Source organism: Podarcis tiliguerta (assembly GCF_965153285.1).
Source record: "Podarcis tiliguerta genome assembly, chromosome: 9".
Classification (NCBI taxonomy): Eukaryota; Metazoa; Chordata; class Lepidosauria; order Squamata; family Lacertidae; genus Podarcis; species Podarcis tiliguerta.
This window is the reverse complement of record NC_139542.1, coordinates 42051687-42123775: the sequence shown is the minus strand read 5'-3', so window position 1 is coordinate 42123775 and position 72089 is coordinate 42051687.

The window sequence follows — 72089 nt, the reverse complement described above, 5'->3', positions numbered from 1 at the left end:
ATCTTGTTGTTGTCTTTTTGTTGTATGCAATCATCAGAATGACTCTCTGAATGATGAGTATGAAATCTTAATTCCTTCCCCTTCCCAAATAATAATAATCAAGCTTTGATCTTGCACTTTCCTGATCATTAATCATTTCTAAGATAACACTGAACATAAGTGAGTGCAGAATGTTGTTTTCCTTATTAAATTGAATGATCTTTGCTGACAGAGCCAGTGGCATGTTGAATTATCATCTCTAATATAACAGGAGGATAAACAACACATTCCACGGAAGCCATTATGTCTCACCAGGGTGCAGATCCCTTTCCAGTCAGTTGGCAGAAGAAGAAGAAAGGTAAATTGGTCGTTTTATTTTCTGACAATGTAATATATCATAAGGTTTCAGAGCCATCACCTCAGAACAAAGCAGTAGAATAGTATTACCTTTTTCTTGCATTATCTTTCTGCCACAGACATAGTTCATTTTCTCATTCTTACTAAACACTTCTTTACATGTTACACTGAACATTGATACAAGCTGTTTTTACATGGACTGAAGTGTTTATATGAAATTGTACGGCTCAACTATGGTGGGCACAGGTACACAGACAGTACATTCATTGCATAACAAGTAAGTGACAACATGGCACTCCCTTATACACAAAGCCCAGTTGAACCCAGTTAAGACCCCAAACACAGTCAGCTGCCCCTAGAAATTAGGGTTTATGTCTTGAGATATTTGTAACTTTGAACAAATGAAAGTCTCTCTCTCTCTCTCTCTCTCTCTCTCACACACACACACACACACAAATGCCCATGTGGTTAATCTGCCTCAATTTCATCACATTATTACTAGTGTCCCAGCACAATGGTATCTGGGCAGCAGAATGTGGCATATTCTGAAACATCTCATGACGATCTGACATAAAACTTAAGGGGGCAAACAATATTCTTTGAAATAGTTTCAGTGACTAATTGATTTATGGCTAAAACATTTGTAAGTGCTATTTTTTCCCCTGTGAAAATTTCTTCTGTTATTACCAAAAGTGCAGTTTCCGAAAGGGTCTTAAACTATGGTGGATAAGGTTCCAATGTCAAGAAGCAATATACCTCAGAATACCAGTTGTTAAGTTGTGTTACTGTTTTATTTATATAGTGACTTTCAGCCGAAAAGGCTCCCAAGAATGGACAGATACATACAAACACAATATTGCAAATTCAAACTATATACATTCAAAACATTTCAACAGTATTACAAACTAGCTGCTGGGATTCAGAGATGAGAAGATGTTGCTGTGTCCATTCCTTAAGGGCTTACCATAGGCACCTGACTGGTCATTATGAGAACAGAATGCTAGACTAGATAAGGCTTTGACTTGATCCAGCAGGATCCCTGTAATGTTCATTGATATTTCTGCTTCCTAGAAACAACAGCTTTTTTTATTTTCCTGTTGTACTTTGGAGTTTCAATCTGGAGTTGGTTGAAACTTTGCAATGACTGAGTGATCTCTGTAGAGGAAGCATGTAAATTGTTTTGGTGGTTTTCTGGATGAAACACTGGGTAGGCATGAATTATTGATACCATTAACATTTAATGTTCCTCTTTCTTCTTATTGATCCTTTCATTTCTCAGTTCCCTACAGCAATGTCAGCAGAGCCTTTCCACTGCTCCTCTGATGGAGAGCATTTTCTGTCAGTAAGCTCTTTGCTTTATAATGATGCCTATCAGCTGCCAGTGTCTCATTTCTTTAGAGAAAAGATGATCCATGTGTTTTGATCTACCAAATATGCACAAATCATGGGGCTAAACACTATGCATTAACATTTAACCACTATGGCTTTTTCTCACCTTCCATTTGTTTGAACGGCAGAGGACAATAGTGCTACTGCTTTGAGTCATGCTGGACTCTTTATTGTCATTTTCTTTAGGGCTGTCATCCAATTAAAACAAATTTTGGTTGACTAACTAGGTCAATTTTAATAAAAAATTGCATAGATTTGCATATTAATAATAGTACAACTATACCAGTTGAACACGGCCAAGCATCAGCACTTGACCTGAAAGCACTGGTGACAAAAATTTGCAAAGGAAAAGGCACACAAAGTGAGATTTTGATGTGCCTGGAATTGAAGCTTTTAAAAGATTTAAATTTTAACATCACAATTCACAACATTATACACAATGATTTGTGTACTAAAATATTTTTGTGTTTGAGAAAGATAATCAAAGAGTGTTTTATTACTTATTCTTGCCATTTAAAATAAATTTAGTAGTTTCAAGTTTTGAACTTCTTCATTTTACTGGGTTTACTTAAGACTCCTTCCTCCAAATAAACATTCAGACTGTCCATATTAAAAAATAAATAAATAAACTTCCAATTAATCCTGCAGCCAATCAGAAACCTTGCCTTGGTTTTGGAGCAGTTCTGGAAGTCGAACCGACTCCCAGAATGCGTTTTGTTTGAGAAAGAAGGTATGACTGTATAAGGCCAACAAGGTTCTTCTACTTAATTTATAAAATAAGTTGCTAAATCTGCCTGGAAGTTGCATCTTTCGACCAGGAAGTCCTTCTTCCTAATTTTATGCAAAGCAGGAAAGGATTTTTGTAGAAACATGTTGAAAGGATGGCCATATTATTTCTTTTACTCTAACTTCCTATCAGTTCAGAAAATCCACTGCTTTAACATTTAATCCAGTGTTTGCTTAAAAGACTTCTGCAAAGGAGACTGTATTACCATCTGAGGCACCCGGCTGAACAGCTTGTACCTTCAGGAAATTTTTCCTAATGTTTACAGGAAATCTCTGGAGCAGCAGAAAGCAAATTTGCTCCGTCTTCTATGTGACAGCCCTTCAAATATTTGAGGATTGCTATTATATTACCTCTTAATCATCTCTGCTCTAGGCTAGATATGGTTTTGTATTATTATTTATTATATGTTAAACTTATTAGTTACTCCCTGCCCCCCAAAGTAGCTCAGAGCAACTTAGTCCTCCCACTTTTTCTCATAGGGTCACCCTGAACAGATTATGTTTGTTGATAGTTGTGTGGATGAGCAAGATTTAGCAGCGCAATCTGTCACGGAGGAAAACTGCCTTTCTAGATATTTACTCTTCTGCACAATAGTATAAAAAAGGCACAGACCCCTGTCCTCCTTTGTCCTCCTGAAGGTTAAGTGCTGCTAGAAGTGAGGATAAGGAATTCTGCCATTACTCAAAGCCACCCCCTTCTTTATTACAGATTCAGTTGTTCCAAGGCTGAGTCCTGAGAGCAAAAACAGATTGCACACTAAGCTCTGACCCCAAAGCTTCATGCGACAAGGATCTCGGATGTACTCCAAAAACTTGGCTCATCTGCAGTAGATTATCTGCCCTCTGCTCATGGGCAGGCAAAAGGAGTCTGTGACTTTTTCTGACTGCATTCCAACTGGGATAGTTCTCAAACACTTAGGCTCCATCTGCCGTATAATCTATATTTATTAGATATAATTTTTGGTGGTTCACATTCACAGAATTAGGGAAGGGGGAAGAAAACAAATTGGCCCATTTTTTTAATGAGCACCTACTGTACCTAGTTCACATTGTTTTAAACAATACACAAACCAAAGTACAACAATCACTCAGCATTTACACATTCTTACATGTTTTTGTGATGAAGTTGTCCGACCAGAAAATGGAGGACAGTGTGCATAAAATACGCCCACATGCAAAAGTGCATTATATTGGGGAAAATGTGTACATTAATCGAAACAGCGTACAAAGATGTGCATTAGGAGAAATTAACACCAAAGTACTGATGATTTTTCATGAGGAGCTTTTGTTATTGAAGAAATTGCAAAGTGCTGTGGAAATCTGGAGACCTAAATTTAAAAAACTGACAGTTTCATACATCCCTAACTAGAGCGCAGTTTCAGCGCTGGCTCCAACTCTTCCTCTTCCGCTTTTCAGTAGTGGTTGACAGCTGCTCTTCCAAAGTCCCAGCGCCACACATTGCTGCCACTTACTGAAGGGGGAGATGTGGGGAGCTCAATGTGGCACAGAGTGGTGCTGGCAATCTGATTCTCCTGCTGCCATGCACTGTACCATGCTGAGCTCCCCATATCTCCCCATTCCCACCCCCTTTGGTAAGCAGCAACAATGTCCAGTGTTGGGAATCCCAAAGATCAATTCAGCCCCACCCACCCTGCAGTGTCGGCTGCTACTGCTTTTTTCATGTGCCATTTCATTTTCTGTGCCCATACATGCTGAATTACTCAACTACATTCAGGATGAACACGCTCCTGAATTTTTCTATTTTCGTTCTATGTAAATTGGACTAGTGTGTCCTTGTGGCTTAACTAAACAATAGATGTTTCATTGTTGCCTTTTAAGTAATTGTCCAAGCAGACAGAGAGGACACAAAGACATAATTGGCTTGGCTTCACTTACAGTAATTTAATTCGTCACATGTTATCTCTTAGTTATCAATCACTAGACCCTATGGGGCTTTTCCTTACTGAAGAAAGATGAATGGGTATGTGTAAGTCAGCTGGCTTTATTGGACCAGGTGCCACGTCACAGGGTGCTTTTGTTGAAGAAGATTGCCTTCTTTCAGTCAGCCTGCACAGAGTTTGCACAGGGAAACGCATCTCAGTCAATACCTCCCCCCCCTTTTTTTAATTTCATTGTAAGATTGGATGCTCTCTATTGTTAGATTAATGCAAATCTAACGATGGCTTATTTGATTCCCTAAAAATTACTTTAGAAACCTGTTCCTGCATAGTACAAGCTCCAGAGGGCAATTCCATCAATTACCCTACTCTTCAAAGGATTTTCTTTCTAGTGTATGGATTTTTCAATAGGAGGCTATAAAAAAGATGTAAGTAGATTTTCTGTTCAATGTACTTATTGAATCAGCACTGGATCCATAGTAGGAAGAGCTGTTGATTTCTTTCATGCACCTAATCTAAGAAGAGCGCAGCAACATGATGCTTGAGTCAATTATAAAAGCTTTGAGGTATGTAAGGTGGTACATTTGCAGTCCTTAACATCTATTTGCCTGTTCCATCTGTTCCTTCTAATATATTTCCATCTGCTAGCTAGCACATGCTGGATTAATGGATCTTTGTCTTGAAATGGGTAGATCAGGCGTGGAAACGTGTTCTCTCAGAAGTTGCATGACTGTGAGTCCCATAATCTCTGACTATGTCAGCTAGAACTGGCAGGAGTACAGCACTCTGTGGACCCCAACATATCCCCCAACCCTGCTGTAAGGGATGGTCAATTTGCCATCTTGGATGTGAGTCCTGGAAGACCTTCTCCCTGCCTTGCACCTGGTCTGGGAGAGCAGGGTCCTGATAGATTCCAGATACAAAAGCTAAAGCTACTGAAGAGGCCAGGGATCATCTTGGTTGCCTCTTAGTGCAAACCTAGGCCATGAAGCCTGAGCTTTCATAGCCACTGCCTGCCATGAACCATTGCTGGCAGGATTGGCAACAACAGCAGGCAATATGGTAATATTTTATTCTTTTGTTAATTATGCTGTTTTAAATGTGCATTTTATATTTGACTTTATTTAGTAATCCACACCAATAGTCCTATTCACACAACTGATAACATCATTCTCTCATGTGTGTGGCCTGTCCCACCAGAAAATCTTAATGAGAATAACAGCTTTTCCTGTGAAAGACATTAAGTGAGCAGATCAATAAAGGCACTGAAAACTTCAAATATTGAAAATATATGACCGAAGGAAAATTCACACAACTATTTTCCTGTCACCAATATAAACTTCAAGGCTATTACTTTTCTTGGCTCCTAAGGCATGAGAATTGGAAGCTCCAGAACTATTCCTATAGGAACCCCATCACAATATATGGTATTCACCAAGATGTTCACTGTAAGTAGGGCATGACGGTGTAGTGTTGCTTCTATTAATTGCTCTCCATGGGGAAAAGCAATCCCAGGGAATAAATCCCTGCAGGCAATGCATATGTCTCTAGAGGCTGACATCTCCTTTTTCTAGGACAGGGCAGCTGCTGTCATTTGTGTGGGGTTCAGGTGTGTGCTAGCTCCAGGCAGATATGGAAGCAGCTCAGCCATGTTCAACTTTGTTCTCTTCTCAATTCACACCTTGCAGACTCCTGTTTCCCTGTCCTTTCTCCACACTATCGGAGCACATCAGTGTTGAATTGCAGACAAGAGATTCACTATAGCAATTATCACAGGGTTGCCATATGTCTGGAATTTCCCGACGTAGCTGGAACACGGCAGTCAGAAGCAGTGTCCGGGGTTCTGACTGCTGTGTTTTTCGCTGAAATGCACGGGAAGATCTGTACATATGGCAACCCATGTCCAGTCTAGATTTTGCCGAATTTCCTTAAAAATACAGTGGATGCTTGGGTTGCGAACGTGATCTTTGCGGCGCATCTGTACACTCGCAGATTGCGATTCAGCGCATGCACAACCGCCGAAACCCGAAAGTAACCCATTCCGGTACTTCCGGGTTTCGGCGCATCCGTAACCTGAAAAAACGCAACCTGAAGCGTCTGTAACCCGAGGTATGACTGTAGCTCAAAAACTGCAAAAAATGAGATTTTGCAAAAAAAAAAAAAAGCAGCTCAGCAACTTTGCAACAACTTTACAAAAAAGAGCAAAACCTTTTGTATCTGGATTTTCACTTTTTGACATATAGCAACCCTAAATTATCATGTTTGAGATAACAAAATAAGATAATGCCCATCTGGATCAATTACCACATGTAAGACTGAAAAAGAAGCATTTTATGTATGAGAATGGCCACACCATTAGAATAGAAGAATGGAGCAGCTATTCAGCCTTGGGGTGCTTCTGGATTCAGTATTGCCATGGGAGGCCCAGTGGCAAAACACATCTTGTAGCAGCTGCACCTGGTGCAACAGCGATGTCTGTTCCTGGACCAGGAGAGCTTAGACACAGTTTTTCCAGGCATTGGTAACTTCAAGACTGGACTGCTGCAATGCACTCTAAGTGGGGCTTCCCTTGCCCTTGTTGCGAAAGCTGCAATTAGGGCAGATGGCTGACAGGGGTGAGAATTTGCCCGCATAAAACAGCTCTGCTCAGAGGTCTGTACTGGTTGCCAGTTTGCTACCATGCTCAGTTCAATGTGTTATCAGTAGCATATAAAGCCCTTAACAACTTGAGATCATTCTTACTTTCAGGATCTCCTTACTCCATATTTGTCCATTTCACTGCTTCATACATGTGCCACATATAATATTTATTTCACACTTGTAAGAAACCCATCTTTTAGTGTGGCAAAACCTTCATTTTGGAACTCCCTGCCTAATGACACCAGACAGGCAACCTCGCTGTACCAATTTCAGTGTCACCTTAAATCATTTTTGTTTAAGCAGACCTACTCAGACATGTAGAAGTTGAGATTAAAACTTGCTAGCCTATTGTTGATTTTGATGATCGTAAAATACCTGTTTTAAACACCTGGTTTTACAGCCTTTTGTTGATAAATTTAATGCTTAATTTTTTTGTCATCCGTTTAGAAGTTTTATTACAATCAAGTGGCGCATATATAAAAAAAGACTTAGAACCAGCTGATTGCAGAGCTGCAATCAGCTGATTGTAAGTCTTTAGAATACCCTTTTTATAATAAAGACATATTATTGGTTTTACAAAGAAGAAAAAGAAAAGTACAAATAAACACAATAAAATCATACTGTATGAGGAGATTCTCCGAATCTTGAGACTTTCCCACATCCCATCCACGGACTCTTATTTTAAACATCTGTAGCTGCATATTGTCGGGACGTGGGTGGCGCTGTGGGTAAAACCTAGGACTTGCCGATCGTCAGGTTGGCGGTTCGAATCCCCGTGGCGGGGTGCGCTCCCGTCGTTCGGTCCCAGGGCCTGCCAACCTAGCAGTTCGAAAGCACCCCCGGGGGCAAGTAGATAAATAGGGACCGCTTCCTAGTGGGAAGGCAAATGGCGTTTCCATGTGCTGCGCTGGCTCACCAGATGCAGCTTGTCACGCTGGCCACGTGACCCAGAAGTGTCTTCGGACAGCGCTGGTCCCCGGCCTCTTAAGCGAGATGAGCGCGCAACCCCAGAGTCGGAGACGACTGGACCGTACGGGCAGGGGTAACTTTACCTTTACCTTTTTAGCTGCATATTAGTCCGTACTCCTTTTTTTTAATCAAACCATATAGTCCATAATTGTTTTTTTGTTTTTTACTCTACAAGTGAGTCAAAATCCTGCTCTTGTTTACAGTGGTCTCCTAAATAGTTTATAATTTCCCCCTATTGTTTTTTTAAGTTTTATCCTCTTGGTTTCTGAGTTTTCTAGTCAACTTTGCCATCTCAGCATAGTCCATCAGCTTGGTCTGCCATTCTTCTCTGGTAGGGACTTTGGGAGTCCTGTAGTGATTTCATGCTCTTTATTGCAGCTTGTAAAACAGTGATTGAATTGCCCCCCAAACCTCAGGCTTTTATATACGTTATTTACACAATGAGTCCCATCTGATTGGCTGATTCTGCTTCCCTCCTGGGTTTCCTACAGGCCAATCAGTTGTTGCATTCTAGGATGCTACTTGCCTATTGTTCTAGGATCCAAGCTTAGTACATAACAGTCATCTTTCCAACTCTGGTAGAAGACCCTTTCAAAGCACTGTGCAAATAAGCACTTTGAACGGGGTTTTCAAAGGTTACTTGATGTCATTGTTATAGCATGTGATTGACAGGTAGGCACCTCTGCCCACCTGCCAGACTTGACCCATTAGAGACAGGGGAGGTAATGCTCTGGCCCACTGGCAAGATCCAGTTTCCCACCCCTGATTGATGTTTAGCTGCAACCCAGCAACATTAGAAGCTTCTGGGGCCAGACAGTCAAAGAACATAATACCCACATAGAATGAACTGCACTGGTTGCTTGTGCATTTCCAGGCTCAGTTTAAACTGCTGTTTGTTACCTTTAAAAGGGTGGCACTGCGGCTTGCAGATCGGAAGGTCGGCGGTTTCAATCCCCACAAGAGGGTGAGCTCCCATTGCTCTCTCCCAGCTCCTGCCAACCTAGCAGTTTGAAAGCACACCAGTTCAAGTAGATGAATAGGTACTGCTGTGGCAGGAAGGTAAACGGTGTTTCCGTGCGCTCTGGCACTTGTCACGGTCCTCCATGCACCAGTCATGCTGGCCACATGACCCGGAAAACTGTCTGTGGACAAATGCCGGCTCCCTTGGCCTGAAAGCAAGATGAGCGCCACAACCCCATAGTCACCTTTGACTGGACTTAACTGTCCAGGGGTTCTTTATCTTTACCTTACCTTTAAAACTCTAAATAGTGTTCTACAATGGCTGAAGATTCAAAACCATCTTCAAAGGCAGCCCCACACAGAAGGCATTGTCTGGATACAACCAGGGCATAAATAACTGCAGCAAATTTCTGTTCACAGCAGTTCCACTTGGGGTTGCTGATTATGGAGAGGGGATTGACACTCAAGAAAGCACAGAAGGAAATTGCACTCAACAGCTAAGCTGCAACAGAGCACTCAGCAAGTTGGGATGTGTGTATATATGTGTGTGTGTGTGTGTGTGTATAGTAGAAAACTATAAAGTTCACAAGTTCCTGTAACATGTTTTATAACCACAGATGTCCTAATAGCTACTTTAAGACAAATATATGTCAATCCTCTCATTTGAAATGAACAGCTACCCCATGAAATAACCATTTTGAGGAAATGTTCATGGATTCCAAATGTGTTTCAACAATAAGCAGTCTTCCTACATAGTCTAAGAAAGTCTTAAAGACTCCGAATTTCACATAACACATAATGGACAATACCTGGCTTTCAGCCCAATTTGTCAAATGCAATATAACAACACTTTTAAAATAGTTTTGTCACTTTGAAAATGTACACAAATTGTAACCCCTGTGTTTCAATTCACATGCAATTATTCTGGATTCCGCTTTTTCCATCTACCTTAAAATGCTAGGTTGAGAGGATAGGTGACTTCATGTTGGCATTATGTCATGTTCTTTCCGTCAACTGATAGCTTTAATTTTGATATTTCTAATATCAGATTCTAAGGGGGGAAACTAATACTTTGACCATGGCATTAATGCAATTCCATTGTCATGATCTTCCTGCTTTGGTTGCACAATACCAAAGCATTTTAAAAAAAGCTGTAACTGCTATCGTTCGATATGTATGATGTACCACAAATGTTGTACGATTTTTTATAAGCCCCCTTTTCTGATCATTTCTCCTGCTGATCCGCAAACAAGCCCATAAAAATATTTCATTTCATTTTTATTTATTTATTGCTAACGAAATACATTCCTTTGGCCTTTGGCTTATTTATGAGCCCCCATCAAGTTGGCAGGTATGGGATAAAAAAGAACTGAGCAATTCAGGTACTTTGAACTGTGCATACTGCTGGAGGTGATTTTTGACGCTATGATCCTGTCAGTGGAGATTAGCTCAAGGAAACAATCATTCACTCGAAGGAAGCTAAATGTGCTTTGACTGAAATAGCATGAGCTAATGCATATTGAATGTGAGAAGAGACTTATTGCTGTAGTTTCTTCAGTTACCATAAGACAACTTTTAGCTTTTCAAGTTTGGAACCGTGTTAATTTCTTCCTCGGCAAAATAAATAAATAAAAACTTTTCAAGGTAGAGATATTTGCAGTGGTGTGTAATCAGGAAATGCAAAGACCATCTGGGCAGCAAATGGACTGAAGACACCTTAGAATAGTGTGAACTGCAATGTGATGAGATTTTCAGCCTTTTCTCCACCTTTATTGTGTCTGCACTGAGTTCTCAAGTGTAGCTAATTTGGATAAAGAATGAAACGTTGAATTCCAGTTCATCCCTGCTCAGAGACTGAACCATCTTTGATTTACTGTGACAGTACTTTGAGACACTCAGAGGATAAAATTCCTCAGATCTGTTGTGATGGTTGTCACAATTAAGAACAGAGTCTATATGCTTGAGGTGTCATCAGCTTTCCCTTGTTATAGTTGTCTGGATTGTTTTCAGTCTGTTTCTGCTCTAATGGTGATATAGTCCTTGGGGATATGTCCCACATCCTCTTGCAGTCTTGACTTTTGTCCTGGTTGGCCAGTTAAGGCAAGGAATCATTTATTTTTTATGAAAGGGAATTATCTCCATGCAAGAGAGTGTGCAATAATCAGAGATAAGGAGGCAGTTATATTTCTATCATTTTGAAATACTTAATTATCTTCTTGCCACATCAATTTCCTAAATGCAAGGGGTGGCACCATTTAGGAAGACCATGTGGGTTTGAAAATGTTGTCCACCCTCTAAAATCTCTTTGCTCTCCATATCCAGAAATCTGAAATTATATCCTTGCCTGAAATAAATACATTTGGTCTATCTAGAATTGTCAGTGTGAATTTTTAAAGAGCCAAGCAGAGTGGCTGCTTGCAGATTGCCAAAAAAGAGGATATGCCTCACCAAAAATGAAGCCAGATTTGCATACAGTGTGCATACTGTATGCTAATTTATATGCATAGGTGCAAATTTGGAGAGAGACACTATAATTTAAGTAGCATTGTGGGGGGAGGGGAATAATGACACTTGTTTTGTTGCCAACTGCTGATGGGCAACTTTATGGCCCCTCTGTCTTCTGATGGCTATTTTTCTTTAAAGTAGACTTGGACCAGACAGTTCTTCAGAAGGCATATTCAAATAGAGGGCTGTTCGCTGTCACCCTTTCAGTTGGTTTGCTCTCCTCTAATAGCCGGTATTAACCTCTCCAGTAGCATTTACATTCTCAGTAGTTGGGTACCCTGTTTCACACATGCATCAGGGTTGAAATTAGAGTGGGGTGGGCAGTTACTCCTCACAGGGTGCCAAGCTGAGGGGGTATGAAATTGAGAAGATTCCTAATTGAGAAGATCCATTCGGGAGCATCACATTTTGACCTTGCACAGGGTGTCATATTACAAAAGATTGCCCAAGTCTGTCCCTACCTGCATTTTCATTGCGTGACCAGGCAGCAACAGCCCCAGCCCCCAGGGATCATAAAGAAGGAATAAAGACTTATATTATATGGAATTATATGGAATTAAAATTAGGCCACAACTTTATTAAACCTCCAAATGTAGGAAGACCTTGGCTTAGGCCTTGGGTGTGTATCCCTCCCAGCCCCCCAGCTGGGGGGAACTGGGGCTCACCAGGGTAAATGGGATATGGGGGTGCTCTGTGAGACGTAAGTGTAGCAGGCCACCTAGCCCATATCCCCACACGCAAGGTAGTTCACTGATGACCTTTCAGTGAATGGCCAGTGACACCCATATATATAACCCCTTTAAGAGGGGGACCCTGAAATTACTGCCACAGGGGCGTGAGTCACCATTTCACACACACACACACACACACACACACACACACACGAAAGAAAAGACTAAAGGATTCCACCCAAGACCATAACCACCAAAGTTGTGACGAATTGCTACGGGGAAGACAAAACTTGCCAATGCAGGAAAATTTCTTCCTGGTCCTTTAGCAGCAAACAGTCAAAGCCTGTAGCAGCGCCCACTAAACAGGAATAAAAAGTTAACCTGCAAACAAGAAACATTAAACAAAGGGAGGATGAATCTCTAGAGCCTGGCTATTGTCGGCTCCACCCCCTATTTATAAATGGGGCTGGCCCCACCTCCCAGCAAGAAACCTGATTACTGAGGCTAGGCGTGAACCTCCAAAAATTAACACTGAGAGGCAAGCCAGCCCCTGTTTGCCAGTAAGCTCCCTGGGAAGTGTAGCACCACGCACGATCCAGCAAAGGGCACCCACAATGTAAAGTGTGAGTGCTCATTTTCCCTTTAATTTGTGTGCCATCTTGTTTTATTTTGTGCACTTTGGTTTACAGGGTGGTTTACAACCCACAGAAATGCACAGCAGAAATGTGCCTGAACGGAAGATAGTTACTGATGATTCAGGATATCTCAGGCATCTATGCATACATAATATCATTAGACTGTGATTCATATGCTGAGTTGAGAAGCCCTGCAAAGTTGTTTATCTGAGATGTTTATTAGTTTTGGCATAGCATTTATGTGATGTATAATTTCATTTATTATAATCATGAAATCATGACAATGATAAACATTTATGCATGCAGGCCTGTGGAAGCTGTAGCCCCCCAAGCTGAAAGCTGTGCTCTTGTTTCCCAAGGTGCCTCATTTTGCCATTCCAGGCAGACAGTCTACATGCCCCCCCCCCCCAAAAAAAAGGGTTGAGAGAGAGGATGGCTTCAGGTCTGGTTTGGGTATGGAAACAATCTTACATAAACTTTCATGTGTTACCAAGAATGATTCATCTGATGAAGCGAACTGTAGCTTATGATATATATATAGTCTCTAAGTGCTCGTATTGTTCCTTTTGTTGCTTTGCTAAAGTTGTACAACATTCTACTTTAGTGGGTTATCGTAAAGATAAAAGGCTAAAGCACTGTAGCAAATTTAAAAGGCTTTTACAAAAAGTAGGATGGCTCAAATGAGAACTCAGTTTGCAGAGCCTACATGTAATATGAGAGTGTGAATTGTATGCTGCCTACAAAACCCTATGCAGGCAAGCCTATCCCAGGAGGCAGCCACATATTACATTTGCAATATGTGAAAAACTATTTGTGGGTCTGAATATCATGGTTGCCTACAGCACTCTCCCTATTTAGGATTCTCAACAACTGGTATATAGCCAGTGGCAGCTGGTCCATGAAAATTTATGTCTTCCAGCCTCTAAAGTACCATTGAACCTTTTTTTCCTTTTTGCTACCCTTTTCACTGAGAGGGTACCAAAATATTGTACCCAATACCAATAATTGGATCCTCTGGAGGGCTGACTTTTTTTAAAGTGTAAAGACAAGGCTCTTGCCAATTGGCTTACAGAGAAGGAAAATGTGCAATTGTTATAAGGAATAATGAGCCCCAAAAATGAATGTCATGAGCATATGCAGCATACACCTGTCTGACCAAAACTCTGTTTTTCCAAATTAATAGAGGGATTCCAGTACACTGCTGGCCAAAAAGCAATACCTGTTTAAGGATGCCTTTGAGGAAGTTGCTGAGGATCATGAGCAGGATGGTGCTATTGTACTTATGCTCTGCTTGTGGGGCACCTGGCTGGCTTCTGTGAGTACAGGACGCTAGACTAGATGGGCCTTGGCCTGATCCAGCAGTGCTCTTTTTAAGCTCTTGCATTCATTTGCATTTATGCTAAGCATATGGAGGCAGTAGTAGTACCAGGGAGGCTGGCCACACCCTCTGTCAATGCACCCACTGATGTCTGTGTGAAGTCTGAAAAGCGGCACCTACAGACATACACTCATAGATGATCCATGTGATAAGGAACCCACCCATCCACCCTCTCACACAGAGTATGAAAATATATGACAGTGTGCTTTTATCATGTTATAATCATACATGTAGGTGCAGTCATGTGCTTATTTTATTTCCAGCCTGTCTCTGCATGGGTGTTAAGTGCAAGGTAACTGGAGAGGTACTGAGCTCTCTGTAGCATTACTAAGATGTTAATCAGTGCCTTATAGTGTGTGACACTTCAGTGTCAGGGAATGAAACACGAAGTGAATGCTGTCAGTGCAGATTAAAGCATGAGTGAAAAAGGTTAGTACTTTGACATTTCCATAGGACCTGTTCCTTACTGTTGATTCACCCTTTGGAAGATTCTCTTTTCCCCAATGAGCACACACACACACACAGCCCACCATGGCTCTCTCTTACCGCTTCTCATGATGGAGCTCCTCAACAAATCTTACTTAGAAAGGAAGAACACATTAGCTTTCCTTAGTCACAAATCCTTCCACCATCACTGTTTACAGTGTATCAGGAAAGCTTTCTCTGTGTTAAAATAGTAGTCTGTGAGTAGGTTGCATTGAACATCCTTTGTCAGCAGCACTTTTCACAGGCCCTGACTCACAATATGAAGCATCTGTGCCAATCATTGCCTTTGGGCTAAGGATCTAGGGAAAGTTGTTAGGTACCACAGATAACATTGTGTTAAAATGGCCACATTTTGTTAACTGAGTAGCTGGCCTAACAAGCTGGGTGTGCAACAAGTTATCCTAAGGTCAATATTGTCACTTTGTAGTGATGAGAAATTCAGAATTTACAAGCTGAGCCCAAAGCATTAGACTTGTAGAGACAGGCCATGGACCTAGACTGCCTCATGTTAAATGGCAACAGTGACATTTCAGGATCCAGCAACACAAAGGGGTCACTGCTGTATGGTCAAAACCCAAAGTTGCAAAAAAGAATGCTAGCAAAGAACAGTCCAGGACATCTTCCATATCTGTTCTTGTTACCTGACCTGGCCTTTCTAACTGAACTTTAACAAATAACATTTCACCAAGGCCACATTTACACCATACATTGAAAGCAATATGATACCACTTTAAACAGTCATGGCTTCAGGGGTCTCAAATTTCAGCAGCGTCCTGTGCAATGCCGCACTAAAATTTGGTGCCCTTCCGCATCTTGCAATCCATTCTAAATAATAGTTGGGAAGTCCCCTGCAGTGGCCCCCAAGGCTCCATGCTCAGTGTGACCCAACTGGTTAAAGGTAAAGGTAAAGGTAAAGGGACCCTGACCATTAGGTCCAGTCGTGACCGACTCTGGGATTGCGGTGCTCATCTCGCTTTATTGGCCGAGGGAGCCGGCGTACAGCTGCCGGGTCATGTGGCCAGCATGACTAAGCCACTTCTGGCAAACCAGAGCAGTGCACGGAAACACTGTTTACCTTCCCGCCAGAGAGGTACCTATTTATCTACTTGCACTTTGACGTGCTTTCAAACTGCTAGGTTGGCAGGAGCAGGGACTGAGCAACAGGAGTTCACCCCGTCATGGGGATTCGAACCGCCGACCTTCTGATCAGCAAGTCCTAGGCTCTGTGGTTTAACCCACAGCACCACCCGCATCCCAGGACCCAACTGGTTGCATCCTCCTATATCTGCCTCTGATGGCTTCTGTCAAAGAATTCTGGAAGTTAAGATGCTGAGAAAGCACCTCCCAGAGCAATAGTTCCCTGAGTGGTTTGGCAACCAATCCCTCTTCCTAGGGAACTCTGGAAATTCTAGATCTGTGAGGGGAATAGTGGCCTCCTAGGGGCCTTTCAGCACCCTTAATGAACCCACAGTTCCTGAAATTCTTTGAGGGAGCCTCAACTGTTTAAAGTTGGTACCACAGTGCTTTAAATGTATGGTGTGAATGTGAAGCCACAAATGTGGCCCAAGATGGAATCTTTTCAAGGTGTCATCACCAGATATTTCTAACTTAGCTGCTCTGTGATTCTCTAGCACAGTCTCCAGCTGGCTCAAGTGTTGATCCATCCTTCTCTAGAAATGACTAAGCTAATGCGCTTCTGCCTTTGTAGTCAATAGAAAGGCTGACTCCAAAGAAGTGCAGAACCATCAGTGGAACACAACAGATGGCAAACCACAGCAACAAGAGGGAACGGGTTGGGGCAGAAAATTGTTTAAAATCAAAATACATGGCATGATTGCTCAACATTTAGAATTGCTGAGCAGTTTTACATAAATGGAAATGACATATACAATGCTTTGCTGGGCTAATGGAATAAGTGAGGCCTGCACTGCACATGAGGGACTTTTATGGGGAAGGGCTAAATCTCAGTGGTATAGCATATGCTTTGCCCAAAAAAGATCACAGGATAAATACCAAGCATATCTAATATTGAGCTAGCTGGGCCAATGGCCTAACGCTGTGTTCCTGCTGCAAATCTCATGCTCTAGAAAATTATCCAAGACTTCAGAGGACATACCTGATGTGTTTGTAATTAGAACATGTGCCCTGGGAACTAGTGGCACAATGTGAATTGCATCACTTCCTCCTAATGGTGACATTGCACATAGGAGATATATGCTACATTTGGAATGCTTGTTGTTGTTGTTGTTGTTGTTTTGCACCACAGGTCTTGGAAAGCTTTATGCAAGTCTTTGTTCCCTGAAGCAAAGTTGAGATGGAGGATCTCAAGTTGGAATGCAGTCTGAAACAGCAGCTGGCTCCATGCTGTGAGATAGTCTGAGCACAGTAGCAGAAAGCCCTGAATGGGTGCTTATCAGTTCCAGAGCATAAATTAAACTACCCATCCACTTGTTGTTTATTAGCAATAACCCTTTCATTTGGGGGGAAATTCTTATCTGAATAAGCAAAATTCCAACTGACAATTCAGGCATAACTTTCCTCCCTAAATATTTGTCTCTACATCTGATTAGCTCAGTGGTACAAATGGCCAGTGCACCTCACTGTTAACCAGAAGGTTGGTGATTCAAAACCACCCAAGGACAACTGTGGGCAGGATTGGTCTTGTCTGCTAAATCCACCAGAGCCTGTCTTCACATGCAGGGGATACCACTAACGCACCTAGCATTTGAGACCCATCAACTACCCTCACTTGGTTTAGCTAGCTATTCAAAGCCATTTCCCCAGGTTGTGGCTGCTGTCAGATGCTGACAGCTTCTAGGAGCCACAGATGAGTGCTGAGTGCAAGGTGTGGACCAAAGGACAACAAACTACCCCAGAAGGAGCACGATGTGTTCCCCACACTACTGCCTCTCTTCTAACACCCCATGCATACCTCTACAAATCTAGGATTCTATGTTTTTACCCTGTGCAAATAAAATGCTCGTTTAATTTTAGAACAAGTTTGGCCAAACATTTATGCTTACATTCTTCATTTATCCACAAAATAATGTAGTCCTTCCCTGTTTGGAAAATAGAAGATCTGATAGCTTTTGTGTGTTGCAGTCCCCTCCCTCTGTTGGCACACAAAAAGTGGCCAACTCTATGGTTGCACAATCAGAGGGTAACCCCCTCTGACATTTGCATTATGTTAAACAGGCACTGATATCGCTGAGGGCAAATCTGGCTATTGGTACATAGAACATAATTAGAACATACTGCAGCAACCATCTTCTCCCATCTGGCAATATTTTGTTCATACTGCCAAGTGGAAATGTAAAAACATGTTAACTTAAGAGAAGCAAACTATGAAACATTTGGGTTCCTTCTGGCAACACAAACCTTCGGGGATAAAAACGAGACAGGGGATATTTAAAAGCATAATGGACAAAATAAGGCATATTCTCTCAATACAAGAATGAAGTCTACATTGCAGTATATGGCTGGGAGGCACAAACATTCCTCATGCCATCTTTGTTAAAGTGGGGAAAATCAAGTCTGCATACAGTAGAAGATGATATTCAAGAGCTGCTGTTCACAGCAGACATCTGCATGAACTTTGTTTTCCTGGCTGTGTAAAACTTGTAAACCACCAACAGCCCAGTCCTACCCTTTCCATTCATAGAAGATAAGGCTGTCAATGACGATCTTGATGATGATCTTACCTTCAGTATAAGAAACAGTATGCCTCGACTGAGCTTCCTGTAGGCATCTTGTTGGTCACTGTGAGATCAGAATGCTGGACTAGACAGGCCTTGGTTCAGTCCAGCAGAGCTTTTCTTAAGTCTCTAGAAGCAGATTTCATTCAGTTGACTGGCACATACCTCCCAGGTGAGTCTGCAGCTTTCTGTTGCAATCCATTGCACAATTACCCCAGACCCAAAGTAGATTGCATTGAATATAACAGGATTTGCTTCTGTGTAGATAGAATTGGGTTGCATAGACACAATCCTGTGCAGCCTGACATTGAAGGAAATCTTGTTGAAGTCAGTGGGATGTGCTTTTGAATAATCACTGTGAGTTCACATGGCCCAAACATAGGATCTGGCTGTATGGCTGCAATCCTTTATATATGCTCTTATTTAGAAGTTAGCTGAACAAAGTGACTTTTTAATGAGTATAAATGCATAGGATCAGACTACAGGCGGTGACCACTTTGCATGGGGATTCCATTCCTGGCCCCCATGTGCATCAGTGTAATAGAATTAAATCTCTCTCTGTGTGTGGTCCCCCCCCCCCCCCGCATTCAAACATATAGATAATTACGATAAAAACACCACAGCACCAGCCCTTTCCTTAAAAGTAGCCAAGTCTCCAAAACCTGTTGGAAGAAGAAAGCCTTCACCTGTAGCTGAAAGAACAAAAGTATCTTCTTTGGATGTTTTTATACCGCCCATCAACCAAGTCCTTTTGGAAAATCCCCGTTTGTTTCTGTAGCCCTGCAAAGGGAGAGAAAACCAGAGCTGCTTTTCTTAGAAGTGAAATTGACTAGAACAGATGCTGCTTGAGAACCTGTCTAGTCAATTTTGCCACTCCATTGATTCGTATAGGTCGAAGAGCAGCGGTTGTAATTAAGAACACAGAGCATTCTGGCTTTCCCCCTCTCCAGCAGTGAGGCTCCCCATTACTTTTTCTAATTATCAAGCTGGATCTGGGCTAGGGCATAGCACTGTTGTTGGTAGTGATCAGGGGAAACAGTCCTGTTGCTCAAAACATATAGTTGTTTGCACAATCCTGATATCTTTCAGGCTGAGATGATGCAATACTTTTCACTGTACTCTGCAGACTGACTTTTGCCTCCAGCTTGAGACCTCATGTTAAGATTTGCAATCCACAATTCCTCTTGACCGTTTATTCTTTAATCCAATTGTGAGCTAATGTGCCTAAATAAGCAGGGATAAAAAAAATTTAGCACAAAGTGCACCCCACTGTGTTCATTGTTACTTGTAAGTGTGATTAGGATTGCATTCCTAGAAACTCAACATGCATTATTGCTTCATCGTAGAGAGTTAACTGTTTCCATTTAATATGCAGTAACTGGATGTTTTCTTGCTTTAAATAAAAGCAACATTAAACCTTTGATTTATTTTACATGCAAATATATTGTTTTATACAAAACTAAAAGGAAAAAATTACAATCACCACTCTTGACATACAACTACGCTCTTGACATTCAGTGCTTGTAAGAATACCTTCTCTGGTACAAGACTGTCATCTAGTGAATGGTTTGCATGAGAAACACTCAGCTGAATCGTTCATTTGATGCTGACTTTTGCTAGGGTTGTAGGGGAGACATCTTTCAAGAGGGCTTGTATGCATAGGCTGCATATAAAAATTCAAGTACTGTTTGTCATTCAAGATAAAAGGTGTGTGAATTTTGGGCAGACATATTGGGACTTGACAGAAATTAGTTATATCTGAAATATTCTCTGAAAAGCTTGCTGCAGGATATTTTTGAATTGCAGGAATACAGTCAAATATTTGCTGCTCTATACCAATATGTAAAGGGACGCGGGTGGCACTGTGGGTTAAACCACAGAGGCTAGGACTTGCTGATCAGAAGGTTGGCGGTTTGAATCCCCATGACGGGGTGAGCTCCAGTTGCTTGGTCCCTGCTCCTGCCAACCTAGCAGTTTGAAAGCACGTCAAAGTGCAAGTAGATAAATAGGTACAGGCTCTGGTGGGAAGGTAAACGGCCTTTTCGTGCGCTGCTCTGGTTCGCCAGAAGCGGCTTAGTCATGCTGGCCACATGACCCAGAAGCTGTATGCCGGCTCCCTCGGCCAATAAAGCGAGATGAGCACCGCAACCCCAGAGTCGGCCACAACTGGACCTAATGGTCAGGGGTCCCTTTACCTTACCACACTGGTGACTTCTAGGCCCACCTGCCAGAAGTAAAAGCTCGGTCAATCTGACAGCAGTTGAAATCTCATTTCCAAAGATAGGTAAGCTCTTGGGGCTCAACTGAGGCTGGCTCAATAATTATCTGATTCTCTTTCCCCCCTCCTGGCCAATCCATGGGGCTCAGAAAAATTGTCCACCCACTCACACACACATGAAGGTGGCAGATGGTTGGTGGAAAAACAGTAAGTGAGCAGCAATGAAGGGTCCCGAGCCCCCTCAATATTTATGGGCAGGGACTGATCCCCCCAATATTGAGGGGGTCCCATCCCCCCTGCCAAAGGAGAGGGCGGGATGCACAGATGGCGAATATCACCCTCCACGTTCCCCATCCCCCGCCACCGACGGGTGAGTGCTCTTGTGCCAGGTGGGGCTGGGTGTGAAGGGCAACCTTTACTCCTGTGCTCTCCTGCCCCTGCTGTCAGCAGGGTGCAATGGGGATCTCTGCAGGAGCACCTGATTTGTGCCGCCACCTTGTTGCCCCTGTCCCAGGGTGAGAGACTGGGAGAAGAAAGGAAAGCTCCCAGGTGAAAACTTGGAGGTTCCACCACTTTCTGTATTAAGAGCTTTAATAGAAGCTTGAATAAAATCTTATTAGAAGGAAAAACAAAAATTATACCCCAACATCAACAGAAGTAATTTTTGCTAGCACCTATCCTCTGAAACACACTTCCTCCTCTCGTCCCTTCTTTTGTAATCGGCACATTGGCATGAGCAGAGGCATAAGGTGTAAGAATAATCTTTCTATTATTTCTACTTCCCATTCCTCTGTGGTTCCATCACGCTGATTGGTAGAATGCTGGGACAACAGTGGCCACTGGCCTGTGAGAGATGTTCTCCCAAGAGCCACTGCAATTGCATTGTTACAGAAGAATGTGGGAGGAACTGGGTTCTCAGCAGGGCACTTGGGGATGTATCTGCACTCAGCTTTGACCATAAGGTGGCATAAATAGTAATAAAAAGTTTCAAGCATATGAGAAAAAGTGTAGATCATCAACCCCTGTCTATTTTCAAGTTGTTTTCTGCGTGGGAGCATGGAATATCAAACCCTTATGACACGTAAATCTTATTACATAAAAAGGCAAACATTTCAAATCTAAATAAGGACTTAATGGTGCTTCACAGCCAGTAAAGTCCAAACTGAATCTTTATTTAGAAATTAAAGTCCTCATCCATAATCAAGTTAGAACAAAACACTTGAATCTAGCAAATTAGTGAAATCAAAGTATGTTGGATTTCATCAGGCTTGGATATGGTTTCCCATGTACATTTAGAGTCATATTACTAAAGATCATTTACTGAAGCTTATTATTCTCCTATTCTGGGCAATTAAATAAAAGTTAATTACAGTGAAATTAAAATTTGTACATAAGACGATTAAAGCGATACCAAATCCTATTATTATCTAGATTGTAAAGATGTCTTTTCCGTTTTGCTTCAGCTGTTCTTTCATGTACTTGTTATTTGTAATCATTCTTTGGCCCCCATCCGAACTTCCTTTCAATTATTTTCTTCTTCTCTTCCAGCCTCTTCATCATTCCCCAAAGCTCCCTAGCTGTTCTAAGCCGTTGCCTCTTTCCTGACACATCTGCTGTCATTAGCCTTCCTTCCAGAGAGCGATACAGCCCTTTTTAGTTTTGGAGGAGGGTGGGGCGGGGGAGCACATAAATAGAACTGCAGCAGATTCAAACGCACACACTCTCACACACAGAGAATTAAGAGGGGAGGCTGAAGCATGACTTTGCTCCTGCTGCTGCCTGAACAGCTGAAATAAGATTCGGTGACAATCAGATTCAGGATAGGCAAGAGCTAACAGGTGCTTGCATCTTCTGACAAAAATGACAGAAATGACAGCCTGTCTTCTTCTTTCACCATAATAGGTGCTCAAGGCTTTCATTTATGATCATTGGCTCACAGGAGCTGCATACACTCTGCTTTGGTCACCTCATCAAAACGCTTTCCTCACAGTGAAGGTTTTGGCCAGTTTTTCTGCCTGTGTAATAGTTAAGTGCTACCTGAATTTGGGTGATTATTTTAGTTTTTGAAATAGGCCCAAATACTTCTCCAGCCAGGGGCAAACAGAGGCGTCTTGACACCCAGGGCAGGGCATCGCAACATAGGGCGCATGTGTGGTGTCGCTACGTACGACACATACGTTGTACGTAGTGATGCCGCACATGCACTGTACATAGCAGTTTGCCACCAGTGCCGCTCCAGAGCCATGTGGACAGTGCCGGAATCCTCTGCTCGCAGCTGCAGCCATGGACAGAGGATCCTTCACATGCAGCTGTGGCAGCATGATGGCTGCTCACGCCGCTGTGAGCCCCCGTAGGGTGCCTTCTTGTCACCCCCCAGACATGGTACCCGGGGCACACTGCCCCCTGCCCCCCATTGTGACACCACTGTCTCTAGCCCCCCACCTCTGTTTGTTATACATGCAATTTGCAATTGTGTCAGTCCCAAAAGAATCTACATCTGCCAGGTGTTCATAATTTTTTGAGAACAGGACAGTATCAGAAAGATTTTCCAGTCCTTCTCAACTGATTCATGTTCAGACAGCCATTTTATACATAATGAAATGAATCAGATAGCACTTTTTAATAGACCTTGATGGTGCTGATTGAGCTGGCTGTAAGAAGCTGATTACCTTGTGATAACTAGTTAACACACGAGAAAGAACTGAGCCTTGACTTTGAGTTCATTCAGAATGGTGTTTTCTCACTGGATGGTATCCAATGGTGTCAGCCTACTGGCAGAAGGCACCTGTCAGTGAAACAAGGGGGGAGGGCATTTTCAGCAATTCCTGCCCTTCTACAGCCCCAGATGGTCTCCAAACCCTCTGAGGTAGATGTGGGAAGGGACCTGGGACTGTTTCACTGATGGGTACCTTCTGTTAGCAGAGCGACACTGTTGGAAACCATATGGGTGCATTTTATATTGTAATGTCCTCTTGAATATGGCGGCTAAGCATCACCACCACCACCACGTTTTGTATAAGTGAACACATGGTTTCCATTCTGGGCCCTGGTTGTAATAACTTGAAAATAAAATAAAATACCCTTCCACTTAACACCAGTTGGGTGAGGCATGCAGCGGGTGGGGATTTTGGCCTTCAGGACATATTTATGTGTATTGTAGAAACATCTGGTTGGCCACTGTTGAAAAAGTATGATGGACATTTGGCCTGATGCAGCTGGGATATTATTGTGTTCTTATAAGATCAGTGGTCGAAAATCTGCTTTGCGCACAGAAAGAGACAGGTTCAGTCCTCAGCATTTCTGCCAGGTATCCTTGGGGATGTTCCTAATAGCTGTTGCAGTCAGTGTAAACAGTCCTGAACCAGATGGGTGGATGTTCTAACTTAAAATAAGGCAAGTTCCTATGATTGCTTGTTAAAAGGTGGGCATTTATTTATTTATTTATTTATTCCTCTTTTCCATCTAAAAGACATTATAAGTACCTGCTAACTCCTAACATTATTGCTCTATGCTTCTGCAAGTTAGGCAAGTACCTTTAACATTATATAGATGTTTACTGGAATTTCTTGCCTGCTTCATACTGAAGGTTTAGGGCAATTTGCTATATACTTCAAACAAAGGGGCACAGAATACAACTGAAACAACTGTAAAGTATGAAACTATGAAAGTCCAAGTTCTGCCCCCACAAAATCTTCTGGCATCACCATTAGGGAATTATACGGCCCACTCTTCACTGCTGGCATGTGATGACTCACTCGTTCTGTTACAGGAACATTCTTGAAGAGCTAACGCTTGAGAAACTCTTCAAGTGCTAATTCTGTCATGATAATCATAGTGTTCACTAATCAGGAGCACTCAAGGAATGTAATGAATTCTGTGATTCCATTATTATGTTGTGCTATCTAGGATACTCCAGCCAAATCTTAACAATGTCTTCTTAATCAGTCCTATGAACTTGCACATTTTTGAGGATTTGGCAATAAGAGGTGATTTGTGCATTTTCTTTCCTTGCTTCATTTCCTTCTTTATACACACACACACAGACACACACACATACACAAACACACAGACAGATATCAATTAACCAACTTTTCTTCTTAGAAGCTTAGCTTCTTAGAAGATAAGGCAAAGGCAGAAAGAGAAAGGGATAATATATGTGTCTTTAAAAGTTGGTTGATGTGCTTGGAATAGGCTGTAGCAACAGAATGCTATGATGAAGGTATATAATTATGCTTTATTCTGCCTGATTTTATGCAGAAGAAAAGAGTACGGTGACTGCTAACAGAATGCCTTTACTGCTGTTTCTCCTACATTTTGCCCCAACTCTTCATAAATAAAAGGTCACCTTCATCTCTTAGCTTCTCTTCAAGATTCATGTTCCTGAGTCATTGTAATTTGCTTGTGACTGAGCCCCCAAATGCATTGGCTCTGGAGAGAGAAATGATTCAAAATTCCTTGAGTAGCACTTACTGAAGGAACAGTGTGTGCGCTGCTGATTCTGGAAGACTTATGCAAGAAATTTTCACAAAAATTAACTTGATTCTTGATGCACCACAAAGGCAGCGTCAACAATGAGTATTTGAAGTGCTATTTTTAGACAGCTTGTGCACCAGTTGATAGGAATGTTGGAGTCTGTAGTCAACAGTAGATTCCAGATGAATTAGGACCAATTATGGAATCAGTGACAGGTCAGGGAGATCAGCAAAGTTGTGATTTGGGGTGGTGAATACGAGTGCTCTGCCCCTCCCAATCCCTTCCATTTCCCCTCAAACCATTCTCTATCAATAAGAAAAGAAAACGCATTTGAAAATTATGCAAAGGGAGAGACTATTTCAGTGAAATTCTTGGGAGTGAAAGACTTACTTTCTCCTTACCTTGTTTAGTGTAGGCTAAGTGGGATACATGTTCATTCTGCAAATTGTCTCTCCATTCTGCAGCCTATCTAGGTGCCAAACCTCCTGAAAATCTCATAGCATGCTTGGCTAGGGTTTATTGTAGCCATGGAGAAAATGGAGGGGTTGCCTGTATGTGATGGCCTGGGAATCCGATTCAGAGGAAGAACTGGAGGAACCCCAGCCTGCACAGGAGTCCCTGCCTCCAGGGCCGGCTGAGCTGGGGCAGGACCTTGGATCTGAAGCACCTGCACCTGTGCCGGATCCTCAGGAGCAGGCACCAGGTGATTCCACTCTGGCTCTGTAGGTGATTGAGGACACAGTGCCTACAGGTACGCCTCTCCCAGCCCTGTCAGGGGAAGGTGGGTCTCCCCCGGGTCCAGTAACCCTCCAGCCTCTCCTGAGCTGCAGAGGCTCAGGGCAGAGAGGCGGAGGGAACTGGTTTCTCCCAGGAGGAATGCTCGCCTTAAGGCCAGGAGAGGCGGGTCTCCTGGGGGCTGGGACCACCCCTGGCCTCAGAGAAGATAAAGGCTAGATAAAGGCTAGTCAGCCGGTCCCAGGTTGCGGGAGCAACGTCGTTGAATACCTGCTTCTGCCCGGACCCCGACCTGTCCTTCCAGAGTTCCCGTCCCCGCCCGGCTTCCTGCTTCGGACCCCGCCTCGCTCTTTGTGAACTGTTTCCAGACTCGTGACCCAGGACCGGACGTTGGCCACGCCAACGGTAACCTTCCCCCCGGGACCAGCACACTGTATCATGAACCTAACAGCTGTTCACTTTTTAAGTGACTTTTTTACACTTAAATCAATCAATGCAGTATTGTACTAGAAACAATTTCAGCATTCTGAACCCAGCAATCTCAGGCATTCATGAGACAGACTTCCTGGCTTCCCATACTTCTGTTAAAGCCCTAGATTGGTGGAAAGAATGTGAATGCATTGTTAGGAGGCACATGTTCTTTCATCCGAGACTTCAGTCCTCAGCATTTGTACTGGCTGATAGTGAGATGTAATGCACAAAAGTGATTTTATTATGGTAGTAGTTGCAGAGGTGGTTAAGCCTCTCACAGTGATTGGCTCAGCTTTCTCTCTGTCATAGAGGGGCTGTTCAATCCCAAGGGCTTCTGGTGCTATTAAATGAGTTGCTTTAGAGTGAAGAATTGCTGGTTGCCATCAACTCAGTTGCTGTGATCCTGCACAAATGCTGCTAAAATGTAAGATAATAGGGAGAAGAAACAGGGGCATTTGAGAGGAAAGTAAGAAGAAGTAAGGAATAGTAGGATAAAAAATGGCTAGAGAGGAGAGCAATTGAGCGAGGAATGCTGAAGTTCTCCAATGGATTTGACATCACCTGCCAAATCTTTGATTGCAGGCTTCTGGGTTTATGTGGGGTGTGATGATGAAGAGGGTGGGATAATAATGCCCATGTCATTCTGGTTTATCATCATGTCTGGTAATTATCTACTAGTGTACTACTTTGGATGTGCCATGCTAAATGACTTTATTTTTTAGTTAAAAGAGAAACCTGTGCATTAAAATTTAGCATCCTCAGCCTATTGGCACATTTGCATCACTAATGGTATGCCCAGAAGGCTGCATAAACTTCAATCTTTGTTTGAATATCTATCTATCATCTGTCTATATCTATCTGTCTATCAATCATTTATCTACCTATTTATCATCTATCTATCTATCTATCTATCATCTATCTATCATCTATCTATATCATCTATCTATCTATCTATCTATCTATCATCTATCTATCTATCTATCTATCATCTATCTATCTATCTATCTATCTATCATCTATCTATATCTCTCTATCTATCATCTATCATCTATCTATCATCTCTCTATCTCTCTATCTAGCTCTTTTTAAAAATAAATAAATGTATTACTTGATCTGTTATGCATTCTGGGCACTGTTGCTTCAACCCTGAAGCCCTTAACTAATTTGCAAGTATTCCCACTGAAAGTTTGTAGGTGTTGGTGTTTCAGGCTGATCTGTAAGGTTAAGCAAGCTCTGTGCAGGACAGGCTCCCCACCCCCCACCCCCCCCCCCACCCTGCTTTCACTGCAGAAAACATATTCAGCAAATACACAGGGAAAAGAGGAATGTGCTGTCAAGGGGGTTGGGGGGGCAGGGCAGGCAGACAATTCAATTATTTGCTTTTGTCACTAGGCAACCTACAAGCAAGGCTTTGTTGTCCCAGTGGAATTATGAAAGATTGGGGTGGAGAGAGACAGAACTCAGCAGCAAAGATCAACTGTCTGGCATTTCCATGACAGTGTTATTTCCAAACATTCTCATACTTTGAGCTGAAAGATTACATTTATTTGGCATCTTTGAAAATAGCAGGTACCTTTCCCAATCAACTGATGTGTTTTAAATATCCATCAAACCTATATCTACACATGGATTTATTTTAGCTGAGTCAGTAATCTAGCCTGGAAGTAAAAAGGCAGATTGTGTTGTTGTTGTAACAGTTCTGAGGGGAGGGAGTCAGGCTGCTCTTTAGCACAACATTAAACTCCTATATATTTAAAGCAGGAGGCTGAAAGCCAACAGTATTGCATTTTGCATTTCAAAGTGTATTTAAAGCCTAAGTAGTAGAGAAAACAATGGAAAGGAAGCCAGTGTACTGATATGTGTGTGTGTGTGTGTGTGTGTGTGCGCGCGCGCGCACGCGCGCACGCGTATAATTCAGAAACTTTGGAATATTACAATTCATTACTGTAGAATGAAAAGGGTTAAAGAAAAGTCAGTTAACATATAAGCTTATCTTATCTTATGTAAGCACATCTCTGTATCTTGTGGAAGAGAGGGGTTTTGATTTCTTAATATAGTGGTACCTTGGGTTAAGAACTTAATTCGTTCTGGAGGTCCATTCTTAACCTGAAACTGTTCTTAACCTGAGGTACCACTTTAGCTAATGGGACCTTCCTGCTACCACCGTGCCACCACCGTGCGATTTCTGTTCTCATCCTGAAGCAAAGTTCTTAACCCAAGGTACTATTTCTGGGTTAGCAGAGTCTGTAGCCTGAAGCGCCTGTAACCTGAAGTGTCTGTAACCCGAGGTACCACTGTATAGGGAAAAGCTTTTTCTCTGGCTTCTGACAGACAGTAATTCACCAGTGTTAGGACTGCCCTGTGGATGGTTCTGAATGTACTTAAGTGTGTGGTAGCAACTCAGCTCCAGCTGTTCCTGGATGACATGGATAATTTCACTCTCTTTCAACCTGGCTCATTATAGGATAGAGACAGCTTTTGTTTCCTTGCTGGATGATCTGCATCAGGAGCTGGAGAGGGGAAACAAGGCCCTATTCATTCTGCTGGACCGCTCTACAGCTTTTGATGCCACCAGACAGGGTATGTTTCTAGACCAGCTGGTTGGGATAGGCCTTGGGGCCCCTGTTTTACAATGGTCCCAATCCTTCTTAGAGAGGCAGTTCAAGAAAGCAGTGCTGAGGGACTCCTTTTGGGTGCCTTGGCCATTGGATTATGGTCTCTCTCAGGCTCTTATCTCACCTCCACAGTTATGAAACCCCTGGAAGACATATTTGGGGGGTTGCCAATGGAAAAAAAATACATGGCAAAGTCTCAAAGCACTACTACGCGTATAAGATAGAGCTTTCACAAATGATAGAGGTCCTTGTAGAACAACAAAACTGCCAACACATATTGATGAATGACAATATGAGAGAGATGCTGCCTTAAAAGAAAAAAACTTGCACTTCTGGAAACACAACAACCATTTGTTTCACAAGGACTACCATTATTCTAATAATAATAAATTTGTGTGTGTGTGTTTCTGCTCATTTCTTTTGCTCCTTCTGTTGTTTCATGGTTGTCAAATTATTTTCATTGTTCTTATATTGCAATTGTAATGGCAGAAATATCAACTAAGTTGTAGAGTGATGGATGCTTTTATATATCTATTTATTTTTACATATTTACTCCAATCCTGAAGTTCATATCTGACACTGTTACAGAGGTACAATGACTTAAAACTGATTGGCAGTTAGCTCAGTTGGCTAGAGCATGGTGCTGATAACACTGAGGTTGCAGGTTTTATCCCTGTATGGGACAGCTTCATTGCAGGGGGTTGGTCTAGATGATCCTCAGTGTCCCTTCCAACTCTACAGTTCTATGATTCCATGAATCTAAACATCAGGAAGAACTTTCTGACATTAAGAAGTGTTCAACAGTGGACCAGATCCCCAGGAAGGTTGTGGACTCTTCTTCATTGGAAGTTTTTAAGCAGAGGTTGGACAGCCATCTGTCATGGATGCTTTAGTTGATATTCCTGCATTGCAGGGGGTTGGACTAGATGACCCTCAGGGTCTCTTCCAACCATACAATTCCATGATTCTATGGTCCTTGGTCCCACCTGGTATGTGCATGTCATGTTCCTTCTGTCTCTATTTCTAACCTGATGCCAAAGTGCCAGCACATGTGCTGCAATGCTAAACACATTGATGGATACTGCATATCAGAGTAGCATTACTTCAGTTTCTAACACACTGAGCAGACTCCATAATTCACTGTACTTTGCTGCCTTAGAATTACTCCTGACACTTTTTGTGTTAGGCACCAGATGTGGTAGGAGTTGTACAATCTGTCAGCATCAATCTGTCCTAAATCAAAATGATAATTGACATTATTTGCAAAGGAAGATTCTGACTGACATTCATTATTGCATCTGATAATACAGATGGCACACCACACTATCTACTCACAATAGCTAGTTTCTTGAATTGAAGATAAATGAGCAAGTGCCAGTGGAAAGATGGATTTATGCGTGTGGGTGCTGTTGAGATCTTAGTGTAACAATGCTCCTAGCAGACAGGAAAAAATATGAGGAGGAAAGTAACACAAATTGCTGGGACTAAGCAAATCACATTGCCAGTTTGCCATAGCTCTTGACTTTCAACTACAACAGTCATATAGAAACTGTAATTGTTGATTATTGGCTGTTATCTGAATTAAAAGTTTAATTTCCAAGGTTTTGTGATTATTAAGAGCATGTTTCTCATTCAAAATAGGTTTTTTGTAGTCCAATCCTAAATATATTTACACAGAAATAGAGCCCTCTGGTTTCATGTTAAGGACTGCATCCTAAACGGCATCAAATCATTACCAAGATGGCACCAATAACATGGTAGAAAATGTTTGGTTTCAAATAACACGGCAGTGAGAGTATGAGGATGAAAAAGAAATGTTTCTCAAAATATTTCTTTAGTTAGAATCCACACAAAGAAATAACAGTTATAAAAACTGAGTTTACAAATAGAACAGCCAATTTCTGCAGTGTTTCTAAGATTCAGAGACCAGCAGCTGGGTATCTCCATGAAATCCTAGACTTGGAAGAGACCAGAACATTACCTAGTTCCCCACTGTTTCCAAACCCAGAAATGTGGAGGGGTGATGGCTTAGCGGTAGGGCACTTGCTTTACATGTAGAAGGTTCCAGGTTCAATCCTGGGCATACCTACTTAAATGGGCCATCTAATTGATTATAAGAATATATACATATGCCTGAGGCCTTGGAGGGTGTCAGGGACCGTGCTGAGGAAGGCTGCACTGAGGAAGAATGGTGGGAGCCACCCCCTCCTCCTGATCCTGATTCTGAATCTTCCCAGGAGCAGGAGGACAGTGTAGATTCAGAAGAGTGGTTTGCAGAGGAGCATAGTTTAGAAAGCAGAAGCTGGGAAATACTGGATGGGGAACAGCTAGGAGAAGATGCACTGGGAGAGAGAGGGTTAACAGATTCACAGTCTCTAGATAGTATCCACCCCCCCCTCCCAAGGTCATAGAGAGCTCAGAAAGTATCAGAACAGAAAGCTCAGAGGCTACAAACTCAGATTACAAGATGTAGGAGTGACATAGATTAATTGAGACAGAAGGGGGTGTAACCCTTAATGAGGGTCATTGCCATTCTGGGTAGAAGCTTTCTTCTGTTCTTCGCTGTGTTTATTAAAGAAATTAACTGGTAAGAATTCCTTTGATCTGCTCATTTATGGCCACGGGGGAGGAAGCAGATTCTCCAACGCCTGACAGAGGGTAACAGCCAGGCAAACCAGACAATACCACACACAATGGGCCAGTGGTCTAACTCTGTCAGGGCTGAGTCAGTACGTTCGAGTTCCCCGGATGTGGGAGAGAACTTCAGGGTAGAAGAAGAGGATGCTTTGCCTGAGGGGGAGGAAGCTGGAGAAGCTAGCGAAGAAAGGGCAGTGTCATTAGGCGCTGGAGAGATTTATGACTGCTCTTACGAGGCGTGTGGACAAGAGGAAACTGCCCCCCCCCGTTATTTGTGAAAATAGCAAACAAAATACATTGTATTAAGGGAAAGTGCTTTGCAAAATGGTGAAAATTGCACTAAAACTGCTGATAAATTTTCAGGAAAACTTAAAAAATAATAATTCAAAAACAGATGTGGAAATGTGGAGAACTGAAATTAAGACTGAAAAAATGAGAAATTGACATTGACAGATTCCTTAATCCTTGCTGCGTAGACTATGAAGGTCTTCGTGATGGAAATTTACCTCTAGAGGACTGATAAAACCCAGGAGACTGTGTCCTCAAGTAGCCAGCACTCAGTCATAGAGAGCCTTGGATTGTGATGAAGAGACAGCTGCATAGTGTGAAATGTAGAAATTACGTGCTACCTCTGTTCCACTCCTTTCAACATGTTGGCAGTGGCACCCTCCACAGCCGAAGCTTCTGAATGGCCTCACTGAAAGCAAATCAAAGTGGTTTATCCTCGAGCCTATCAAGCTTAGAGGATGATTACTAAGTACTTTTGTTCCAGAAAGGCTGCAGCCAACTTACTAGAATATCACACAATACTTGATTTAACATTTTTTGCTTAGGACCAGTGCTGGATTTATGTATAGACTAAGTAGGCTGAAGCCTAGGGCCTCTAAATCTAGGGGGCCTCGCCAGCCCTCCCGCTCCCCAGCGGGCAGTCTTCCCTCTCCCAAAATTGCAAACCCAATACTTCATGTAAGGGCAGGACAACTCAGGCCCACCAACTTTTAGACTCAGGGGAAGCCAGTGGGGCCCAATTTGAAGCAGTGGGGCGCAACTTGGTTTTTTTCTTTTTTGGTAGGGCCCCAGTTCACAGCTGAAGTCTGCAAAATCTTATAGATATAAATAAAGTCCATCTAGATTGCCCTGGTGCAGGGGTCCCCTTAGGAGCGGCCCACAGGGCCCAATTTGTCCCAATTGCTCCAACTGCCTTAAGGTCAGCCCTGATGAGACTGTGCAGGGGTTGGACTGACAAGCCCTGCACCTTCTAGGTCCCTGGTGTCACCATTCAGAGTACAGACTCAAGGACTTGTTATAGAAATAAGTCCTCGGGTTACAGACGCTTCAGGTTACAGATACTTCAGGTTACATACTCCGCTAGTTTGAGCCCAGCCACCTTTTATCCACAATCGCATAAGCACTACACTACAGCATGGCCATAAACTTGTACGTTCAACCGTGAAATATACACCCAATATGTAGCAAGGGAGATGTATGTTACTGCTTTATGAATGAACACTGTGTCTTATGAATGGACTCTATATTTTGTGAATTATCTAAGAGCCACCAATAGGGAGCTCTAGAATCTGACAGCTAACCAATTGGGTACTACCAAACAGCAACCCCTATTGCTGAAAGTAGGTAACCAGCAGGGAATGCTTCAGCTCAGCCTTTGCACTGTTGACTGAACATCCCCTACTGTGCAGATAATGGAGAAAACTCATAAATTGTATCCCTTCTGGCATCCTGGCCAACTCTATTACACTGGTGTAAACCCTGGTGCACCAGAAGCACAGAATAGCAGCAAATAAAATCTGTTCATACGTCAGCAACTGATAAGACTTGTCAACCAGTTCTTCCAAAGTGTTCCTAAATTATAATGCTCAAAAATACAGGTCAAAGGAGAGCAGGTCTGGGAAGAGAGAGGCATACAATGGGCACCACCAGTGAAAAGGCCCTGCTCCATGTAACTCCTGCCCTGTCATTTGATAGAGTGCCCACTTGCCCTCCTTCTTGACATGGAATGCTCTCTATTGGAGTCTCCAGGTCCGTACAAAGACCATAAGAAGGGAGAGCAGGGACCTTGAAGTTCCCAACAGCTGTTAAGCAAGCAAGCAAGCAAGCACACAGGTCACCTTTGTCACAGTCAGGCTTGCACCCAATCTTGTTTTTGTACAAATTTGTTTGTCCTCAGTAACCAAAATTGTATTATCAACATATACAAGCAGAAAAGTTGTTTTCCTTCATTTGCAAGGAATCGTACAAAACAAAGTGGCACTAATAAAGAAAAGTTCCAGGGTGGCAAGAGAAAGCAAACTAAAAATGCTTTTGCAGTTCATCAAAACTATCCAGCAATATCAAGTTATAGGAAAACTGGTGCTACTAACAGTAATCCTTCTAGTTGGTTAATTGGTTCGGCAACTTCCATGCACATGATGTGTGATGCTAATTATTTCCCCCAAGAGTTAAATGATAACTAATCAGAGGCAGCTACAGGACAGCTATGAGATTCAGGCGAGGGTCAGATGCCTTGTCAATCCCAGCAGGTATATAAGAGGATGACCCGACCTGCCCAGGCTACAAAAACAATACCCCCTATATACAGTTTGAAAGGGCATAGATTGTTTAATAAGCCAAAGATCTGGGAGAATAGGAATGTTTTTGCTTGGTGCCTAAAAATATGTAAAGAAGGCACCACATGAGTCTCCCTGGGGAGAGCATCCCACAAATGGGAACACTTATGAAGAGAAATATTTTCTGGCATGTAATCTTTGTACAACTGGGAATACATTTAGTATGGCGCTGTGCTCAAGGGAAGTGTTTAGTGTTTGATGTTGTATTGTGCTTCTACTATTTTTTGCTGGGAGTAGCCCAGGGTGGCTGGGGCAACCCAATCAGATTGGCAGCATATTATTATTATTTATTTATTTATACCCCCTATCCGTCATGGACCTGGCCAGCCATTGCATGGAGAAGGGAGGTCTGAAATGTGGAGGCTGCTCTACAAATATAGGCTGCTTATGCTATTTGATTGTTTCATATATGCTGATAGACTAAGTTATTGGTTGAAGATGAGTCCTGCTTAGCTTTTAATACCAGCATTTTGTGGCTTGTGGGTGGCAGGAGGTGATATTGTTGGGTGTGTGGCAGCAGGGGTGGGGCTAGCAAGCACAACCCTGCTCTTCCCCTTCATGCAGTTTGGCACAAAAGGGTATTGCTGAATCAGATCTGTATGCAGTACAAGGAGACTGTGTAGTTTTTGGGCAAAAATGCCATGTTTGTGGAGATGAGTGCAGATTCTAAAGAATGCTGCAATTTCCTGCAACCGAAATTAGCTAGAGGGCTTGTTTACAGCTGCTGCGATCATACTAAAAAGAGATGTGGCCAAGCCTACAGCAAATAGGGCTGTGATAATTTGTCAATACCTTTTAAGGGCAGAGGTGTCTATCAAGAAGAAAAGGTGTTTGTAAGGGGAAAGGTGTGATGAGGCAGGGTGGAAGGAGAATGAAGGACAAAAGCAATTTAATCAGCCTCTAATTTTATGGTGCTTAGTTCTTCTTTAATAGATATGTTTTTTTCTGTGCAACTCCAAAACTAATTGTTGTAATTGTGACAAATGGTTCCTTGAAGCAATATGCACTTTCATTAAGCTGTGAAACAATCGCATAGTGGGATTTTTAATTTGTCTGTTTCCTGAACAAAGGAGCTAACAACTTAGAAGATAGCTGCGCATACTAGGCTTAGAATACAAGACAGGGATTGCACAGACTGCACTAATTGTTTAGCTGCAATTCATCAGTATGTTAGTAACACTGATAGAGCAGTGCTATTAGTCTGGCACCTCTAGGAACAGTTGTGTTTGTTGTCTATGATGCTCATCCCTTTTGTAACATGATGTCCAAGGCAAATAAGATAAATTCATTAACTGAAAAAATATATATTTTTATATCTTATAATAAAATAATTCAGGAAAACTGCATTTCCTACCAACCTCTCTCCCTTTAGGACATTAACTCACCATTTGAGAACATTATTAAAGAAGAAAAATTATCTCTATTACATTTAACTGATATTTGCTTCAATGAGATTAATATGGTCTGCTCAATTTTGTTGCTGTTGCTGCCTTATCTTAGATTCTCAAAGGCATATTTGTATGCAACATATATTAATACATTAATGTAAACAGATCCAGTAATGAGAGATTAAGATTAAATTTATCTCAGGCTTTTGCCAAAACAATCTCTAAATTAGCCAAGAACAAAGTGGCTACGTTAATCTCTGACAGAGATCAGTGGAAGAGATGAATTCTTCTCCAGAGGGGATCTGGAGATACAGACATGCAAAACAACACATTACTCAGATGCCTAAGGACAATATGAACCTCGGAAGTGAGAAAAGATTAGAGCGGATCACAGTTATCTTACACTGATCATTACATGTGAGTCTTGGGTCTCTCTTAATGAACAAGAGGTGCAGGTGATTCTTCCTTCCTACTGATTCAGATTGCTGCCTCTACCCCAATATTCTTGATTCTATTAAAATTCCTTGCATATGTTGTGCAAAGACTGGAATGTACATTTTGTGTAATTTGCATAGAATGCCATGATACGTCTTCCCCTGTATATTGTGAACAGTCACATACGTCTAGCTAAAATATTCCTGAAAGACACCTGCAATTAAGTTTTCCTTGAAATGTTGCATTTCTTTTCCAAAATCACCATCATTAAAGTCAACAGAATATTGCTCTGATAAAGATAAAGCTTTTTCCCCCACCTTACTTTGGGACACAGTGAGATATTTCCACAAGAAATCATTTTTTCCCCTGACAACTGCTTAACAGCATTGACGCAGACAGTTAATCCTGATTGTCTACCAAAACATAAAACACACACTTTCTGACGCAGGCCTCTTCTGGAGCATCATCTGTGTCATTCATTTCTTCTAAGTTAGCATCAGGTGTGCTGTCATCATGCAGCCTTGCCCTCTTGCAGCTAACTCCATCACATCTACAGAAAAGGTTTATTTCTATATTTAGCTTTGATGCAACCAATTTGGCTTCATTCCACATGCATTTCCAGTTGTTTTGAATTTTTTCAGCTCTGTGAGGAGAGCTGGTTTTTTTTTTGTCACTTCAACATCTGGTGTGACATCTCTAGTTTGGATGACCTTGTTGCAAATATCTATGCCAGCTAATATTTTGTACCACACGGCTGACATTAGCACACAGGCAAAAAAATGTGGACTTCATTTCTTGTTTTGACCATTAAATGTAGTTCTAGGCAGTCTTTCAGTTATAATTAAATACCAGTCAAGAGTGCTGGAAAAGGCTTTACACATTCAACACAATCTGACCATTTTGTTTAAGGCATACCATGAAGAGAATGACCAATATTGTTTTGCAGTAATTCCCACCACTTAGGTAGTACACAGTTTGAATAGCTCTTAAAAAGGTTATTGCTTCAGGTATACATTCAGCAGCATCAGTTCCACTTGACTGTGTGACCATGAGGTGAAAGAAATTGCTGTTGAGCATTACTCTTGTGCTTCGTTGTCTTTTCCAGCCATATCTGACCCTTTGGTCAAATGGTAGAAATTACATGTACACATACATTGTTTGTTCACTTTATATACTGTCCTTCAGCTTCCTTCTAGCTTCCAGCTTCTTTACAAAAAACCCCCACAAACATTGCAATGCTGTGTATGTCTACTCAGAAGTAAATCCCACGGAGCTAAATGGGACTTGCACCCAGATACATGTGACATAACTGCAGCCTAAGATGATTAATTAAGGTTCCTTTAGCATTAGCATAAATATGCAGCTATACTAAGGTCATTTAATGCAACCAGAAGGAAAACGAAGGATCCTCAGAGTGATCAAACTCAAAATGGGCTGAGGTGCTGACTCAGGCAATCGACTGACCAATTTGTCATTTATTCATTTTACCCTGTCTCATGCTGGAAGAAGAAAAATTAAATAAGATGAACAGGCACACACTTTCTGCTCTGACTGATGGAAGAAGGAGAGCAACTTGTTTTGCTCTGGTTGGTTTAACCAGAGCTATCCATCATACGATAGCTGGAAACCAACATTTCAGATAATATATAACCAGAAAACTGAATATCAGCTCTTCTCTGGGCCAGCAGAATACCCTGTCCCACTCACCATCCTTCTTTATTTCTTTACAGCCTGACCATAGATGCTCTGATTAATAGGACTGAGCATATTTAATTTGATTGCACATTTCAGTTATTGACTGTTATTTATCAATAGCACTTCATACTGGGACATGGGCTGGGGCTAATGGCCAACACCAGACCCTCCAAGCATGGGTGTAGCCTGGGTTTTAGTTGGGTGGGGAGGCAGAACCTCAGTTAGCTTTGTATTTTTATTGATTGGGGGTGGGAAGCTGCCTCCCTGCCCATGCCTCCAAGTGTCCCTATTTTCCAGGAATAGTCCCAGATTTACAGAAGCCCTCCCAGTTTCTGATTTGATCCTGGAATGTCCCACTTTTCCTTAGGAAGTCCCTATTTTTATTGGAGAAATGTTGGAGGCTATGGAGTTATCCAAACCAGAGCCGTCTGAAGGCAGCCCTTTATAGGGAAGGGTTTTTTTAAAAAACATTTCATGTTTTTTAAAGAATGTTTTTATATTTGTTGGAAGCCACCCAGTCAAATGGATGGGGTATAAATTGTAAAATTATTGTTAGGACGTCCCTATTTTCTTTGGAGAAATGCTGGACGGTATGTAACACCACTCCACCTCAGCAGGCTGGCTGTCTCCCCCCCCTATTCTAATCAACCCAAAGAAGAACAGAAAAAGCACACGACTAGATACATAGCCTTCTGGTGCGGGTCCATTTGATGGCCCAGAGCAATGGAACCTGGTCCATTAGGGCAACCAGAGCATAGCCCTAGCAAACAATTTTTAGAAATGTTTTTCCCCAGAATATCAAAACCACACTTTTTCTGTCGCACACATCTTTCCATAACCCATTTGAACTTAGAGAGGCTCCTGGAGACATTTCTGTCAATTTTCTGCTCTCTGGCTAATCAGAGAAGCATTTATTTTCCAGGCTTAAGTTGTTGCTGTTTAGTCCAGGCTTAAGTTGTTGCTGTTTAGTCCGACTCTTCGTGACCCCATGGACCAGAGCACTCCAGGCACTCCTGTCTTCCACTGCCTCCCGCAGTTTGGTCAAACTCATGCTGGTAGCTTCGAGAACACTATCCAACCATCTTGTCCTCTGTCGTCCCCTTCTCCTTGTGCCCTCCATCTTTCCCAACATCAGGGTCTTTTCCAGGGAGTCTTCTCTTCTCATGAGGTGGCCAAAGTATTGGAGCCTCAGCTTCAGGATCTGTGCTTCCAGTGAGCACTCAGGGCTGATATCCTTAAGAATGAATAGGTTTGATCTTCTTGCAGTCCATGGGACTCTCAGGAGTCTCCTCCAGCACCATAATTCAAAAGCATCAATTCTTCGGCTTTTGCATAGTTAAGTTACTGTAGTGGAAAACAGAGTTTCTTCATTGGGAAGGCAGGTGCAGTCTGTGCAGCATATGCATGTTAATTCCATTTACTCAAGAGGTTCATCATTCTTAATCAGGTCTCCCCTATCCCAACTGAAACCTCTTAGGCTGTGCCACGCTTTGATTGGACAGAATATTGCCTAACTATCCCTCTATCTCAGTAAGCCAGTAGGCAACAGCCTTGTGTTTACACCAAGTCAAATGGGTACTGGTGAAGGTCACATCTGGAAATGTAAAAAATTGTGAGCAACCACAAAATGCCCATTTCACAGGACGGGGAGCTGAAAATACTCAATACGTTTCACAAACAGGCACAATACTTACCCCCTCCTCTCCAAAAAGCCCCCCAAATGAAGCACAGGCAAACAATCACAAAGCACCCAAGCCATTGCCACCCAATTAAAAAAATAAAAATTGGGAGAGGCAGAGAACGATTGCAGGCACTAAGGAAGGGCACCCTGGGGCCAAAAGACATTGCATGTAGAGGAGAGAGTTGTAGGAAAGTTCTTTCCTGGGTTGTCATGATAACTATTATGGGATGCGGGTGGCACTGTGGGTTAAACCACAGAGCCACAGAGCCTAGGACTTGCCAATCAGAAGGTCGGCGGTTTGAATCCCTGCGACGGGGTGAGCTCCCATTGCTCGGTCCCTGCTCCTGCCAACCTAGCAGTTTAAAGCACGTCAAAGTGCAAGTAGATAAATAGGTACTGCTCCGGCGGGAAGGTAAACAGCGTTTCTGTGCGCTGCTCTGGTTTGCCAGAAGTGGCCTAGTCATGCTGGCCACATGACCTGGAAGCTGTACGCCGGCTCCTTCGGCCAATAAAACAAGATGAGCGCCGCAACCCCAGAGTCGGTCACGACTGGACCTAATGGTCAGGGGCCCCTTTACCTTTACCATTACCTTCACCATGATAACTATTAGAAAGGAAATAACCCAGTCTAGTTAAGAGTCTTTAGGGATCAGATCAAAGTTTTTTTTCTCACCCAGCATCCTCTTTTGCACAGTGGCCAACCTGATGCCAGCCTGAGTTATGGGACAAAGCCACTTTATAGGTCCCCAAAGCATTTAACGTTTCCATGAACAAGCAGAAAAACATTGTGAAAATAAACATTTTTCAAGCAATGCTCAGAACCCATCCATATTTAGGATCCTCAGTGGCATGCTTCAAATGAGACAGCATGATTCAAATGGGGAGTACAGTTTATTTGCTAAATGCAGACTCAAGCACATACACACAGCTGTTGACCTGCCACTCTAACTTTCTTGGCTGCTATTTTCTGCCTCATCACTTCAAGGAAACAACAGAAGAACAGCCAAACAGCTCAGACAACACCCCACCAGAGGCTTCTAACAACTTTGAGCAAAGTGGATGGGTTTGTTCAATAAATACAGCTGCGTGCCATTTAATATGGAAAACTGCAGTCGTGTTCTTTTATATACACTGGGATTTTATATATAAAAATGTATTTTTAAAAAGTCAGGGGTTGAGAAATCAATGCATGGATTAATTTATTTCAAAAAGAATTAAATGGTGCCTTGTTTCTTCATGAAGGGAGAGAAAAACCTTTTAGATAACATCTGTAAACCAAGTACAGTGGTACCTCGGGTTACATACGCTTCAGGTTACATACGCTTCAGGTTACACACTCTGCTAACCCAGAAACAGTGCTTCAGGTTAAGAACTTTGCTTCAGGATAAGAACAGAAATCGTGCTCTGGTGGCGTGGCGGCAGCAGGGGGCCCCATTAGCTAAAGTGGTGCTTCAGGTTAAGAACAATTTCAGGTTAAGAACAGACCTCCAGAACGAATTAAGTACTTAACCCGAGGCACCACTGTATATAGAATATGATTATTGGGTTCACTATTGTGCTACAGTTAGGATGCAATCCCCAAAGTAAGGGGTGTGAGCCTGAAAACAGTTCATCTACTTTATCCAAGACCCTGCCAGGCTCTGTTGACAAGGTTTTTTTGTGTTAACCATTTACCTCCCATTGGGAACACTGGGTTGAGTTCAACTAACTTAGGTTCATTCATTTCAATGGATCATCCCTAGGTAAAAGTTAGTTGAATGCAACCAATTCCTTCTGATTAAAAAGGAAACAAACTGCTGCTGCTCCACAGCTGGTACAGTTTTGCTTCTAATTGCAGGACATTTCCAGTACTAGGACAATCTGCCACAGCACACCATCTTGGCTGTGACTCCTGGAAGATCTGTTAGCTGCCCTGCAAGCCTTTTCCCACCTGGCCTGGGAAGGGGGGTCCTGACTGACTGCAGCTACAAGAGCTGAGGCTGCTGAATATTTCTTACCCACTGTTCACCACAAGGTCCCAGGGTCTATAAACCCATTATAATTTTAAAAACAACCCAGAACAATATAATTTCAGCAAAAGAAGTGGGTCCCACAAAATAAAATTGCTAAATAATAATATGTTGACACAGTTCCACACTTGGCAATACTGAACATCTTTCTAATTAAAAATAAATATTGAGATGATTTTATTTTTTTATTGTTTTAAAAATATATATATAAGCAACCTCCATGTGGTGGTAGTACTTTTATACTGTAGGTTTGGGTTACTAAATTCCCAGGAGTTTACCTTGCTCTGTATTTAATACTAATAATAATAATAATAATAATAATAATAATAATAATGGAAATGGAATGTTTTCGATCCTATAAACTGGGAAGGGGAACTGAGAAGAAATGGAGTCATAGTTCAGTTTTAAGAGGTGAATGTGCCTCTTTTCTGAAACAGAATTGGAAACTATTTCAGAGAACAATATTTGGGAAACTTGAGCCTGACAGTTACGAGCATTTTCTAATACCAAAGAGCATTAGTGTCATGAACTTCAATTGTGTATATCTCAGTAATAACATTTTTGAAAGCAAATGAATAATTTGAATTGCCACACAGACGTCACAATGTCATTCCAGGAGACTGTTTCAAGAGAGGCACGGTATTTTTCTTTTAACCTGGCATTGTCAAATTAAGTAAGTGCAACTCCTTAAAAAGGGCTCATTTCCCTCTAAATCATACCAAAGGGTTTGAAAAGATCTGGATTTGATTTAATATTTATACTCTGAATTTCTATTAGAATATTTGAAGTGGTTTACAATTCAAAGCAACAGAAATGCAATATAAGAAGCTCTAAAATTTAAATGAATGAATGAATGAATGAATATGTTGGTATAAAGAACAATGATAATATATTTCATCTAATGCTTCTTTAGCTGTCTCCTGGCAAAGGAGAATTTATGGGGTTCTGATTGGTTTTCCTTTAGTAGTCACCCAAAGGCAGTCTCTTTCTAGGCAGCACCTCTCATCTCTATGGTCTCCCGTGGCCTGCTTTGGACACTGATGGCAACCATATATATGATAATTTTAATTGCCATTTGGCTGATCTTTCCTTAACCTGTGAGGCTATAACAAGGTCTTTCTGACCCTTCTGATGTTCCTGCATCTGCTGAGTCTCCTGGTACAGAATCCATCTGTATTTCAAAGACCATAAAAATATTTGCTAACATTTCATTGAACAACAAAAACAATTCCTAGGACTTTGCCATCTCTGACTGAACACAGCAACTGCACAGCAGTAGGTAAGTGAGCATTGAATAACAAGCTATTCAGATTGCTATTTTCTTAATTGGCAAGTATTTTACCACTTAAGAAGAAAGCAAACATTTGTGGCAAGCTTCTTACATGGAATGTTACTCAATGTTCTTATGCTTCATGGCACTGTGTCTTACAGCACAAAACTATAGAAGTTTGTCCAGAAGTTTTTATCTATCTAGACTTACTGTCAGGTAAGTGTCTTTAGGATTGTAGCCCAAGTAATCCACTTGCTAAGAAACAACTAGTTTTACTTACTGATTTCCCAGGCTTCTGCCCTGTTGTTGTTAGGGTTACTAGGTTTTAAAGGTTTTCCTTGTCGGGCAATAAGGTCAGGGCCTTTTCGGTGGTGGCTCCGTAAGATCTGACCCAATACAATTTGAGGGGGGGGGGAGGCACTCCCCACAAGGTGCATAGTGCACAAGGCAGACCAGTTTGTTTGGCACAATGGTCTCTCCTTGGGAGTAAAGGTACAGTAGTGGCAAGTGATGTAATAACTAACAATTTCCTTCCATTTCATGTCACCCCAAATCATCTGCCTGCAGTGCCTGCCTCAGTCCACCTAATCTTTGTGGAACTCCCCCTCAATGGACATATGCCTTTACCATATTTTAAATGGGACTTGAAAACCCTTTTGTTTCAATCTGCTCTTAGATACGATGTTGGGACAGGCATTTAAATTGCTAATTGTTTCATCTCATTTGTCATGCTGATCTATAGCGTGCTTAGACTGCAGTTTCATATTTGTAGTTCTAAGATGTAGCTTTAATAGCAATTGATAGCTTCAATTATGTATGTAGGAAACCGTAGGCCCAGGAGCCAGATGGGGTTATGGAATATATAGGCTTATACCTTAATCTTTCCAGCATCTCCCTTTGGGATTCTTCCTGACTCCAGTTGCCACAGACAGTTTGTTCTTCATCTTCAAGCCTGAATAATGGGACCTCCAGAGGCAGGCATGTATCTGCATGATACATAAATTAATAATTGTTCAGATAGAAATAGTAACCAGTTACGGGGCAGAATAATCCCTCGTGCTGTTAGAGGTAGCTACTCATCACCTCAAGATACACAACTTGTTAAGGGCTGTTCATACAGATTGTTGTTTATCTCTGTTGTTCAGGTTGAGGATAGTTTATAATGCAAAGGAGGAGAAATATGCTGAAATATGACCCTTACATGGTGCCATGTTATGACAAGTGAAACTAGAACTGATGCACCAGAAAGGTCTGCTATAGTGAGTTTGTTAGGGCTGAGGTATAGTCACTTTTGGATAGTAAAAGAGAAGCTGTTAACCTGCTACAGCCTCTGGCACTCATTAGCTGCCCCAATGGACTAATGGAGAAAGGGCTGTTCTGAAACATTTTTATGCCTGGCATTTGGCCAGAACTGGTTCTGTTGGAGACCTGTACTTGGGAAGGCTGGCAGTAGTAGATAAAAAGGAGCTGATAATAAAAGGCTCACTCTGACATAGCTGTCTTGACTCTTCCTAGTAATTGTTATGAAAAAGTAGTGCATCAGGATATTTCCTTTTGCCACAATGTGTGTGTGTGTGTGTGTGTGTGTGTGTGTGTGTGTTTGTGTGTGTGTGTGTGTGTAAGAATTGGAAACATACTTTCACATTTGTGGGTCAGGAATCTTTTTCAGTCCGAAGGCAACATTCTGTTCTGGGCAACACTCTGAAGGGCATGAACTGGTGGTGGACTGTACCAGAGTCAAAAGTGGGTGGATCAATAAATGTAAATTTTGTATTTGTACAATAGGTTGTTTCTACAGACATACATATATGCATTAAGATTCAACTCACACATTAAGTTCAAGATTTTATGACTTGCTAGGGCATCTAAAGCAGCCACAATGAATTAAGGCCATGTTTACCTGACAGTGTGTCCTATCGAACTTAATAGGTCTTACATCGGAGCCGACATGCATAGGATTCCACCTTTATAATAGTAAGCCACCTTTACAATAGTAAAAGTCAAATTACGCAAAGTGTAACAAATCAGTTTCCTTCAAAAACAACCTCATAAAGATTGCAAATCATTCAGACGGTGCATTTCAGCTTTCACCAAATAATTTGCAAAGTACCAAAAAGCATTTAAATATCTAAATCATTCTACAGTGTCAAAATAAGAAACATTTAAACAATTTAGGAATGTAACAAAAAACCAAACAAAACAAATTTCTTATTTGTAGCGCAGATCTGAAAACAGAAAGGAACATTTCTCCTGTTTTTTCTGGAGTGATGAGTATTGTCTCTTGAATCTCAAGAGAGACTTCTGCTCCAGAGATCTAGGGTCTACTGATTCTGATGGCCAAATTAAATTAGGCGGAATGTTTCTCGATGTAAACATCCTCCCACATATAAAGTAAGGATCAAGGTAGGTTTTTTAGTGTGGGAAGGAAGTGTTAAATTTCCCCAGCCCTCCAGATGCTTTTTCCTAGCAACACCCCCCTCCCAAACACACACGTTTTATAAGTGAGTGGAGAGCTGTTAATGGTGGTTGCATCCTGACTAATTCTGATTCTTGTGCTGTAAAGGTCACAGTCCTAATTTTGAAATACTAACAAAAATCAACCCTTTGGGTGGTTGGGGGGGGGGAGATTTCAAGTAAAATAGGTGAATCCATGGCCCGGATCTGATTTACAGTTTTGTGACCTTGATTCAACCCATGAAGCTGTTTTTTTGTGGCCTCCTACCATCCCCCCCCCTTTAAGGGACATGGGTGGCACTGTGGGTTAAACCACAGAGCCTAGGACTTGCCGATCAGAAGGTCGGCAGTTTGAATCCCCTCAACGGGGTGTGCTCCCGTTGCTCAGTCCCTGCTCCTGCCAACCTAGCAGTTCAAAAGCACGCCAGTGGAAGGTAAACGGCGTTTCCGTGCACTGCTCTGGTTCGCCAGAAGCGGCTTAGTCATGCTGGCCACATGGCCCGGAAGCTGTACGCCGGCTCCCTCAGCTAATAAAGTGAGATGAGCCCCGCAACCCCAGAGTCGGCCATGACTGGACCTAATGGTCAGGGGTCCCTTTACCTTTACCTTTACCTTTACCATCCCTTTGCCAAAATCAAGCACTTCTTCTTTCCTTGAAGTGAAAGACTATGTCTATTTCCTATTGTGTTCAATGGGGCTTATTCCCTACTAAGCACATTTAGGATTGCAGCCTCAGAGTCCTTCTCATTCCCAAGTTTATCCAGAAACAACATAAAATGGCACTAATTAAAACTCCATGGTTGCGATAGTGAAAAAGTTATTTCCTTGTTTCAGAACAGCTCTGGATAATTGGTACAGTTAAAAAAAATCTAATGGAGGAAACTTCATGATTATGCTAATATTTTTATCTTTTAGCAAGTGTTTGTGAACATTTGCATTTCGTTTGCTCATATCATTTTCTTCGTTCCATTGTTTGGTAGCAGTCCAAGTTTCTGTATACACAAGGAATGCCAACTGGGACAGTATTCGACAATAACCACCCTTGTGATAAGTTTTCCAATCAACTCTTTCTGGCTGCAATATAATGCTTTGCAATTGCTGGCTATAGACCCATTCTAGCTTGCCCAAGATTCTGCCAAATGCACTAAAAAAGATCTTGCAAAACAGTTTTAATAAGAGTGCATTTGAACTCCTCGGCGTGCAGTTTGTTTACCTTGTTTTGCTTTACCCACAGATGGTACTGATGCAAGCCCATTCTTTGGGGGCAGAGTACATCTTCAGTCTGTTCCCTATTAAAATGCAGTAATATGCTGGGCAAGATTCTTTATGTGTTGTTTTCCTTTTGACATTTTGTGGAGGTGGAAAATGGGCACTGCAAGCAAAGTAAGAGATGCAAAGGCTATAAAATTCCTAAGCAAATGATGCTTCTTGCATTTGGGAAGCATAGATTCCTGGCTGCTGATGGAAATACACACCCCTACCTAGCTGAGCATTATTTAACTTTCTTCCTATTTTTTCATATTTAGCAGATTAAGAAATGGGCTAAATATTTCATTTTACATTATGCCATTTTTATTATCATTGCCAACTTTCCTGTTGCCTTTTCATACAGCTCAGCCCACTATACTGTCTGGTGGAGAATATGGGGATGCAACAAAGTCTGCTTAAAATGAGCATGAGCAGTGATGGAGGCCCTGAAAAGTCCCTCAGGCACTCTTTGCTCAATTAACCCTATGTAATTGGAGAAATGGCCTGCAAGGTTGATGCTTAAAATTTGTGGGGTGTCAGAAAAATATAGGGACCTGAGTGAAGGGGGTCTGTATCTGTATCCCTGAATGTGGAGTTGTATTAATTTTGATAGAATGGAATGAAATCAAATCCAGGAATCACTGATGGTCAGTTTCATTTTTCTGACAGTGAGTGGAAGGGGCCTGGGGCAATTCTTCAAGAGAGATACAGAATACAACATTAAGAGGCAATTTGTAGACTTAGCTGGAAGAGTTCTGATGGACATCCATTTTGAAGTAAGGAAGGAGTTAGGAAATGTCACTCTAAACCCTAAAATAAACCTGCCAGGTGACATATTTATCCCTTAGTGTGAACCATGACATCTCTGCTGCATTAATCTGCCTCCTCACAGCTGCTGCAAATAGCATTGCTGTGCTATGAATGGTAAGTTGCCCAAACATCTTCCCCCAAATTGCCAACATGTTTCTCCAAATCTCTACCTATTAAAGAGACAGTTAACTGGAGAGGGGGAGACATTCTCACACAGACCTGTATGTTCACAGGGCAGCCTCCATGCATTTGTGTTGATTACTAGAACTGTCCACAGCCCACCGATATTCCCTGGAGCCCCTTGATCTTGGTCCCCTGTCTAGAGTCAGGTAGGAGACCATCCCAGATCTGGTCCTGAATTGCTTCGAGATCATAGGTTAATTAGTTTGCGTGGGTTTTTTAAAAAAAAATAATTAAAATAAACAAAAGCTCAAGAGGGGAAAGGGTGGAGACATTTCACCTTCTTCCCTTCCTCCTGACTAGAAGTAGGGAAGTTCAATTCTTCAGGGTGTTCCTTTGCAAGTGGTTTTTCCTCTGAGGAAGGTATGCTTGCGAAAGAGCACCCAACACTTTGCAGGTTCAGATGAACTCAACTTTTCAGTGGAGGCATTGATCTTGCAGGATGCTGATTCAAGGACAGACTGTTAAGCAGGAAGGAGTTGAGCTCTGTCAGGCTGGAAAAGGGGTTGGGCTGAAGAGAAGAAAGATGCACCCTAAGGTATCCTCACTCACTCACTCCTACCTTATCCCATGAAGACTCAGCCTGCAGTCAGGTAACTCATGACCTTGCTATGGCTTTTCCCACCTGATACTGTCTTCTCCTCCCTGCTTGATGTTCTGCTCCCTGACAGCTCCAGACCAAAATATCTTCCCCACATCTGTAACACTTTTCATAATTTTGCCCTGTTTTCCAATAGTTCAGTGAATGTCAATGTGGTGTATCTGATAAAACAGAGGTAGCAAACACAACACTCCCAACATTCACGAACAATGCCTATTCTGGATGAGATTGGTGGGAGTTTGAGGCCAACAATATCCGGAGGGGAACAAGCAGGGGCAATGTGTCCAGTTTCACTGCTTGAGGCAAAGTGGGAAGTGCCGCCCTCCCTTGCTGCTGCTGCTGCCACCGCTGTTCCCACCATGCTTGCTGCTGTCACAACTAGTGGCCGCTCTGCTGCCACTGTGCGCCTTGCTGGATGATGCTGATTTCAGGCAACATCAAACTGATTTCGGGTGATAGCTTGCCAAAATCACGTGAGAGCTTGTGCAGTCCACAAGATCCCATGTAATTTCCGATGACATCTCACCCAAAATGGACGTGATCTTGCCTGAAATCTGTACCAAGGTTGGTGGCACTTCTCTGCTGCTGGCAAAGGTGGCAGGGCGGGTGGGATGCCCATGAAAGTACCACCTGGGGTACTACTGCCATCTGAAGCAGTGGCACTTTCACTGAAAATTCCAAAATGTCTGAAGTAATGATGAAACTCACCCTGACCCTCCACTGAGAGATTTGAGCTATGCAAAAAGCTGAAGAAGGAAGCAGGGGAGGAAAGGCTGAGGAAGATGTGGGCAACTGTTCTCACTGAAATATTATACATTTTATGGGGTTATTAAGAAATTAGAAAAGGGTGGCTTTGAAAACTTTCTGACAAGATTTTGGAACTATTTTAGGGAACTAGAAGATGATGTTGCAGTAACTGTCAAGAAAGCTCACTGAGTAGGAGTTCTCACATGAAAAGATTCTAATCATCAAAAAGACATTAAAGTGTGATTTATGCATCCATTCACACCACACACAAAAGATTATGAGAGAGGCCAGGTTTCCTCCCTATAATTAGTAACAAATTAAACTCTTAAGAGATAGCAACAACTAAGATCCAGTTACTGAGGCTCTAGTGAAGGGAGGCCAAAAGTATACATGCGCCCATAAATGCTTCAGTTTATATGCCTCTAACTTGGAAAACAGGGTAAAGTGGCACCTTGGTACTCAAATGGCTTGGCTCCCAAACAAATCGGCTCCCGAATGCTGCAAACCTGGAAATGAGTGTTCCAGTTTGCGAACTTTTTTTGGAAACCAAACATCCGATGCAGCTTCCGCGGCTTCCAATTGAGTGCAGAAAGCTCCTGCAGCCAATCATGCCTTGGTTTTCAAACCATTTTGGGAGTCGAATGGACTCCCAGAATGGATTAAGTTTGAGAACCAAGGTGCCACTGTACTGCTGTTATTGAGAATTGGTCTTAACTCATATAGACTCTAACCATGTGATCCCCCATAACTAACTATAGCACCAAACCCTTTCACATTTGCCCTGGTGTATACTCCACATAGGATATGGGGCAAATTGCTGTTGTCAAAAAGTGCCTCCTTCAGCTTCCTATACCAGGGATGGAGAACCTGTAGCTCTCATGTCAGTAGACTACAACTTGCATTATCCGTGATCATTGGCTATGTTGTCTGGGCCTGATGGGAGTTGGAAGTCCAGTAGTGTATAGAGAACAGCAGTTTCCTTATTCCTGTCCTAGACTGTTGGAGCTTAGTTTCAGAGAACTGGTATCACTAATCCCACTTGGGACACCTTCTGGTCACTTCTATGGCCAGTCTGCTTCTGGAATTTGGTAGGCTGAGGTCAGCAAGAGATGACTTCATCTTTCATCGCTCTTTTGTATTTATTGTTTAGAGTGAAAACAAAAGCAGACAAGATCAGTTGTGAGCTCTTTTCAACTTTGTCATCATGTTTGCAGCTGCCTCCATAATTAAAAACTCTCAAAAACAGCCTTGAGAGAGAAGCATGTGTGGTTAATAGGAACAGGGAAGGTGAGTTTTATGAATGTCACTGTAACCTTTATATTCTTAATTTACTTCACAATTTGTCTCAAAAGAATATATTTAGTACCTATATGTGGGCAGGACAAAACAAGGAACGATCCATACAAGAAAGTCTACATGTTCTTTCAGTTGGTGATTCTCATTTCTGAAAGCCTCTTGAAAACATTCACAAATCCATCCGTATTCATCCAAGGAAGAAGTGGTCTGTAGTGTCTTCCCTCGATGTAGGCAGGCTCTGTGTTGCAGAATGGGGGAACACACAGATGTGTGAGACAAGGCTAGCAGGTAGGTTCCCACCCTGGACAAGGATGAACTCATGAACTGTTATCCTTTCACTCAGGAATCAGGACATAGTATATCAGCCCCCCAAAAATGGGCTTCCAACCTTGTATCTGCAGGGCTAGAGCACTCGCTTGCTCTCACTCTGGCTCTGTGTATGAATGTTGAGACTGGGGAAATGGCAAGGTTGGTGATGGGACTACAGGCTACCAGTCTTGGGCCCAGTGGCTGCCAATGAGCTACTGGGCCCAATCAATATGTTAGCACTAGAGTACAGAGCCAAAAATGACTTTGGGCCTAAGTACCTAAAATCAGCAGGGTACTGCTTTTGGTACCACCACTGGCATCTTGTACCAAAAGATTTTGTTTCTGTCAAATTTGAAAACATTTGTTGTGCAGATATTTGGTTTGTCTTTAAAAGTTTTTATATTTTTGTTCATACAGGGCTCATTTTCCCAGAATGGAAAACAACAACTACTACTACTACAATTTCCCATTAGTAATTAAACTCAAGGTTAGCAACCATCTCTGCTGCTAATATAAGGTGGGTTCACCCTCATGTGTTCTCTTCAGGAGGTGGTTCATGGGTGGCAGGAATCAGAAATATGAATAAGTAATCCTTATAATTATCAACAGCGATAGAACTAAGGTATGAGTGTGATGCTGGACAAAAAGAGGGCTCGGTGTGCCAAGGCTCACAGCTATAATGAGTTGTTCAGGAACACCAAGAAAGCAATCAAACAGAGATGTAAAATGAAAATGTTTGTTGATCCATGAAGCTATTGAAAATGCAATTGCTTTAATGTTACACTTGCAAAATCTTTTCCAACCATGCTCCTCAGATGAGAACTATAAGACACACCATGTTGCTGAACCAACGTTTAGCAGGCATGACTATTTTTAGATGTCAGAAAATTCAAACTGTGAATGTATTGGACTTCAGAATGTAGCAAATGGTTCAGTTTTGAAAATCAAAGTCCTAAGCTTACTTCAAGCCCCTTTTTGTTGTTGAGCCATGGCAAATTCATATTATAACTTTCTGAAGTGTGGCAATGGTCCTTAAGAATCAGCAAGCACAAGCAAGGGACGAGAGCTGAAGAAAAGAGGAGAAAATGTACAGCTCAAGCTGGACTAGTGGAGGTTAGTCTATTGGTGCAAATGGGGCGCTGCCCCACCAGCCCCTGCCTGGCTGCCTGTCAGCTTCCTTCTTCTTAGTCTCAGTGCTGTCATTATAGAACTCAGTAAGGCCAGTGGCCCCTCTAGTTGAGCACCCTGTTCTAGTCAATCAGATGCCTATGGGAAATCTGCAATCAGGACCTGAACACTAGAGTATTCTCCCTTCCTGCAGATGCCTACTGCCTCTGGCCATAGAGGCAAAGCATTGTCTCTGTGATCAATGGAAACAGAGCAGAGCATCATAGTTAGCAGCCACTGATAGACTTATCCTCAATGAATTTGTCTAGTCCTCTTTAAAGCCATCCAAGTTGGTGGACATTACTGCTTCTGCTGGAACGAGTTCCATTGTTTAACTTTGCACTGAGTGAATAAGAATAACTTTGCACTTTCTTTTATCTGTCCTGAACCTTCCAACATTCAACTCCAGTGGATTTCTGTGAGTTCCAGGGTTAAGAAAGTTGTTCTTAGTTCAAAACCTAGGCAACAGCTCACAGTTAGTGAGAAGAGAGCTTAATCATGAGTCCACGTTCCAATGACATGATAGTTCAAACCTTAACACATCATAGCAGCAAAAAGAACTGGGGAGGAACAAAATGGCCATGAGTTCCTCTTCAGGAGCCTGCACATTCGTAAGGTCTCACTAAGCCAAGGTTTGACTTTCAGTGTGGTGTAAGCTAGGACATACTTTCAATAAATACTCCCAAAGGAACTATCAAACAAACCATTGTTTTAGTGCACTCAGTGCAGGCTCTGCTCCCAATATAAGCCCCAGGAGCGAACTGGAATGAAGCCTGCTCACCTGCGGTCCGCTCACCTGGCCCCACCCCCAGTGGCATCATGGATAGGTGCGTTTGAACAGGGGGGTTGGCGGGAACCCTCCAATGCTCTGTGACGCTGGGAAGGCTCCTGGTGAGTCTCTGCGAGGATTGGGGGGACTGAACACTGGGGGCCAGAAATGGTGCCCACCATCACAAAAGGGGTGATGAGTGCTTATTTTAGTCAGTAAAGCCATTCTCAAAAGGAAGACTTAAGAATATAACCTTTTAATTTATTTTTTTTATAAAAAAAACCAAGCAAGCAAACAAACCAACCAAGCATATGCAAATGTGCCCCTTAGTGTGTATAATTGATTGACTATAATATTCCAGATACTTTTGTGAAATGCAAATCAAAGATATGAGGAATGTTTGGCTGGTGCTGAATGTTGTTTGTGCTATAATTAGAGAGAAGCAACTGCCCTGGAAGCCGGCCATTCACCACAAGTGTATTTTCTGCAATGTTTACAGCTTCAATAAAATTGATGAAAATTTTAAATGATGCTCTACAACTATTAAAGGAAAATTGGCTTTTGGACATACCTCTGTTAAGTGGACAATTACCTTTTTTTCAAAAGAAATGCAAATAAAAGCAAATGAAGCAGAAAGGCCTGTTAAAGGTAGAAATGAAATAACTAGGCTGTAGTCAACACCATACTGAAGACCATAAAATAAGCAACAGAAGCCTGAGCTCACATCAGTCCTTGATTCTGTTCACTGAAACTGGTTCTATGAAAAAGTAAAGTTCCACCAGGTCTGTATATAGCCACCCTTCAGCTATATACATAGAGTGAAAGTCAATGGTGTCTGTCTGCTAACGCTGACTGTTACCAGGGCCAGCTCAATACATTTTGTTGTCTGAGGCAAAGGACAAAAATGGCACCCTCCCCCACGACACAAACAGAAGCCAGTTTAACTAGTCGTTGATTCTTACTGCAATGCTGGTAAAAGGACAGTATCTTCCACTGCACTTGAGGACAGCAGGCCGGCACAGGTGGTACTGGGCTGGCCATATGGCACTCAGAGCTGTGTCCCCTCCCTGCACCTCAGCTGTCTCACTCTGCCTAATTGTAGAGCTGACTCTGTCTGTTTCCACTCCCCATACAGTCCCTGTCTGACCCAACAGCTGCTGAAGAGAATTAGGGGACCTTTCTGACAAGTTTGGACACAGAGAGGATAGGAAGGGGAAGTCCCATCTACACACATGACTCACATGTTGCCCATAATACAAAATTTCATTCAAATGTATCTATTGGGAAATCTTATGTGCACAAGATCCTGTGATTAAGTACAGCATTGTGCTGGGATAAAGGATTATCCAGGTACATTCCAATGATCTCATCAGACTATTATTTCCTGCTTTTTCAACTAGCCAGCTCTTGTGCCTTTGGATAAACAGAACCTAACTAAAAGCAGCATGAATTTATTCATTATTCTCCCAATCACTACAAGCTTTTTCTGAGCAATTACGGGAGGATTTACACTCACAAAATGTATCAGAATCTATTTATTCTGTTTATCAAAATTTAACATATTTGTCCATTCTTCGTTTCTCTCCTTTCACATGACATAAAGGCCACTTCTGGAAATCTAGCAGAATACTGCAAGTTTATCACTCACTTCCATGTTATTTGCTTCCAAAAACAATATATTTATTTTCAAGCTTTGAAATCCAGAAAACCACAGGAGCTTTATGTAGGACTGTGCTTACATCACCACCATCCCTGGCCCAGGGCCACCCTTTCCCTCAACAGCCATTGAGTGGAGGAGGAGATTCCGATTTCTTTCTCACGGCAATACCTACTGGTGTGAATGAAAATTTGTGTGGCGTGGCAGTCTAGAGGTACTACTGTGTGGAAAGAACATTAGAAATCTGAAGTGCTGACAACAGAATCAGTAAAACTGATGCAATAAATACTCTGTCTGAACAGAGCCCATGTTATGTGCTACTATCTGTTTTAATCCCAAATAGGGAAGCATATGACCTCTGTGAATGGGCTGACAGATGACTGGTCCCTTGTGGTGGGTTTGGAAGGTCACATTTTGACATGTAAGCAGTATATATAAATAAAAAAAATTGTGCAGATTTATTCCAGCAATTGGTCTTTTCATAAGAGCTGTACATAAATTCAGTTAGCAGTTCTCCTTAGTCCCTCACCTTACCTGGGAGAGATGTTCAATCTAGTTTTACATGTTTTCAGGGAAGGAGCTTTGCACTTAAATGAGAAAAACATGTTTTACACCCACCAATAAATACTTTTCTCTCAAAGGAATAATGGTGAGAGGGTTATCTGCTTAATATTCATATGCAAAGCAAAACAAGTAATGCATAGTCTCCCAAGGAAAGTAACTGGAAGCAATTACCACTCTTTTAAAGGTAATTATGAGTCTAGAGACAGATTAGAAATAACATTTGCTTACTCGCAGTGGAGTTCATGATCCATTTGAATCAGATCAGTCCTCCATACTAATATGAGCTTCACTGAAATTACTCCCCAACTTGTCGTTCAGTCTGTATTTCCCTGGAGTTTCTCTGAATCACACGTAGCAAGTTATATGGAACTCTCCTTTAATACTTCCACATGGATAACCAAAAGCCTTTTTAAACAAATTAGATATTGTACAGCCTGCGACTGCTTACCTAGCTGAGCCAGTTTGCTTGTTTCCCCCTTTTAAACCTTCAAACATCCAAGAGCTTGCTATATATTGAAAAGAGGAGCGGGCGTCAATCACATCACTCACTCCATTGGCTGATTTGGACAAACACTACGGCTGGTGCAGTCCATACATGTTGGGAGAATACAATCATGCCTTGCACCTTCCAGGCCTGCTGAACATTCATGTGTTAGATATGACCTTTGTAGAGAACCTACACATGTAGTTTGTTATCAGGCATACAATACAGGAAAATCTCTGCAGAGTTTGTGGCTATAGTGATTGATTGAGTTTGCTTCAATGCTGCCTTCCCACGGTGTGTTGTACACAAAGCGGCTTACCAGAAACATTCACAATTATCAAAGCAGTGGGTTGGGGGAGAGAAGTCAGCCTACAAATTCATAGGGGACAAAAATAATCAATTTAACCAACATATGATAAATGCAATACTGCAATGAATAATAATAATCTAGAGTTCAATACATAAGTACGGAGCAAATGGAAAATTAGCAAACAATGATGTTCTACTGGCTGTTGCATTCCAGGGAGCCTAAGCAGCCTAGCTTGAATGTTCAGAACAGAAGGGCCCTCTTACTAGACTTAGTGGCTTGCAGCTGGCTACCTTTTTTGTATTCCATGCACCTCAGAATTTATAACCATTAAACCTATGCTATCATGATCTTGCTATAGGAGAGTGCCTATGCACAAATGCACAACCGTTTTAAAGATACAGGCAGCAAATATTTTGTGCAGAGGGTCCATTCCTGGCCCTCATGCTGTCAGGCTTCAGGGAATCCTATCCCTCCCATGGTGGCAGAAAAGAAAAAGATAAAAAAAGGAGTTCTTACCAATTAGTTTATTCAATAAACACAGCAAGAGACAAAGGAATGTAGTCTCTCTCTAGATAATGGCATTGCTCCGAGGAAAGCCCAACCCCCTCCATCTCCCTTAATCTATGTCATTCCTGTGCCAGCTGATCTGAGCTTTCTGCCTCTGAGCTCTCTGTTCTACTACTCTCACTGCACGCCTAGTCCTGGGGGAAGGGGGCTTAGTAATGCTCTCCAAAGACATTGAGTCTGTCAGCTGTCTCTCCCCCGGTGCTTCTTCTTCCTGCTGTTTCTCTTCTAATATTTCCCAGCTTCTGTCCTCTGCAGCCTCTGAACTATGTCCTTCTGCAAACCACTGATCTAAATCTATACTGTCCTCCTGTTCTCAGGAAGGTGCAGGAGAAGGGGGGCGGCCCCCACCATTCCTCCTCAGTCCAGCCCCTGACAATGTGTGTCAACACAGCGTGCATAAGCCCACCCTATCCTGTGATGCTCTGTTATGTGCCCCCATTCCACCTGTTCTGCCCTCTTCCAGGTCCAAGTAGACCCACACATCAGCAGTTGCACATCAGTTGGGCACATGCGAAATGGTCGTTGCACACACACACACAATGATATCCATGCATACAACATTATCCATACATTTCATGTTTGCTGCATACAACACCAATATATCACTGGTGAGTCCTGTAGCTTCCTGTGACAACTGTAATGTATGGATCTGCTGAATGGAAGAGTTAGGGAAACAAAAAATCTTTTGTGGACCCTCATGGTTCATTGTCTACTCTAAGAAGTAATAGCTGCTACAAAGATTTCCTTTTTGTCTTTGAAGCAAACGCCAAAATTGTTTCCTCATAAATGCATGCTGCTTTAGGCCAGATTTATACATTTTCTAAGAAATGCAGTTGTGGGGGATCAGATTCTTATTCACAAACATCCTAGAAAAACCACAATAGACAAAAAATAATTTGACATATTGATTTTGGCCTGCTGTGTGAGAGAAGTGCTGAAGTGAGTTTCAAGGTAAAACGTTCATTTTCTCTGTAGACTAAAGAGAATAAGTTACTAAATTTAGTAGCTGTCGGGTTATTGCAATGAGCCTATTTTAAGATAAGAAGACTTGTCTGATTACTTACTTCAGTGATCAGTCTCTCCAGTATTTTATCACAAAAGTCACATTTTTATAACCATGCATTTCCTTGTTAAAACGCAAAGATAAAAAACCCAGAGCTCTAATGTTTTTCCTTAAAAAATAGTAATGAAGGCAATCTGTAGATATAATCCTGCTTCTATGCTTCCATTTATTTCAGTGCTGCATATGCAAAGGCCCTGCTCCTGAAATCACAATGAAATAAATGGTGATTGTAAAACAAGTAGAGTTTTTCCATGCAGTTTATTTAGATGAATATGTTTTTTTTAAAAAAGAAAATGGAGTTAAAAGGACCATTTAGATGCATTTTGCGCAGTATTTTTTTGCTTGCAACTTTGAATAACATTGTGTGTGTTTTAAACTTTCAGGGCCATGATTTAAAATATGTGCACAGTCTATCCAGTGAATTTATTACTGATTCGTTTGTGTGTTTATGTGCTGTTTGTTTGTTTATGTAGTTTTAAATCTTTTTTTTTTATATATAATATTTTATTTTCCGCATTCAATAAACAAAAAAAAGAACAAATCGACAAACACATCAAAAGGAAAAAAGCAAAAGAAAAACAATACATACATTATACAAAAACATAAAGAAAAATAAAAACGGTAAGAATAAAAGAGTTAAAAACAAATATTGTATCATTATATTCTTCAGCATTAACTTAGGTCTGCGACTTCCCCATGCCTTCCCACTCTGTATTCTAGGTCTTATATTCTGGTAGTAAACTCTTTCCCTCTGACGTATCTTTGGTTCAGATTAATATTATTGTCTTATTTATCCTTACATTTCCCTATGTCTTATTAAATATACTTTCTTTAACATTGTCATTTTTATAATAACATTCTTTTACATTCAATCTGATAACCTCAAACGTTCGTAATTTTATAATGCTTCTGTAAATAGTCTTTAAATTTCCTCCAGTCTTCCTTCACCATCTCTTCTCCCTGGTCTCTGATTCTGCCGGTCATTTCTGCAAGTTCCATATAGTCGATGAGCTTCATTTGCCATTCTTCCAGCGTGGGTAGATCTTGCGTCTTCCAATATTGCGCGATGAGTATTCTTGCTGCTGTTGTAGCGTACATAAAAAAAGTTCTATCCTTCACTTGAACCTGTTGGTTTACCATACCCAGGAGAAAGGCTTCTGGGGTCTTTCTAAATGTGTATTTAAATATTTTTTTCAATTCATTATAAATCATTTCCCAGAAAACCTTAATCCTTGGGCACGTCCACCAAAGGTGAAAAAAGGTACCTTCTGCTTCTTTACATTTCCAGCATTTGTTATCAGGCATATGATACATTTTTGCAAGCTTGACTGGTGTCATGTACCACCTATATATCATTTTCATTATGTTCTCTCTTAAGGCATTACATGCCGTAAACTTTATTCCAGTGGTCCACAACCTTTCCCAGTCAGCAAACATTATGTTATGGCCAACGTCTTGAGCCCATTTAATCATAGCCGATTTCACTTCCTCATCCTGTGTGTTCCATTTCAGCAGCAAATTATACATTCTAGACAATATTTTTGTTTTAGGTTCTAATAGTTCTGTTTCCAATTTTGATTTTTCCACCTGGAAGCCAATTTTTCTGTCCATTTTAAATACCTCCATTATTTGATAATAATGAAGCCAATCTCGGACTTTACTTTTTAGTTTATCAAAACTCTGCAGTTTCAGTTTGTCACCATCCTGTTCTAAAATCTCCCAATACTTCGGCCAATTTGCCTCCATATTGAGTCTCTTTACTGCCTTAGCTTCCATTGAAGACAACCACCTTGGAGTTTTGTTTTCCAAAAGATCTTTATATCTAATCCAGACATTGAACAGTGCTTTTCTGACAATGTGAATTTTGAACATTCTATGCACTTTAACTTTGTCATACCATAGATATGCATGCCAGCCAAATGCATTATTGAACCCTTCTAAATCCAATATATCTGTGTTTTCAAGAAGTAGCCATTCCTTCAACCAGCAGAAAGCTGCTGCTTCATAATAGAGTTTTAGGTCTGGCAGGGCAAAGCCCCCTCTTTCTTTAACATCTGTTAATATTTTAAATTTTATCCTTGGCTTTTTGCCCTGCCAGACAAATTTAGATAGATCTTTTTGCCACTTCTTGAAACAGTCAGTTTTATCAATAATCTGCAGTGTCTGAAACAAAAACAGCATTCTTGGCAATACATTCATCTTAATTACAGCAATGCGCCCCAGTAGTGAGAGTTTCAAGCTAGACCACGTATCTAGATCCTTTTTTATCTCCGTCCAGCACTTCTCATAGTTGTCTTTAAATAAGTTCCCATTTTTTGCTGTCATATTTATTCCCAAATATTTAACTTTCTTCACTACTGTTAAACCTGTTTCTTTCTGAAACCTTTCATTTTCAATTTCTGTCAGATTTTTTGTCAAAACCTTAGTTTTTGTTTTGTTTAATTTAAAACCTGCCAATTGGCCAAATTCTTGGATCAGTTCTAAAACTTTTTTTCCACTAGATTCTGGCTCCTGCAACGTCAAAACCAGGTCATCTGCAAAAGCTCTTAATTTATATTGTTTAGCTCCGACCTGTATCCCTTTGACCAATTGGTCCTTTCTGATCGTATTCAGCAACACCTCCAGGACCGATATAAAAAGTAGTGGGGAAATTGGGCACCCTTGTCGTGTTCCTTTTTCTATTCTGAACTCTTCTGTCAAAACATTATTTACTATTAATTTAGCTTTTTGTTCAGAATAGATTGCCCCTATACCATTTTCAAATTCTTGGCCTACCCCCATGCCTTGGAGATTCTTCTTCATAAAACTCCAAGAGATATTGTCAAAGGCTTTCTCCGCATCCACAAATATCAGCGCCGCTTTTGTATTTATATTTTCCTGTAAAAGTTCCAAAATATCAATTATATTTCTTACGTTCTCTGATAGATGTCTTCCTGGGAGAAAGCCTGCTTGATCTTTATGAATCTCCTCTGTTAGTACCTTCTTCAATCTTCTCGCCAAGATATCCGCAAATATTTTGTAATCCACATTTAACAATGATATAGGCCGGTAATTCCTAAGTTGATGTTTTTCAACGTCTGTCTTTGGTATAAGAGTCACAAAAGCTTCTTTCCACGATTCTGGAGCCTTTTTCCCCTGAAGTATTTCATTACATATTTCCTTTAGGGGTTGAGTTAGCCAGTCTTTCAATGATTTATAATATCTTGCAGTCAGCCCATCAGGTCCCGGAGCTTTGCCTAGTTGCATATTTTGGATGGCACTCTCTATCTCTTGTTCTGTTATCCTACTGCTCAGTTTAAGTTTGTTTTCTTGCGATATTTTTGGTAGCCCATTCACTTTCAAAAATTCTTCTATCTCTGTTTCTTTCTGTGGTTGTTGAGAGTAGAGCTTTTTAAAATATTTTTGAAAAGCACTCCTGATCTCGTTGGGATATTGCAACATTCTTCCTTCAACCTCCACACTTGTAATAGTGTTCATTTTTTGTCTCTTCTTTATTTGCCATGCCAATAACTTTCCACACTTATTTGCCGAATCAAATGTTCTTTGTCTCATCTGTTTAATTTTCCATTCAATCTCTTGGTTTATTAGTTGCATGTATTGTGCTTGATACAACTTTATCTCTCTTAATATTTCCTGTGATTTTGGGTTTGTTCTCAATCTCTTTTCACCTTCCTTGATCTTATCCAAAATCTTTTCTCTTTTTTCCTGTTGTAATCTTCTCTTGAGTGCATTTTGTTGGATCAAAAAACCTCTCATAACAGCCTTACTTGCGTCCCATATAATTCTTTTCTCCACCGTAGTGTTCAAATTTATTTCAAAATAATCTTTCAGAGTTTTCTGGGCTTTCTTCACAAATTCCGCATCTCTAAAAAGAGAGTCATTCATCCTCCATCTGAAGGATCCAGTTGGTTGTATGTAGTTTTAAATCTTATATGTCATCCTTTTACCCTATAAAGGAACAACATATTGCCTCCATTAGGGAGATAATGCTACCAAACAGCCAACCATAGCCTGGCTTCTGCAATGAATGGTGATGAAATCACATAGATCACATAGCTGTTCATCCACGAATGGACCTGCATTATACACAAAGCAAGCAAACAGCAAAAGTTAAGAATGCATTCATCATTGCTATGGCCTATTCAGATTATACTCACCTTTTAGAATAGCTGAGAATGTTACAACTTCCAGTGAACATTTTTGTGGTCAGGATGGTAAAACTATGGCCTTTATGATCTAGCTCTTTCTTGGCTTGGTGAGGGATGCGGGTGGGACTGTGGTCTAAACCACTGAGCCTCTTGGGCTTGCTGATCGGAAGTTCGGTGGTTTGAATCCCCATGATGGAGTGAGCTCCCATTGCTCTGTCCCAGCTCCTGACAACCTAGCAGTTGGAAAGCACACCAGTGCAAGTGGATAAATAGGTACTGTTGTGGTGGGAAGGTAAATGGCGTTTCCATGCACTCTGGTTTCTGTCACTGTGTTCCGTTGTGCCAGAAGCAGTTTTAGTCATGCTGACCACATGACCCTGAAAGATGTCTGTGGACAAATGCTGGCTTCCTCGGCCTGAAAGTGAGATGAGCGCCACAACCCCATAGTTGACTTTGGCGTAACGTACTATGGTAAGCACCGCAGTAAATATTATCTGTACTGTTGTACATCTTTCAATCTTACATATGGCTTGTTACATATATTTATATAACATGTATCTATTTAGCTAACATTAACTTGTCAGCATACAAGTAGTTTTGTGAGAACTACTTCTCCCTGGGAAGAAATATGGTTGTAGAAATATGAAGGTTGACTGTTCTAGGATCTGGGCAATCATAAAACATTATGCTCTCCTATTTGTCGATCCAAAGCCATCTGGAATGTAATACATGAATATATTGAAGAAACATAAACGTGTCCAATGGATTTCAGCCAGCCTGGACCACATTCATGCATCATTAGAAAAGGTTGCGGATTGGCAGGATACAGCAATATTATATTATTAGACAATCAGTTTGTCTGATTTCAATAAAATCCTGATTCCAAAACTAATTATCGCTTTCGACTTTTACAGCTCAATTTCAGCACTATGTGCAACTTAATTAGATCTGTTTTAATATTCAAAACACAGTATTAGATGCACATCTTATGGAGGAAATAAAGTAGCCCATCTATAAATAAAAAATATCATAGTAGTTTTTAAAAGCGCAATAGCATTGGCTTCAGCAGCATGAGAAATGTTGCAGTAATTCACATAATGTTTTATAATTGATCGTTATCGTTTATACAACCTCTAAAAATAAAAGTAAGAAACTATGAATGAGTGCCAGTATTGAACTACTATTGTTTTATGATCCAGCACCATGATAGGTTAATGGAAGCAAAGGCTAGGGCAGATTTATATGCTTAATTAGATATTGAAAACATTGATTTCCCCAGGTGGTCACACTGTTTTCAGCTTTTCTATTTCAGGCCATTTATTCTGGTGTCAAAACATTGATTTAAGTGTCTTGAGTTCAGACATGCGAGTTTGAAATGTTTAGTCATAATACAGGGCAATCAAGAGTAATGAAATATGCATTCTTTTCTCACAACTAAAGCTTGGCGAGTAATTTGCATTGTCTGCCATATGAGTGAATGTACCTTGGACATCTGCTCTGCATTCCATTGCCCCATTCACAAGTCTCACACTTGAATATGGCCAAGACATTTTAGACTTATTTATATAAAGGGTTTTCCGTGCAGCCTCACCTAGTGGCTAGTTTTGTGAGAGTTTTCAAAGACTTTTTCTGACCTTAAACTAGATTTGAGAATTATAAAGTTGGAAGGCCCTAGTAGTAGACCTGCATCATTCTGAGTTTGTCATACTAACTGGGCTTAAGCTTTCCCAGCAGTCTTTACCTGTGAATGCTTAATATTTCTCTCAAAAGGTAATTGGGCCCCAGTAAGCTAATTCCATTAATTTCAATGGCTCTTCTCTGAGTAGGACTAACACTATACACCATTATATGAAACCTCTGAGACATTAGTTTTGCATGTGAAGTACATAATTCAGGTTAAATAAAATTCGGATAATACATCTTATGTGAAGGAAATGAGTTTAATCTTAATATAGACCAATGCTAAATCATGAGTTTAAGGCCAAGGTATTTAATATGTAAAGGACATCTTGTTATATATTGTACAGTATTAGGAACTACATGTATCTGAGAGAGAAAAGAACGAACCTTCTGGTTAAAAATTCATCCCAGATCACAAAAGACTAAAAATTGTTGACATCTGCTTACTCCTCATTTATGTAAAATGAGTTAGTGGCTAATCAGTCTTGCTCTCAGGGATTAGATATTTCCCTTCAGATTACAGGGACCATTAGCAATTTGGCAGCTTTCATAGAGCTAAACTTGATATTTATGCAAATATTATGCAGCATGAAGGAGCCATTTGCTTGTTGAATTTTATTATGTGCTAGTCATGAATATTCTGACAACTGTTGGTTAATAATAGAAAAGCTGGCAAACGAAGCCTTTTGAAATAAGAATATGTGCAAGAATAGGATCAAATGCTTCTTGAGTGTGAATGGGGCACTGTGAAAAGACCCAACTTTCTTTCTCACAACATTGCTGCTGGTGCTCAGAACTCAGGCTCCTTCCACACTACACATTTAAAGCAGTATCATGCCACTTTTACCTGTCATGGCTTTCCTCTAAGAATCCTGTGAACTATAGTTTTTTTTAAGCATCATGAGAGATTCCCAAAGTTCCCTGAGAAGAGGCATTGACCCTTAAACCACTCTGCAGAATGTAGTTATGGGAGGTGATAGGATTTATTTTATTCTTGTTTCATAAAATTTATATCTCACTTGATTGTATTTTTTTAAAAAATCCCTCAAAGCAATTTATAATACAATACTGCTTTAAATGTACAGTGCAGATGGGGACTCAATTTAAGACTTTAAACTGAGAGGAGATTTTCTTTGCTCTGCGAGTCTCCGAAAACATTCTGTTCCTTGGTCAATCTGAATTCCTGTTTGTAAATCTAGTTCTATCATGATGTCCAACAAGTATGAAGCTGCTTCATTGTTAAGATAATAATCAGACATACATCCTTCTGAGATGAAGGCAGATGGCTATCAGAGATAAAGTTATCTTGCTAGTGACTAGTTATAATGTAGAAATCTGGTTCATTTCACATATTATTGTGAACCTACCTAATTTGAACTTCTGAAACTTAACTGTCCTTCAAAATTCATGCTTGCAACTCTCCTACCAAAAAGGAAAAAGGGTACATAAATGCATATATAAAGAGAGCAGTGTGCATAAAACTGTATACATTTGCAGAAAAAAGTATACAAAAGTGCATTGAATTAGACGTTACTTGCAAAACTGTATATATAAAATTGCATGCTGTTACATGCCACCCCAATCTCTGTGTGCTGAGAGATTCTAGGAGTCTTGTTTCCTTGGAATGAAGGTCAGCAGAGACTGTGATTTAATTAAGATATATGGTTTTATTTACACATATATACAAACACAAATATATACAGTGGTACCTTGGGTTACATACGCTTAAAGTTACATATGCTTCAGGTTACACACTCCGCTAACCCAGAAATAGTGCTTCAGGTTAAGAACTTTGCTTCAGGATGAGAACAGAAATCGTGCTCTGGCAGTGCGGCAGCAGCAGGAGGCCCCATTAGCTAAAGTGGTGCTTCAGGTTAAGAACAGTTTCAGGTTAAGAACGGACCTCCGGAACGAATTAAGTACTTAACCCAAGGTAACCCAAGGTATATATATTTACACATATATACAAACGGGCTCATAGGATTAACACCCCAAAAACTCTTCCTTCTCCATTAGTCACAGCTTTGGATACTGACACAACTGTCAGTTAAAGCAGAGTGGTTTTTTTCATGCTGGAAGGGAGAAAGCAAGCTCCTTCCAGTTGTTCTTTCTCTGGCTGATTGATTGGCCAAGCTGATGTTCTCTTCCCACAAGCTTCTTCTTGGAAGCCAAAGGTTCATTCTCTCCTTGGCCCTTAGTCCCCTTGGCCAACTGCAGAGGCCAGAGTGTCATATATTTCATCATGTTTCCAGTGATCTTGGTGTAAGACCCCTTAGTAATTTTACAGAAACAGATAAAATATTCCCAGTGTTGTCTGGGACTCTACATCCCCCGGTAATGTTGTAAGCCTCCTTGGTAATTTTTAAATACATTTTAAGTAACTAAATAAAATATTCCCAGTGTGGTCTGGAACACCATGTTCGCCTGAAGACTCTTGGCTGGTTAACACATGCATATAATTTGCTCGATTGTGGTATATTTTAAGGATAGGCGTCAATTGTAATAACTCCAGTGAAAATCTTTATGCTTAAGGTGATATAATATTAGGAATCCGTTAGTACTTAATGCTAAGTCAGAACTTTGATCCAGGTACTAAACTTGGGACATTTCACAGGCAAAGCAGGTGTTCTGCTGAAAAGCTATAGTGAAGAAACATTCATGCATACAAATGATTGCTTGCTGTTATGTTCTTTATATGAGGTACACCAGGAGTGGGGAACCTTTGACCCTCCAGTTGATGCTGGACTGCAGCTCCTATCATCCCTGAGCATTTGCTGTGATGCCTGGGGCTGTTGGGACTTGCAGTCTACAAAGATATGGAAGGCCAAATGTTTCTTACTCCTGAGACTCATACATTTCTTAGGAAGAGAGCACTGATTGGGTCTTCTAGACAGACAGTATTTTCTTGATCCAACTATTTTCTTGATTACCTATTTCACTCACCTCTAATTGAGAGGGAGGGGGAGGTTATTGGTTTGTTTTTGTTCTTGCATGATCCAAGAAAGTCTGTATTTCCTCTGTTAGTGCTGCCACCACTGAGCTAGGGCAGGAGGATAATCTGGCACTTGTCCTGAGTGGCAGCGAGGGAGCATCCCTTGACCTCTCCATGGTGACTACTGCTGGACTCTTCTCTTGGGCAGTTCCTAGCAGTGACTGGAGAGTGGGTGACGAGGAGATGGAGAGGTTGACATCGCTGAGACCCAGTCCCATGAGATGCCCTGGCTCTGAGGGGCAGGCAGAGGGCAGGGCCACCCTGGGTGGGAAGAGAGGAAGAGGGGAGTGGAGCACAAAAAATCCTGATTTATTTATTTATTTTTTAAAAAATACTTTGTACATCTGCATCTAATCTTGCCCTTTTCTAAAATTTATTTGTTGGTGTTTTTCTTTTCGTAAATCTACTAAAAAATAAAATTAAATTAAGGAGTTTTCTCACGATGATGGTGTGTGTGTGTTGTGTTGTGTCCTTCTTCTTCTGATAGGAATGCTCTGCAGGGTGGGGACACGAAAATGGAGGGTCAAGGATGGTCAGTTGGTGAAGAGTGAGAAATGTCCCTCTTTTCATCTGAGGAATGTTGTAGGGTATGCATTGAACACATGGGGGATTAGGTAGGTTGTTAGAAACAGAGGAAGCTGTCTTAAATTTGAATCAGGCCATTGGCCCACCTGGCTCAGTAGAATCCACATTGACTACCAGGGGTTCTCAAGGACTTCTGACTGGGTTCTGTCCCAGACCTACCTGGAGATGCCGGGGATTGAACTTGGGGCCTTCTGTATGCAAAGCAGCTGCTCTACCACTGAGCTATGGCTCTATTGGCTTGAGGCTATCCACTGATGTCAGATAAATCTACAGAAAGGCAGAGCCATAGTTATGGGTGGGCTAGCCTAGTTTCTTGCCCCAGGTGAAGCCTTCAGAGCGGTGCCATTGAGGCTCCCATTGTGTGTGTGTGTGTGTGTGTGTGTGTGTGTGTGTGTGTGTGTAAAGGCACATAGCTCTTTGACCTGGGTGAAATAAAGCCTGGTTTTGCCCCTGGGAAATGTACAAATAAATTAGATGAGGAAACAGACAAACGGTGGTCTAATGAAGCATAAAAGAGAAAGCACACTCCAGAAAGCCAAAAAAAGCAAGGTAACCTGTCCTCATCTCCTTCGCTCTCCTCAGTTTCCTCCCATGCTTTACAAGTATCTTTTCTCATAAAATGTGTCTGAATCTCCATCACTCTGAATGCTTGCTTCAGTAACTGCACATTATAAAAATAAAAAAGGCTTCTGCTTAAACCAACCCCACGCCCACCTAGCCTTCTGTTCTCCTCTCTATGGTTACCACCCCTGATCCAAAGAGACTCCTGGGAAATGAACTTGCCACCCTTCCACCTCTATGTTCATGGGAGGTGTGGATGGGGGAAGCCCTTATGGAAAGTTCCAACCATTGTCTGTTTCAGGTATAGAAGACTGCAGAAAATACACCATGAGAGAGAAGGTTCACTTTCAAACTGCCCATATAAAGTGAAGGTAGCAAAGTCCCTGTGTACATAATTTTATACCTCGGAGATGCATAGCCCAGAAATCCACAAATCTGTGGGACTTGTTGCATCTCTCTGCTTGACACAAGAATGCAGAATAGATTTCCATAGTGTGCACTTGTTGCCATCTTGTGGTTTGATGTGGAATATGAGCAGAAAAGTGGCAACTTCAGTATCAAGTATTATTTGTATTGAGGGATTATATATAATTTATCTTTTGAGGTTTGCCCTCTCTCTTGAAGGACTCTCTTGAAGTAAATTTGTATAACACTGGCTGCTTGAATGCATGAACAATCCTATGTGTACTTATCTAAACTTTCTTTCAAGAAAAGATGCATGTTTTGCACTGTTGGGTATTTTCCATAACTTAATCCTCAACAACTTGCTTATGTGCAAATGTAAATTATTATTATAAAAGCCCTGAACCTATGCATAAGAATATGTTGCTCAATTTTTATATCGTAACTGTTGACTTTTGGGTAGAAATATACCGGTATGTTGAGTTTGATAAGTGCACCAGATTTGGTCTAGCTTGTGCTGCCACCATGTGGTCCACTATGAATATGTTTAGATGGTCAATAAGCTGAAACCATAAGATGAATTCAACAGAAAGAAATGTGTTGAATGGGGTGTACCTGACTTGGCAACAGTACATGTAAAAAGGATGCAGGTGGTTTTAGCTGACCACAAGGTGAACATGAACCAGCTATACAATGGGGCTGAATATAATATTAGGCTGCTTAAACAAAAACATGGTACCTCAGGGCTGCCATATGTCCAGATTTTCCTGGACATTACTGGGATTTCAAAGGCGGAATTGACGTCTGGGCAGAATTTCTGAAATGTGGTGCCTTGTCCTGGATCTTAGGCAAGACAATTGAAAAAATTATTTATTTATTTATTTGAATTTTGTAGAAAAAACCTCAACAACTATTGGGGTGTCCTGATTTTTACTTTCTAAAATAGGCAACCCTATGGTACCAAAATTCACCCAGTAGGTGTGGTGTGGTACAACAATGAACATCATTGGACAGTGTCAGTACCACCCCACCCTTTCCATATATGTGTGTTTCGGTTCCCCCATGATTCTCCTCCGAAAACAGCAGGAAAGAACTGCATGCTGGTAGACTGCCCCCAATTTTGTCACTTTACTCCTGCCATTTTCTGCAGCAATGGTGCTACCATCGGATTTTCTGGAATGAAATAAGACAGAAATGAGCACTCAACTTCCACAATATTCCCTTAGATTTCCAGGAGTGACTTTTAAGTTGTATGAAAGCTCAAATATAATATCAGCATTAACAGCTAGGGAAACATTGGAGAAGTGGAATGCACTACCATGCTAATGCAGCTGACATGGGAAAAGTCCTGCTACCTCTGGATTCTATCACAGTCATTCTGCCCCGTATGCCAAACAAGAGTTCGGGGTGTGGGTGTGTATGTGCATTGGAAGCTTGGATAGCAATCTGCAGGCGATGACAGGAGAGATGTTTTTGTTTCAGATATGCCTTTCCTGTTATTTTCCATCACTTGACTCTATAAGTTGCCCAGGGGAAGGATTTATTTTCTGTTTGTAATCCTGTTTCTCACTTTGCCCCATTATAGTAAAAGAGGATTCATCTGAAAACAAGGCACTGCCTTGTTAGTTTGACTCTGCAGTTGTATTTTGGATCCCGAACACCTTGCGAGTCAAACGTTTTGGCTCCCGAATGCCGCAAACCCGGAAGTGAGTGTTCCGGTTTGTGAATGTTCTTTGGAACACGAACGTCTGATGGGGCTTCCGCAGCTTCCGATTGGCTGCAGGACCTTCCTGCAGCCAATCAGAAGCCACACCTTGTTTTCCGAATGTTTTGGAAGTCAAACAGACCTCTGGAATGGATTCCATTTGACTTCTGAGGTACCACTATACATGAATACATTTGCAAGCCTAAAGCAAAGCTGAGTAAAAACTTTGCTTCTAAATGCTAAAAGCTCTGTCTGTCTACTGAACTATTTCAGAGGGAATGTCATTTCTGCACTCTATTTCTCCACCGTTAGTCCATTATTTTAACTTAAGAGTGTATTTTGATGTCACACAGAGTCAATTTCATTTCCCCCCTATACATGTGGAACTCTCTGTGAAGTCCAAAGGAAGTGCAGTATTCCAGAAGCAGCACAAAGGTTTGCATTAGCATTTGTGCCTGCTTCATCTGGCCCTGTGAACGACCTCTTTCCTTCTTGGGTAGAGATAATGAGGTTCTCCCATTGACCTAAGACTCTCAGAAGAAAAAGAAGCTGATAGGCATTTATGAAAGGAATTTTGCTGGAAATTTATATAGGCAAGCGCCATAGCTCAGTGATCGAGCACGGCTTTTGCATGCAAAACTTCTCAGGTTCAATCACTGGCATCTTCAGGTAAGTCTTGGAAAGACTCTTGCCCCAAATGCTCAAGATTATGCAAGTCTCCAAAACACAGAGGAGAAAAACCTACATATGTTGGGGAAAAAAAAACAAAACAGAAACCCCTGTCAGGTAGGGAAGTAAATATATATATATATATATATATATATATGCTTTCGTAGATTTTCACGGGTACAGGAATGCAGGTTTTGGTGTCTTCGGGTGTCTTCCCGTGTAAAAGTTGGGGTGTCTAGGCGACGTTTCGACGAGGTCTCACTCGTCATCTTCAGGCTGGTGCTTTCGGCTTCTTGTTACTGGAACAGAGCAGGATCTCAGTGTTTGAGTTCCTATAAATACTGTTGAGGAGGTGTGGTGTATAGCCTCCAATGTTCTGGGCAGAGAGGAGGTTCCCAGGCTAGTGTGCCTCAAGTAATTAAGGAACAAAAGAAGAAAAGGCACACTAGCCTGGGAACCTCCTCTCTGCCCAGAACATTGGAGGCTATACACCACACCTCCTCAACAGTATTTATAGGAACTCAAACACTGAGATCCTGCTCTGTTCCAGTAACAAGAAGCCGAAAGCACCAGCCTGAAGATGACGAGTGAGACCTCGTCGAAACGTCGCCTAGACACCCCAACTTTTACACGGGAAGACACCCGAAGACACCAAAACCTGCATATATATATATATATATATATATATATTAGTGACCTTTGGCAACTGTCGATCTGCTTATAAAACATTTGCTTAATAATTGCATTCTTAGGCACCAGCTGAATAGGAAATGATGCGAATCTTGATGCAAAAGGCCTTTTAAAGTTCTTAATCATAAATCACGATGATCCAGATGTTAAATTTAGTCAAAAGAGTTATTGTAATAAGGTTATTCTTGTATAAAATGGAGGAAGCGTTTTTAGCAATAAAAGGTTAATACATGCAAACTGTCAAGCATGCCCATCACTCTAAAATGATAGCTGGTTAGATGGAAATAGCCTTTTGTTCCTACTTGATTTGAGATTTAGCTTGTGCATGACGCTTGTTCTTCTGCCGATTGGTACACTTTTCTGTAATATATTAAACTAGGCAGAGGGCCTTCTTGGTAGTGGCCCCCGCCCTGTGAAACGCCCTCCCATCAGATGTCAAGGAAATAAACAGCTATCTGACTTTCGAAGACATTTGAAGGCAGCCCTGTTTAGGGAAGTTTTTAATGTTTGATGTTTTTATTGCTTTTTAAAAAGTTTTTATTAATATTCTGTTGGGAACCAGATGGGTGGGGTATAAATAAATTGTTGTTGTTGTTATTGTAGTGGTAGTGATGCAGGCTGCCATAACTGTTGATACACCAAATCAGTGTTATTCTTAGCTATTTTTGCACCTAAGAAATGAAAATATGATTGACATATAGAAATGATGATAGGAAATACTGTAGGTAAATAGCACTCCCTTTTGAAATCTGCACTGGCTTCATCCTTAGTCTAACCCTGCACCTGATTCGAAGCACTTATGTTATGGGGCAGCAAACCTTAGATTCTTGCCTGCATTTCATTGAGTACCTTCTTATGATTAAGGTCCCCTGGTGGAAAATAATATATACACAATGTGAATTATATTTGCCAGACTAAAGCTTCAGTCCTAAGCATGTTTATTTGTTTGCTGGCCTCATTGAACATGATGTAACGTACTTCTAAGTAAACATGTATAGGCTCCTGTTGTAAGGTCAGTGGCTCTTTCTTTCTTTCTTTCTTTCTTTCTTTCTTTCTCTCTCTCTCTCTCTCTCTCCCACCCCCTAGAGGTACAGTATTTAGAAAAATTAGGGGTTTATATAGGCCACAAGATTCACCTTGTATCCATATTTGTATTTGTTTTTTAAAACAATTCTGATTGTTTCTTAGTCACTCTCTGCATTGAACTGTGATTTGGGTTTCAATCTAAATCAAAACCCAAAATTAAGTTCTGTGTTTCCCATTCACTCGTACAGGTAATCTAAAAATGGCTATACTGTTTTCCCCTTTTAGTAGAAGCAGAAAAAATTTGCAAACACGGGAACTCCTCTAGAGTAGGTTAACCCTGCCAAATTGCAGACAAATAGATCCAGGGGCTTTTGTGGAGGAAGTAAAAGGGTTACTTTCCTCCATAATCCATATTAGGGCAATACCTTTATTAAGAAAACTGAAAAATATGAAGCTAAGGTGGATTTTTGAAGATCAGAGTATGTTTTTGCTTGTACTTTGTTATTCTTATTTTGCTAAACATATAGCAGCTTCATACTGGTTGGCAGCAGCAGAGCATATACCCGTGTTGCCCAGGGCAGGCGTGCTTGCGGTGGCAGCGGGGTGTCTCCTGAGGGGGGGTGGGGTGTGGAGGGTGCCCTTCCAGGCACAGGATAGCTGCTAGGGTGCACAGAGCGGCGTGCGTGCCCTGCAGTCGGGGGCAGTGCGAGCCGCTGATGGCAGACATTTGGTGCAGTGCCCGCCCACCCACGACTCCCAAGCCTCCCCCAGCTGTCAAAACAAAGGGGAAAGGGGAGGGATGCCGT